Source organism: Lathyrus oleraceus, chromosome 3 (genome assembly GCF_024323335.1).
Source record: "Lathyrus oleraceus cultivar Zhongwan6 chromosome 3, CAAS_Psat_ZW6_1.0, whole genome shotgun sequence".
Classification (NCBI taxonomy): domain Eukaryota; kingdom Viridiplantae; phylum Streptophyta; class Magnoliopsida; order Fabales; family Fabaceae; genus Lathyrus; species Lathyrus oleraceus.
In genome coordinates, this window is record NC_066581.1 from 500,700,100 (window position 1) to 500,755,359 (window position 55,260).

Sequence of the window (55,260 nt, forward strand, 5' to 3'; positions counted from 1 at the left end):
TCCAAGGCGCAGCGGAATTTAAAAATTTCTCCATTTAGTGATCCTTACGAATGGGCATGATCAGTGATAGAATTATTACCTCTTGTGGCCATTCAAACCTTTGGTGCAGATCTCTGATAATGATCAAAACCTTTGATACAGATCCACGGGGCGATCACGAACGTTGAACGATGACAACGTCTCTACTCAGTCCACACGAACGGATTCCTTCAATCGCAGTGCTAGCTGTTATGAATGAAGGCTTTGAGTGAGAGAGAGATACGAAATTCCAACTCTTCAGTTGTGTTTTCTGTCTCAGTGAGTTACAATGCTTCTACCCAAGGGGTTCTATTTATAGAACCACTTGTGTGGGCTTCAAGCCAAAAAGCCCACTTAAGTGCATTTTGGCCCATATCTCATAATATGCCAAAATCACTTAAGTATTTGGTACCTTACCATATTTCGTATTCTACTTAAGTACACCGTACCTTACGATGTTCCTTAATTATTCTATCTCTCATCAATCCGTCCTTTGTGTGTGACCCTATAGGTTTTCGCGGCGTTGGCAATTATATTAAATCACGCATTTAACATAATAAACAGTGAGCGGTATCTAGCAACACATCACTGCTACCCAAGTCACGAAAATGTCATGTGATCTGACAAAACCTCCTGTGATAATAGTTATGTGTATAATTACCCCTTTGCCCTTATGTCTATATTGAACACAAGGTATAGACCGTGTCACCCTTGTCCAGTTCAATATTGGGCCCATAGACATTTATCCTGTTACGCAGGATTGGAAAATTCCATCTAGGACACTCATATCCCTCAGCATACTTTGTGGAGTACCCATCAACTGTCTTTATGGTTATCCAGTTATGGACAACGTTGGATCAGCAACAAAGCACTCGACTCTACATCTAGGATCCATAGTGTTTCAGGTCGAAGAGTGGTATACACTATTATCACCATGAGAATAACTTATGACACTTTGCATAACTTTCTATATAGTATTCTCATAGCGGGTCAATCCGGTATAAATATTACTCCTAATATTCATACCTATGTTTAAGACTTGATAACTCTTTATCCATGATCCATGAGATGTGATCATCAGTCTACAAACATAATAGTCTCAATGCTTTAATGTTATCCCACTTCACACTAAAGCTCGACTACGGATACTTTAAGAATAGTGTCCTTATGTTTAATGTGTTCTCATGATTAAGTCACACTTAATACATTAAACGGACTATCTATTCCAGGGACTTTATTAATCAACCATAATAAAGAAAATGCCTTTAAATAATTCGATACAAGTACCAAAAGTATTGGCCTCTAGGGCTTACACCAACAAAAGCTTCAAAAAGTACGCCCAGAGGTGGCGTGAACTAGCCGCAAGAGTGCAACCTCCGATGTTGGAGAGAGAGCTGACTGACATGTTCATTGGAACCCTGCAGGGTGTGTTCATGGACCGTATGGGAAGTTGCCCGTTTGGTAGCTTTTCAGATGTTGTAATCTGTGGAGAAAGAACGAAGAGTCTTATCAAAGCAGGAAAGATCCGAGATCCTGGCTCTTCAAGCTCTTCCAGTTCTAAGAAGCCATTTTCTGGGGCATCCGGAAGGGGAGAGGGTGGAACAAATGTTGTGCACCATCGGAGGAATGAGAACAGAAGACAATATCGTCAAGTCGCTGCTGTGACTATTCCAGTAACTTAACCTCAACAACAACAAAGAAGACCAACTCAGCAATATCAACATCAACAATATCGTCCTCAACAGCAGGCTAACCAGCCTCGCAATGGTAATCAAGCTAGTACGAGTAATGAGAGGAAGAAGATCACTTTTGATCCGATTCCTATGTCATACGTAGAACTGTGTCCCTCTTTGATAGAGCGGAACTTGATTACTCCCATAGACCCACCGGCTATACCCGTCAACCCTCGGTGGTGGTATAAGCTTGATCAACATTGTGTGTATCTTTCGGGTGCTCCTGGCCATGATGTGGACAACTGCTTTCAGTTGAAGAATAAGGTTTAAGACCTTATGAGATCAGGTATTTTGAACTTTGAGGACGTAGGTCCCAATGTTAATCGAGCTTGAAGACAACAAGTCCCGGGCTGGCATTGGCTTTTCTTCTGGGGTCTTCAACAAAAAGGGTTGTTCAAGAGTGGAGGTTTTATCCACGCCGATCAGAGTGAGGAAGCTGCTGGTATTCGGGAAGAAGATGCAGAAGATACTGACATTTGTCATCCCTGGCGGGATCTGCCACAATTGGGTCGTTGTGAATGTTCCTACTGTCATGCATAAGTCAGAGTAATAATCACTTTGTTTAAAAACCCTTCTCCCATGCCAAAAGGAGAAGTGATGACATTGTTGGCAACATTTGTGCAATGATATTTTCATTCAAATAAATTCGTGTTAAAACATTTGTTTTTCCATTTGTTTTCCCTTTTCGCTTTTTGCATGAAATTGGTGATCACAAAAAACTCTAAAAACAAGAATAAAAGCAATCTTTTCATCTGCATAATGATTGCCTTGTTTGATTTCCAAAAAGCTTTTCATATCAAAATCATTATGCAGGTTGATTCTAAAACCCATTGAACATAATGATCCAACACCATCTCCCAATTTTGAATTCCCTGTATTCGAAGCAGAGGAAGATGATGTTGAAAGGATTCCTGACGAGATTTCCCGACTTCTTGAGCAAGAAAAGAAGATCACTCAGCTGCATCTCGAGAATCAGCAAAACAGTCAACCTGGGGCATTACAAATGTAATCTAAAAAAAAAAAAAGAGGAGGGTGAAAAATCAAAATCAAAATCAAAATCAAAATCAAAATCAAAATCAAAAGAAAGAAAAAAGAAAGAAAGAAACAAAAGAAAAATAGCACCCTCAAATCCCAAGTTGACTGATGCTGAATGGATTCAGAGTCGTTACGACCAAGTGAATCTGATCGAAAAGAAGAGATTAACTGCCATGTGTCATGGTCAGTTATATCAGCAGAGAATGAAGAAAGCATTTGATAAGAAGGTCAAGCCTCGTGTGTTCCGAGAAGGTGACCTCGTGCTTAAGAAAGTCTTGTCTTTCGCGCCCGATTCCAGGGGCAAGTGGACTCCAAACTATTAAGGTCCATATGTTGTCAAGAGAGCCTTTTCAGGCGGTGCTTTGACACTTACAACAATGGACGGGGAGTATTTCACTCGTCCTGTGAATTCAGATGCAGTCAAGAAATACTTCGCCTAAAAAGCAGAATAGCTCGTTAAGTTGAACCCGAAAGGGCGACTTAGGCAAAAAGGAGCGTCTCGGTGGATTGAAAACCCGAAAGGGCGATCCAGGCAAAAGTTAGAGACATGAAATAAAGAAAGAATTTGCATCCCGCTAGATTGAGTACCTCACACTGGGGCAATCTAGGCAAAAATTAGGGATTTGGCAAGTAACTGCATCCTGACAAGACTGTGTTCTACATCTGTCACCCGCCAGAAAATTCTTGATTCGTCGTCGACTGAAGCTTCGAATACATCGAAATTCAGAATTGGTGGAGAAAGGGTCATTATGTTCAATGTAGCCCTTTCCAATATATATCACCAATTTCAAACTTGTACAGATCTATGGAGTCTTGCCATTCGCAGACTACCATTCCATCAAATCAATTTGAGCTTTTATCCAATTATTTGCACTCTTATTTGTTTCAACTCAACAAATGTTTTGCATGACTTAATTGATAAAATATCATTGTTTTCAAAATAAACAAATCTTTCACAAAATTGTTCTTAAACAAAGTGAACATTCACGATGATGGAAGGATACTTAGGAGATCTGCAGTGCTCTCCCAAGGGTGGTATGATTCCCAACAGGGTAAGACTTTTGTTCATATCTCTGGCATAACTGTATCTTTTTCCTGTAGAACCTGTCATACCCCGATTTTGGCCCTGAAAATTTTTCCCCATCAATCACTCGTTTGCATTCTTTCTTCATTCACCTTCATATCCTTCATTCATGTTCATGTTTACTATTTCATATTTTTTTACATTTTTCACTTTCCAAATTTACATTCATATTTTCTTCATTCGCATTGAAAAAAAATTCCATTCAATATTCAAGAATTTCCACATATTCATTCATATTTCAATTACGTCATTCATCCATCTACATGACATGTGGATAAGGTATCTCATCACCAGAACACCGTTGAAGAAAAACACAATGAGTAAAGCAATGAAAACTTCTCTTCTTCTATCCTTTCTCATTATTTTCTCACACTTTGTGATTGAAATCCACGAAAAAACAAACAAGTTGGAACTCTTGACAGTCTTCACAAAGCAAAATACATAGGAAATTCAGAAATTGATAAGAGTGAATTTGAAGTACAAGAAATTGTGTAAGACATTGATGCCGTTGCTGATACTCAAAAGGGTTTCAAAGAGAATGATAGAATCAAAAAGCTTCCTGGTCAACCCTTTATGAGATTCTCTTAATTTGAAGGATCCTGAAATATTTAATACAGGGTGCAATATACTTAAACGTGTGTCCAACAGTGCACTTTGGCTCCTGAAATCTCCTGCAGCAGGCGAAATGAGACTGAGGGCATATGCTGCTGCACAAGGGGTGCACCGCCACCTAGAATGGTTATAGTGCAGCAATGCAGTCGTGATAAGAGTGTATTAGAAGTTCCATGCAACTACGCATCTCCGTCTAAAAAGACTCAACCTTCGAAGAATGTAATTGGCTTTTGTACTGCCGTTTTCATTGAACTTTTGGGGACTGTTGTGACCGTTGATGATGATATTGTCAAGAGAATACTTCCTTTTGTGGTCTCGGGTCTTCAGTCAGGTGTTAAGGGGCTTTCAGATCACAAGGCCAGTTCATTGATGACAGTTGGCTTACTTGGGAATAAAGCTGCATTGGCTTCTAAACTTTTGAATATTTTGATACGTTCAGTTGCCGAGGTTGCTCGGGAGGAGGCTAATGAGTTGATAGATCTTCATTGGTTTCGGTTGTCCCTTATTGCCTTAATCAATCTTGTCCGGTCCCAAAATGTTCAAATACTTCCAATAAAGGCCTTGGAGATTTTAAAGGAACTAAGGGATTTGCCAGGGGTTTTATTAGAATTGTCCAAGGAGTTCAACATTGAAAAGTTTCTTGTTGTTTTATTGGACTCCCTAATTGACTGCAGTTCTAAAGATGAATATTGCCAGCAGGCTTTGCTGTCCTTGATAGAAAAGGTCCCCATAAATGATTCTGTTCATCATGTGGTCACCAAAATCCTATCAACTTGTGTGAAACTATCGCAAAAGTTGATGACTCGATTTCTTTGATGTCAGCAGAATCGTCAGGCAATCGGTCGGATGATAGCATGATAAAGGATCTGTTTGTATTTTTTGCTTCCTCAAAGTTCAAACATGCATTCCGTGAACACCTCCATTTCTTAGCTGCACAGTGCAGTGTATCACCTGCCCGCCTATTATCTAAGTTTTTCATAGATGAAGGTGTTCCTGTTGCAGTTCAGGTTGAAAGTCTTCAGTGCTATGCATTTCTATGTAGTTTGTCGCAAGATAAATGGCAAACTAAACTTTTGGCCGAATTTCCTTCTATTCTCTTTCCATTGGCTGGTGATGATCAGACTGTAAGGGTTGCAAACTGATTGGAAAATACACAATCATCAAACCAAAGCTACCCTGTGTAACAGCCCAATTTTTAGGAATTAATTATTATATTATTTTATTATATTTTAATTTAATTATGTGGAGTGTTAAGTAATTAAGCGGTTGTGAGGTAGTATAATAATGAAGTAATTAATTTAATTAGTGTGGTAATTAATTAATTATTGATATGAGATATAGTTAAATAATTATATTAATTAAATTGGTATGACTAGTGAGTGGTTAATTATTTGAATTTAAATATTAGGTATTATTGGGCCTAGTGATTAAATTAGATGATTTAAGTCCAACTAGAATACTATCATAAATAGTAAGAGGTGAGGGGAGTGAGAGATATAATTCACTTGAGCACTAAAGGCAATAGAGAAAGAGGAGAGGAAAAGTAACGAGGAGTCAGGGTTTTCATCAAATTGACAAGGTAAGGGGGGAAATCCTTACTATTATGGGTTAGTATGATTGGGTCAATGGGTAGGAACATGTTTTAGGTTGAAATCCTTAATTGGCATGAATTGGAATTATTAGGTTTTGATAAATACCCTTGAATTGTGATGAGTAAATTATGTTAAAACTGTGAATGAATCTATATTTGGATGAGTCGTAATTTTCTGAACGTGTAGCTTTTTACGGAATCGAAATCGGAGGTCCGGAAGTCCTCCAACGGCGAGAAATGCGGGTAATTCTGCATTCTGTTCGTTGTTAGCGCAGGAACAACTTTCTGTTTTGCGTTAACCGGTTAACCCAGGGCGTTAACCGGTTAACACTGTTATGATAATTAAAAAAATTAATTTCTGTCTTGCGTTAACAGGTTAACCAAATGCGTTAACAGGTTAACACTGTTGAAATACTGTTAGAATTGCATTCTATCTTGCGTTAACAGGTTAACCAAATTCGTTAACAGGTTAACACTGTTGAAAAACTGTTAAATTTGTATTCTGTCTTGCGTTAACAGGTTAACCCAGGGCGTTAACTGGTTAACACTGTTGAAATACTGTCAAATTTGTATTCTGTCTTGCGTTAACAGGTTAACCAAATGTGTTAACAGGTTAACACTGTTTGAAAAGTGAAAAATTGATATTTAAATATTGTGTACGTTTTGGAATGGAATTATGTGTACATATTTGATGATTGGCTTATATTGGTGAATAATATATTGCATGAATGTGTATGTATGCCATTATTGAATTGTGAAAGGTTTATGATTATGAATGTGTATATGTACCAATTGTGAGTTATGGTGATATGTGGGATGTTAAGACGGTATAGGAGGTCTTAATTGCATATGTGTTGGTATGTGTGCATTCATTCATAGCATGGTCAAGCGGTGATCCTTTATTGGAAACAAACGTAGCAGACGTTGATTCTTGATTGGAATCAGGCGTAGTATTAAGCGGTGATCCTTAATTGGAAACAGACGTAGTAGACGTTAATCCTTGATTGGGATTAGGCGTAGTATTAAGCGGTGATCCTTTATTGGACACAGACGTTGGCTTTGGTCTTGTCCGGATCTGAAGCGTGGCTTGGATTCTAGATATTGAATCGGAAAGCGGTGAAACTTTGAGTTCACATTGCGGTACCACATGCATAGAGTCACATTGTCTTGCATAGAGTCGTCTATAGTTATGTGATCATTGAATGCATGTATTGTTGTGAGTGTGATGTACATTGAAATATGTGGAATAATTGTCTGTTAATATTATTGATATAATTATACCAAGTGTGATGAATTCTTAAATTGTGTTTTAATTCATTGTGCCTTATTATGCTATTTCATAATGATTTGGAATTCTCACCCTTTCTGTTTGAATGTTACCTTTACATGGGTATCGTGCAGATACTACAGAGTAGTATTGCTGGAGTAGGTGGACGGTAGCTCGCTCAAGATTAGCTGAAGAGTTTCCGTATTTAGTTTGAATTGGTAATGAGTCAATGCTCTGGTCATGTAACACTGGGTAGATTAGCGATGTTGAACTCGTATCTTATTTTGATATGCTTTATGTCACAAATCGTTTTATTTAATTTGAAGTAGTGACCATGGTATGGGACATGGATCATCTTATGAAATACATGAATATTCTTTATTTTCCGCTGCGAACGCATATTGCTTGAATATTCATGATGAGTGAAATGTGTTATTTTGAATGACCAGGTGTATTGTTGGTTTTTGAAAGTTCAAGTTTCGAAAATGTCGATGTGACGCCCTTTTCTTATATGCGTGCTTATTTACTCTGATTATATGCTAAATAATTTGGGGTAGAAAAAGGGGTGTTACATTAGTGGTATCAGAGCATGGTCGACCAGTTGGTCAATAGTCACTAATGTGTTACATTAGTAGCAGGTCGGTCCGTCCGACCAGGTTGTTTAGTTATGTTTGTTCCCTAGTATGTGACATGTGTGTGAGAACACTGTCGGTGCTTGTTTTATTTTCCATTGGCAGGTTGGGAACTCGAGGATAAGATGAGGGAATCGTATCCGGAGAGGTTTGTTTGAGGAATTTTCGAGGACGAAAATCTTTTAAGTGGGGGAGAGTTGTAACAGCCCAATTTTTAGGAATTAATTATTATATTATTTTATTATATTTTAATTTAATTATGTGGAGTGTTAAGTAATTAAGCGGTTGTGAGGTAGTATAATAATAGAGTAATTAATTTAATTAGTGTGGTAATTAATTAATTAGTTGATATGAGATATAGTTAAATAATTATATTAATTAAATTGGTATGACTAGTGAGTGGTTAATTATTTGAATTTAAATATTAGGTATTATTGGGCCTAGTGATTAAATTAGATGATTTAAGTCCAACTAGAATACTATCATAAATAGTAAGAGGTGAGGGGAGTGAGAGATATAATTCACTTGAGCACTAAAGGCAATAGAGAAAGAGGAGAGGAAAAGTAACGAGGAGTCAGGGTTTTCATCAAATTGACAAGGTAAGGGGGGAAATCCTTACTATTATGGGTTAGTATGATTGGGTCAATGGGTAGGAACATGTTTTAGGTTGAAATCCTTAATTGGCATGAATTGGAATTATTAGGTTTTGATAAATACCCTTGAATTGTGATGAGTAAATTATGTTAAAACTGTGAATGAATCTATATTTGGATGAGTCGTAATTTTCTGAACGTGTAGCTTTTTATGGAATCGAAATCGGAGGTCCGGAAGTCCTCCAACGGCGAAAAATGTGGGTAATTCTGCATTCTGTTCGTTGTTAGTGCAGGAACAGCTTTCTGTTTTGCGTTAACCGGTTAACCCAGGGCGTTAACCGGTTAACACTGTTATGATAATTAAAAAAAATAATTTCTGTCTTGCGTTAACAGGTTAACCAAATGCGTTAACAGGTTAACACTGTTGAAATACTGTTAGAATTGCATTCTGTCTTGCGTTAACAGGTTAACCAAATTCGTTAACAGGTTAACACTGTTGAAAAACTGTTAAATTTGTATTCTGTCTTGCGTTAACAGGTTAACCCAGGGCGTTAACCGGTTAACACTGTTGAAATACTGTCAAATTTGTATTCTGTCTTGCGTTAACAGGTTAACCAAATGTGTTAACAGGTTAACACTGTTTGAAAAGTGAAAAATTGATATTTAAATATTGTGTACGTTTTGGAATGGAATTATGTGTACATATTTGATGATTGGCTTATATTGGTGAATAATATATTGCATGAATGTGTATGTATGCCATTATTGAATTGTGAAAGGTTTATGATTATGAATGTGTATATGTACCAATTGTGAGTTATGGTGATATGTGGGATGTTAAGACGGTATAGGAGGTCTTAATTGCATATGTGTTGGTATGTGTGCATTCATTCATAGCATGGTCAAGCGGTGATCCTTTATTGGAAACAGACGTAGCAGACGTTGATTCTTGATTGAAATCAGGCGTAGTATTAAGCGGTGATCCTTAATTGGAAACAGACGTAGTAGACGTTAATCCTTGATTGGGATTAGGCGTAGTATTAAGCGGTGATCCTTTATTGGACACAGACGTTGGCTTTGGTCTTGTCCGGATCTGAAGCGTGGCTTGGATTCTAGATATTGAATCGGAAAGCGGTGAAACTTTGAGTTCACATTGCGGTACCACATGCATAGAGTCACATTGTCTTGCATAGAGTCGTCTATAGTTATGTGATCATTGAATGCATGTATTGTTGTGAGTGTGATGTACATTGAAATATGTGGAATAATTGTCTGTTAATATTATTGATATAATTATACCAAGTGTGATGAATTCTTAAATTGTGTTTTAATTCATTGTGCCTTATTATGCTATTTCATAATGATTTGGAATTCTCACCCTTTCTGTTTGAATGTTACCTTTACATGGGTATCGTGCAGATACTACAGAGTAGTATTGCTGGAGTAGGTGGACGGTAGCTCGCTCAAGATTAGCTGAAGAGTTTCCGTATTTAGTTTGAATTGGTAATGAGTCAATGCTCTGGTCATGTAACACTGGGTAGATTAGCGATGTTGAACTCGTATCTTATTTTGATATGCTTTATGTCATAAATCGTTTTATTTAATTTGAAGTAGTGACCATGGTATGGGACATGGATCATCTTATGAAATACATGAATATTCTTTATTTTCCGCTGCGAACGCATATTGCTTGAATATTCATGATGAGTGAAATGTGTTATTTTGAATGACCAGGTGTATTGTTGGTTTTTGAAAGTTTAAGTTTCGAAAACGTCGATGTGACGCCCTTTTCTTATATGCGTGCTTATTTACTCTGATTATATGCTAAATAATTTGGGGTAGAAAAAGGGGTGTTACACCCTACATAATTGAAGAAAATGAAAACGTGGATGAGATTGCTGGTACATTCCAACAAGGCATTGGTCCAGAAGGAATGAATGAGTCCTTAATTTAAGTAGTGATTCCAATACCGTTAACCATGCTACAGATTCCATAGAATGATTGAGTCCCATTGCAAGTTCAGTTGCCACAGTTTGATGATGTTGTTAGGAAGCTTGGTGTGAGAGCACGGTTTTGACTACGACCAAAAGCCATTCTGCATAAAACCGCCGAATCTGCAGAAACAGAACAAGTTAAAGGAAAATACCAAAAGTTCTTGCCGGTAGTAGAAGGAACAGGGATCGTATCATTGGAGAGAGGCAAACTTTGCTTGAACTTGTTGATTATATTTCAGCTGTGAATTTAAAGTTCAGTGAAGCGACAATGCAGGAGATCACTAAGATGGCAGCGGCAAAATTGTTTCGAACTCTACCGTGTTCGAATCATGATGGTAAGCTTGCGGAAGCATATGATCCTGAAGAAGAGGAACCTGCATGGAGCCATCTTGTATATTGGTGATTATAAAGAGGAGGCTGTTGTTAGCTTAGGGAATCTTAAAAATCTTGGTTTCAGAGAGCTCCAACATGCAACGGATAGTTTCAGCTCCAAGAATATACTCGGTGCTGGAGGTTTTGGCAAAACTTATTGACGGGGGAAGAAACAAGGCTGCTACAGAGTTTTCAATCTCTCTTCTTAAAACCCTGGTCATTGACGAACCAAAAGTTGTTTCAGGACTTCACAATCTTATCGATGCTTCGACAAAGCTTACTACAAAGCCTAAATACCCCGAATCGTTGTAACAACTTATTGAGATGACCAAGAATCCTGTTGCTTTATCTGCTGGTAATGCTGGAAAGGAAGATAAATTGAGGCTATCTAGAGACAATAAGGGTCCTAGTCTGCTAGTTGAAAACCAGGATGCCATGGATGCCGCCATTGTTGGAACTCTAACTGATCCAAAAGAGGCAAGGGCTGGAGTAAGAGAGGTTCATTTCTTACCATTCAATCCCGTGGATAAGAAAACTGCCTTGACTTACATTGATAGCAATGGAAATTGGCACCGTGCAAGCAAAGGTGTTCCAGAGCAGATCATGAACCTGCGTAACCTTAGGGAAGATGCAAAGCGGAACATCCATGCTATTATTGACAAGTTTGCAGAGCGAGGTCTTCGTTCTCTTGCTGTTTCTAGACAGGAGGTTCCTGAGAAAACTAAAGAAAACGCTGGTGGTCCTTGGCAGTTTGTTGGTTTGTTGTCACTGTTTGACCCACCTAGGCATGACAGTGATGAAACTATTCGGAGAGCTCTTCATCTTGGTGTCAATGTTAAGATGATTACCGGTGAACAACTTTCCATAGCAAAGGAGACTGGGAGGAGACTTGGGATGATAACTAGTATGTACTCATCTGCTACCTTGCTTGGACAAGACAAGGATGCGAGTATTGCTGCACTTCCAGTTGAAGAGCTGATTGAGAAGACAAATGGATTTGCTGGGGTATTTCCAGAGCACAAATATGAAGGCCGATATTGGAATCGTTGTTGCCGATGCTACGGATGCCGCAAGAGGTGCTTCTGATATTGTCCTCACAGAACCTGGATTGAGTGTTATCATTAGTGCAGTTTTAACCAGTAGGGCTATTTTCCAAATGATGAAAAACTACACGATCTATGCAGCTCTATCTCCAGTAAAATCATCTGATATTTCCTCGAGTGGATTACAGTTTAAACTAATGGCTTCAGATACGAGTGATTTGGAATTTGCAACCTTGCTAGAGTTGAACAGCTCTGATATAAGTTTAAATTCAACTGCATTTGTTCCACTTCGTGCTAGGTTTTTTTTTAGATGCCATGGTTGATTGTAAGATGCCGGAGTCTATTTATACAAAGGAGGATAAGGAAGGCCATCTAGCTGTTCACAGTGAAAAGTTAGCTATTGTGTCTGCTCTTTTGAATGCACAAGAGTCTCAAATTAGAATTACCAAAAACCTTCGTGTTTGTGGAGATTGTCACATTGCTGCAAAGTTAATCTCCAAAATAGTTGAACGTGAAATTGTTGTTAGAGACACTAATAGATTCCACCATTTTAAGGATGGTGTTTGCTCTTGTTGAGATGCTTCAGTATTTAATGGTTGCAGTTCCAGATACTTTTGTTGCTTTGAATTGCTTTCCTTCACCATCCACTGTAGTCTCACCTACAATGAATAATGGCAGCTTTGTCCAATGGAAGGTCCATATCGAATGTGAAAAAACTTGAATGTTGTAGACTTAAAACTGACACCATACAAAATATTCTTGATGGACAGTTCGAATTGGAGATACCAGGGTCGTCGAAAGGAAAAGTTGACCACGGTCCTAATGCATCCAATTCAAAACCTTATTTTCCACTGTTGAATGATGGTGCCAAATAGAATAGTTCCGACAGTGAGTTGTTTGAACCTTTCTTTGAAGATATGTTGGATAATGTTAAAGATGCAGTTTCTGAGAAGAACTAGTGGAATGAAGACAAAGCTAGTAGCATGAATGCAAGTCTGCATTCTACACTTGAGCATGGTGCTAAGTCTAGTACAAGGTCAGTTCCAATAGGAGAAAACACACAAGGAAGATCTGATATGGGATCTCCAAGACAATCTTCTTCTGTGGAAATTGATGATCTTAAGATTGCCGCTAATAGTTTGCAGCCGCATCAGTATCAGCAGTAGTGGATGTCCATGCGGTATCCTGCTACTGCTATGGCTATGATGCAGCAGCAGACGATGATGTATCCACAGCATTACATGTTGTGTGCTCATCCTCATCATTATCAGGCGCCGCCTCATTAACATTAACCGTCGGCCGGTTGTAGCACAAAAGCACTCCAAGCCATCGGTTTAAATTGTTGCCAAGTGTTTGAGCTGCTAAGGCTGCTAAGGTTGCCGGCAAAGTGCTTCCTGCCTTGAATGGAAAATTGACCGGTATATCATTGATTGTCTCAACTGTGGATGTCTAAGTCGACGGCCTTACAGTGAGGCTCGAAAAGACCAACCTCAATCCACGCCGAAGCTGTTGCAATACAAATACCCAAAATCAGTTAATTCTAAAACAAACTTTTCAGCTAAGTAAGTTACAGTGGTGAAAGTTTTTCTCACCAACAGTAGAGTTTTCAAAATGAAGAGAATTGAGAAGGGGACCACAAGTTGGATATGGACAAAATTCAAAACCTCTCCACTGCACAGCAGACCTCCACTACTCTGAGGAAACACAACAACACAGCAGAGAGGCCACTGTTCATTTTGAGGGAGAGAGCCGAAAAACCCTAATTCTTTGGAGGAGCCGTGTTACTGTTCACCAACAAAAAAGAGGTCGACGGCAAGGAGAAACGAAAACCATAGTGGTTCTTGGTGGTGAAAAGCGGAAGATCAAAAACCGGTTCAGACGGAACCGTACCTACATCCGTCGGTCAATCTCGCCGCAACCGGTTAGTTTCTTTTTCGAGTTTCTATTTCTATCTCCGCTTCCTTGATGCTTCCATTTGTGTGGTTATTGCTGTTAAATCTTTGATGTTCAAAATGGAAAGAAATCTCTGTGCGTTAAGATGAGCTTGTTTGAGTTCTGCTACTGTTTTAAACTGTGTTTTATTTAAAAGGTTAGGTGTTTTTTTATGTTATGTATTAGTGCTTGAGACTATGAGACAAGGATGCCTGTCCGGCGGAGTTGGTAAAGGAATGCTTTGGCAAACCCTTGGTCCTGGGTTCAATACTTGTGGGCGCCATATTTGATTTTACAGCATTTTTAATTTCTTTTTAATACCCCTTTTATTTATTTTAATTGTTAAATATCGATTTTAATTTATGGATTCAACCATTTCCATGTTGTTTATCCATGATTTATTTTATCGATATACTGATAGTATTTCGCCGCGTTTTGACTAATCGCATATGACATTTCAATTATTGTCAACATGCGCAAACCGACTTTGAGCACATTATTTAGGTTTTGTGTGTCCCTCAATTTCCATCCGTGCAAAATCCCGTTTTTACCCTTTTTAGATTTAATTTTTAAGTGTTTTGTAAATAAAATTTGTTGTATTATTTTTTTTTCATATGGCTTACTCTTGGGCCTTCTTACAATGAGACAGTTCTCTTGCACTTACACTCATACATTGCATTAATTGTTGTTTGGGCTCGATTTAATTATTCCAGTATTCTAAATCCCCATTTGACAAAATGTACCCCACTCCCCCGATGTGTAATAATTTTACTGTTTTATTTCTTTATTGCTTGACTGTTTAGTTAGCTACTAACACAAGAATAAAATCAACAATTTCAAAAGATCAAAAAGAATGACTCGATCCAACGTCGAGTATTTTCTCAATAAACAAATCAATACATTTCTTCCTCTCGTTTTATTCCATTGCTTTCAAAATTTTCATCAAATGCTTGATCCAACGTCAAGCCATTTTTCATAATAAAAACTCAAAAATATTAATTCATATTCAAAACACTTTTCAATAAAGATGGAAATGGAACGTGGTGTATACCACGCACTCCTGAGACTAGGATTCGAGATGTATATCTCGCCAATCCTAGCTCTCGCCATCATCCAAATTTATCCACTTTGTTTTCTCTCAAACACTCATCCAAATTTCTCTTAAACGTCCATCAATACTTGATCTAGTGTCAAGTCATTTTCACAACAAAACTCAAGATACCTAATTCTTATTTAACACTTTTTCAATAAAGATGGAAATGGAACATGGTGTATACCGTGCACTCCTGAGATTAAGATTCAAGACGTATGTCTCGCCTATTTTGGCTCTCGCCATCATTTTAAATTGTCAATGCGGTTTCTTCAAACCCTTTCTCAATCAAACCTAAAAATACTTAATCTCTATTAAACACTTTTGCCAATAAAGATGGAAATGGAACATGGTGTATATTGTGCACTCCTGAGGCTAGGATTCGAGATGTATATCTCGCTCATCCAAGTTCTCGTCATCACTTAAAATAAATCCAACCAATCAAACTCTTTTCTCGCCGCCGTGCGATTAACCCTTCAAACCTTTTCACAAACGAAAGGTACTTTGTTTCAAAACAATGCAAGGCAATGTTTTTCCATCTGTTTTGGGTAGTCCAACAATGTTTTCGTCGATTTGACACAAAGTAGCTTTCGCTAAAATCGACCAACAAACAAACATTTTTCTACCCAGAACTACGTAAGCCTTGATTTCTCTGTTGAGATACGTAGGAGCAGGATTTGTAAATCTTGTCAGGCCCACTAATAAAAAACTTAGGTTTAGTCCTTCGTCAAAAATCCAAAAACATTTCTTCTCTCTTCTATTCTTTCTTTCCCACATAATAATTCGAAAAGCCTAACATTTCAAACTAACATTAACGCACACAACTGACCTAATGGTTCCCGTTGAGTACAACGGACGTGAGGGGTGCTAATACCTTCCCCTCGCGTAATCGACTCCCGAACCCTGATATTGGTTGCGATGACCATATCTTATCCTTTCTTTTGTCTTGGGTTTTATCGATATTTCCCCTTTCCTTTTTAGGAATAAATAAAGTTCGGTGGCGACTCTGTTCGATCCATCATTGCGAGCGTGCGATCGCGCTTCGCTTAAAAGTCGTATCCCCATTTTTTCTATGAGGTACGACAGATGGCGACTCTGCTGGGGAATGTTGTTCCCTAAGCGAGTCAAGCCTAGTTAGGACGTTTGTATGCCTTTGTTTGTTTAATTTTGTGGCTTGTCCCTTATTTGTTGCTTTTTAATATCTTTATTGTTATATTGATATTTGTTGTATATTGGATCCACCGTGTTGGGTACTTGGATTTTGATTGCAAACCATGTGGGAAAGACTCTACACCCGAGTCTAGAGTGAAAAAAAAAACATAAGATAGGACGATGGTTGAGTAGTACGGACTCCCGAGGTGGATACTTCGTAAGAGTCGATACGAGAACCTCACTTAGAGTAGATTCTTTTGCAAATATTGTCGCCCGAGGTGTATACCTCGTAAGCTTCGATGTTTCAAAGGGGTCCATGACTCTAAGAACCTTTTAGAACATTGAACCTTTGGCCAACTAGAAATGATGGTTGCGTAGTATGGATTCCCGAGGTGAATACTTCGTAAGAATCGATACGAGAACCTCGCTCAGAATAGACTCCCTAGATGGAGTTGATGACCGGAAAGTATTTTCCGTAAGCGTCAAACAGTCTTTTGAATCCATGACTCTGAGTACCCTGTCTAGAACCGAGTCGATGGTTGCGTAGTGCGGACTCCCGAGGTGAATACTTCGTAAGAGTCGGTACGAGAACCTCACCCAGAATAGATTCCCTTGATGGAGTTGATGACCGGAAAGTATTTCCCGTAAGCGTCAAACATTCTTGTGAATCAATGACTCTGGGGATCCTTTGTAACAAAGCCCTAGATCACACCTGGTGAGAACCCCTGTTTTGGAAAGCAATCAAATTTATCCATACCTCGGACCTTTAAACCTATCCAAAAAAAAACATTGCATCCATCCATTCATTGCATACGCATAAAAAAAAACAAATGCATTCATACATGCATTCATACATTTTCAAAAAAAAAAAGAGTCTCACTCCGCCCTTTCTTCCACCAGTTTCACGCTGAATTTTCAACACCAGTATAATACTCGCGCCAGGGCAAGACAGAGAATGGCTAAATAAGAACAAGAGAGCGCCCGAGTTAGAGCCGAACTAGACGAAATCAAGGGAGGCATGTCCCAGATGCGAGAGATGTTGCAAGCTTTAACCTTCAGGTTCGAGATTCCACAAGCGACCGTGATTTCAGAGACCACGGGCCCAACAGTGGAAGTCCCACCTCAGAGGACGTTACCCTCAACCCTTCCCCCATATGGGCTACCCTATGACTTCGTCCCCCGAGCGGAGGTGGTGCACGACATGGGGCAATCTGTCCAACAAGCCGTGCCATTACCAGTTTACACTAACGCGCGTCCAGTCATCCATACTGTGGTTCCACCAGCCGCCTATGCTAGGCATGTTCCTCATTATGAAGATCAAAACCACATGTATCAGACTGTCGACTCAACCGTTGCTGGTGACGAAGTAAGGTTTGAGGATTTCAGAGAGGTAAAGGAGAACATGCAGCTCCTTGAGAAGAAATTCCGAGATCTAGAAGGAGACCACGTCTTTGGATCTGCTGCCAAAGAAATGTGCCTTGTATCCGGGTTGGTGATTCCAGCAAAATTCAAAACCCCGGACTTCGACAAATACAAGGGGCATACTTGTCCAAAGAGCCATCTCATCATGTATTACCGCAAAATGGCTGCACACGTGGAGGACGACAAGCTGATGATTCACTGTTTTCAGGACAGCTTGAGTGGGGCTCCTTCCAAGTGGTATCTAAGTCTGGATCAGAACAGGATCAGGTGTTTCCAAGACCTGTCAGATGCGTTCATAAAACATTAAAAATACAACATGGACATGGCGCCTGACAGAAGACAGTTGCAGAGCATGTTCCAGCATGACAAAGAGTCATTCAAAGAATACGCTCAAAGATGGAGGGAGCTGGCTTCTCAAGTAGAACCACCTCTTGCTGAAAAGGAATTGGCTGAACTGTTCATCGACACTGTCCAACCCCAATTCTACGAGAAGATGGTTGGAAGTGCTTCTTTGGGATTCTCCGAGCTTGTTGCTATAGGAGCTCGTGTTGAATATGGTGTAAGGAATGGCAAACTGGCGGTTGTAGCTGGAACTTCAAGTGTTAATCCAAAGAAGTTCTCTGGAGGGTTTCCTAGAAAGAAGGAAGGGGAAACGAATGCTGTGACTGATGGTCAAGGAAGAGCTCCTCCAAGAAGGAGACCACAACAATATCCACCTCAGCAATATGTTCAATAACCAATTCCCTATCAGCAACCCATGTATCCCGTCCAGTATGCTCCGCAACCGTACGTAGTTGCTGTGACGCCTGCATTCAATCAACAGCCTGCTCAGGCTTATCAAGCGCCTCCAGTCTATCGACCAGCTCCAGTTCAACCACGTGCTGCGGCTCCTCCAGTTTATCAACAAGCACCAGCAGCTTCTGTTTATCAACAGCCGAGAGCTCAAGCTCCGAGGCAAAATGCTCAGAACCAGAACAGGAGGCAAGGGGAGAGGGCGACCTTCAATCCAATCCCAATGTCGTACACTGAGCTTTATCCCTCCTTGTTGCAAAAGGGGTTGGTAGTTCCCATACCTATGGGACCTCCACCTGACCATCTTCCTCCATGGTACAACCCTAATGCACACTGTCCTTTTCATGAGGGTGCCCTCGGTAATGACCTAGAAGGTTGCTACGCTCTAAAGCATAGGGTTCGGGAATTGATTGAGAGCAAGATCTTGTCTTTTAAAGACATGGGACCGAATGTGAAGAACAATCCCCTTCCTCCCCATGAAAATCCTGGAGTCAACGCCATTGAAGACACTTCTGTTGGTGTTACGGTTGATAAGGTGGAGGATGTAAAGACTCCTTTGGCAGCATTCCATGCCCGATTGGTGGAAGCTGGCCTGATCAATGTTAATCATGACAATTGTGAAGAGTGTGCCACACACCCGAAGGGATGTCAGGTGGTACGAGACAACATTCAAGATCTGATGGATAAAGGAGTGCTTCAAATATCCAGTACTGTGAAGAACAAAGACGTGTTGGTAATTGAACCTTGTTTCAATTTACCTGAACCAGTTGAAATCCCTTACTATAGCAGAAGGGTGGCGCCTGAGAATAGTCATCCATCGCCTGTGGAAATATGTATGCCCACGCCTTTTCCATATGAGAGCACCAAGGCCGTGCCTTGGAAATATGAGATTACTGCTGTGGATAAGGTTGTTGAAGGAAGTGCAGACGCTGAAGTGATAGAAGCTGTAAGTGAAGATGTCACCAATATTGCAAGAATGAGCAGAATGACCCGTAGTGGTCGAATCTATACACCCGAATTCAATGTGACTCCTCAAGGGCCAAACAAGGAATCAACGGTTGCAGCTCCCACTAAAGAACCCGAAGTGGTCCAATCCGAAGATGTTGTTGAATTCTTGAAGTTAATCAAGAGAAGTGACTACAAAGTGGTGGATCAGCTGCATCAAACACCATCTAAGATCTCTATTCTGTCTCTGCTACTGAACTCCCAAGCCCATAGGGAGGCTTTGTTGAAGGTGCTTGCTCAAGCTCATGTAACTCAAAGCATAACAGTAGACCAATTTGATGGGGTAGTGGTGTCGCATTACGCGAAAAACCGGCGGGAAAACGAAACAACAGAGCCGCCACCGTGCGTTATTTATCCCAAAGGAGGGAAAGGAAACGCTCGAAGTAAACCTGGAAAGAACATGGTCTCGCGACCAGAGAAAGATGGGATCGGGAGTCGGTTATGCGAAGGGAAGGTATTAGCACCCCTACGCATCCGTCGTACTCGACGGGATCCGCGCACAAAAGGATAGAAGAAAGGTTGCTAAAGACTGCTCACAAACTGCACAAGGCTGGAAGGAAACACACAAAAACAAAAGAAACGGGACTCGGTAGGATATCGCATCCTGGGCCTACGTAGTCTGTCAAGCGAAGACATCAGAGTCAACGTAGTTCGGGACAGGGGAAACGTGCTCGCTAGGATGTCGCATCCTATGCATACGTATCTTCTCTAACTAGAGAAGAATCAGAGCACTCGTAGCTCGGCTAACGCCCACCAAACAAAACACAAACAGGAAACCGACTGCCAATCGCTGGACTTACGTCAGACTCCACACAAACAGGCAAACATGGAAACCGAATGCCAATCGCTGGACTTACATCAGACTCCGAACCAACAAACACACACAGGAAACCAACTGCCAATCGCTGGACTTACGTCAGACTCCAACAAGCAAACAAGACGCAGGAAACCAACTGCCAATCGCTGGACTTACGTCAGACTCCAAACACACACAAAGGGGCTGAAAAAGAAAAAGGGCGCCCGGAGAGATCAGCTCATCTCCTGCCTACGTATCTCATCTGGTATGAGGATCAGGGCGACGTAGTTCCCCTACGCAGGGAAAGAACTTCTAACCTAACCAGAGACAAAGGGAGACACAAACTACTAGGGAGACTACGACTCGAGCCTAGAAGTTGTCATGCATACGATCCCTATGTTGAGGTTTCTATCCTAACTTGCACAGGGAGCAAGCTATCCTAACACAGCACAATCAATCAAAAGCACAAAAGCAAGCACACACACTATATGCAAACAGATGGGCTCATACAAGGTTAGGTTTAGTCAAGGGGTCAAATCAACCTCGACAAACAAGCCAACTGGAAAAGGGTGTGGTTAGCTCTTAACCCTAACATTGAGAGTTAGGGTGAAGCAGATGAAATGGGAAGTGAGGGTAAGACCTCACAACTCTTATCCCTGGCCTGGGAGAGCTTCAGACAAATGAAAGTGTGGGAGTCCAGAATGTGGGACTCTTCTCCACAAATGACTGACACAACATGATCTTGGGTTCTTATCCACAATGCATCAACACAATGGTGTGAGCAAGGTGAATGACACAAATGAATAGCAGGGGATGGATTGCACATCCCTTGTATCTGCCAATGCCTCTTCACTTAGGAGGTCTTTGAATGTACAGGGCACAAAGTTAAACAAACACAAGCATTGCCTCTTAAGGAGGACTTCAGACAGGTGCCTGCCCACATAACAGGACAGGTCTTCCTGACTACATGAAGTCAAAGGAGTTATACCTCAGTGGTAAGCAAACCACAAGCTAGCAAAGCAAAGTTCAAATGAACTCTTAAGCAACTTAAGTACCTGTGAAAAATCTAAATCAATCAGTTCAACTGTGCAGACAACCAAACAACAGTTAACATCAAACAGACAGACAATGTTCACAATGTGCAAGCCACAAGGCAAATTCAAAATGAGTTAGCATCAACCTACAAAACACACAAGTGTTAGTAATCAAGAGCAAACATCAATGCTCAAATGAGGAAGCATCATCAACTATGGACTTGGATGTTTAAACCTGAAATCAAAGCCCACATGTAAGCCACAAACCACTAGGTCAAAGCCTAAGGTCAAAGATGGAGGAAAAAGTCAAAACAGAACCTCAAATTTAACATGAATCATCCTTATCCAATCAAGAATAAGTCTCAAAAAGTCTCACATCAAAATCATTAAGCATATTCATTTCATGAGCAAAACATGGCAAGGTATGCAAAAGCTAGTCACATTTGAGACATCAAGAAGAAAAATGCACATCAAATCCAAAATGACTCAAATAATCTTGGAAAAATTCATGAGTACACAAGACATATAACATGATCATCATACAAAAAATCAGAGGCATTGGACATCATTAGGCATGGCAATCACATAGCACAATCCAAACAATCACATGTGTGACACAAATTGTTACACCAAGTTAGCATGAGCATAAAACAAAATGGGAGCATGGGAAAAATCTCAAACCAAAGCCAAAATGTCACTCAACATGTCTAGAATCCACACACAAAATTTCAGAAGCATTGGATCATTTTTGAGCATTTTATGATGAAAGGAACAAGGCAAGGTCAAACATGTATGTGCATTCAATCACCCTAGGACAAAATATTTTTTTTACCAGGCACAACTTGCAATCTTATGTTCATAAAAAACTAGACAACATAAGGAACACAATGCAAAAAATTGGAGATCAATTGGAGCATTTTCCTATTTTATATGATTTTTGGAAGTGGATGAAAGATTTGAAAATTAAAATGGAGCCAAACATGGAAATAGGAGGGAAAGTGAGAAAAATAGCAAAGCATTTTGAAAAAGCCTTCGCTCGGTATCGAACCGAGTCCACTTTTGAATTCCCAAGCGCGCCACAACCAAAACGGCAGCGTATCAACACCAAAACCCTAAGCCTGGCGCATTTTCAAATTTTCGTAGCTAATCATGATGTTCGTAGCAAAATGGTAGCGAAACCCTAGCAATTCTGGAAACAGCATGGTGTTCATATGTGGAAGATGAAGATCATGAAGATCTTCATACGAATTTTCCAGATTTCAAAAAAATGTTCCAGAATTCACGAATTTTTACACCAATCGGTTCATCATTCCACATACATTCAAGATCAAACATCAATTAACCATGGATCATCATATACAACTCAAATCGAAGCGAAGAAAAAATTTCATCCAAACTTGAATTGAGCATAACTTTGTGTATAGTGCACCAAATCACTCAAAATTTGTACCAGAATCAACACCATTCAAGGATCTACAAGAACATCACAATAATTTGCAAAATTAAAGAGATCGAAAACTAACCTTCTTGATGAGCAGAACTTGGAATCACGTGATGCAAGGTTTGTAAGGCTTCCAATCTTCTCTAGGATGCTTGTAGAGATGAATACTGGTGAGATTGAAGCTCAATTGCACACGAATCCAGCTCAAATTGCAATTGCCATGGAATCTTCAAGCTTTGCACATGAACAAATATGGCACGGTTTGCTTTGAATTCACGTCCAGTTCTACTCAAAAACGCTTCATGAACATGAATCAATCAAGAGAAAATGTTCTTGTGTGAAGAAATTGAGAAAAAGTTTGAGAGAAGATTTTGGATAATTTCTTGAATCTAGATCTGAAATGAATGCTCATGATGAAAACAGTTATGATTATCTATATATATGCTATGCTAATGATGTTTAAATCATGTTTAAGCCTAATGCAAATGTGATTAGCAACTTCTAAGGTGTAAGTGCAAAATGACATTTTCACCTCCCATGCATGAGAAGCACGTGAACAGTGCCAAATTCTGGCCCAAGTCCTCTTAAAATCAGTCCATGCACACTTTTGAAATGGTTTTTTATGCCCATGATCATCCAAAATGATGTTATGCAATTTTCTTCACAAATCTTCATGAATAAGCCAAAGACGATGCAAATGAAATCCATGTCATGTGATGGTATGTTTGGAAACTACAAGTTATAAGGATCAAAATGCAAAAAGAACCACTCATTTTGGAGCTTTGGTTCAAAAGTTATGCTCATTTGAACTTTTGAACACACTTTTCCATGATTGGACCATATCTCCTCAACCACACATGAGAAATTCATGTACTTGGACTTTTTGGAAATGGGAGAGAAAGATCTTCAACTTTCATGTTGGACAAAATTTCATTTGAAGCTTTCTTGATGATGTAATATTGAGTTGAAGTTGGTCCCAAATCTTTCCATTTTTGGAAACTTTCAAATTACAGGCCACTTGCTATTTTTGGAAAGTCTTGACCTGACCTCAAATTCTTCAATGTTGATGTTTGAAATGTCAAATGAGACTTGTTTGAACATGAATGAGGCATCTCTAATCATTTCCCACCTTCAAATCCACTGTTGACTTTGCAGTTGACTTCTGTTGACTTCTATGGGCCTCAGATGAATTGATCATGTACTGATGAGTTCTGAGCCTTCAACACTTGGCCAAATTGCTTCAAAGTGGTCCTTGAGTCATGTGAGCTCATTGGAACCACCCTAGGGCTTTGATCTCATGGAGAATGCTCTTGTTGCCTTGCACAGTTGAATCTCCTGACCAGTCTTGCATGATGAGATGTAATGGACTATGCAATGACAATGCAATGTTAATGACCTAAAAAATGAAATGAATATACAAATGGGAGGTGCAAATTTGAGGTGCTGCAGCTGCCCCTATTCAATCAACTGGGAACCTGAACGGATGAGAGCAACGGCTGTCAGACCTTCAAGGTAAATAGAGATTGAATACCAAAGAACCGTAGAAATTTGCACTATGTGGGATATGAACAGGATATTTGCAACAGTAACCAGACAAGACGTTTACCGACGACTCTACTGGGGAGTTTGATTTTTTTCAGAAAAGGAACCACATCCAGACATCGAAAGACGATGAATGGGAATAGAAATCACAACTAGACGCCGACGGACGACTAGGAAAAACTCGACGTTTATCGACACCAACGGAGAGGTGACCAGACATCAACGGATGAATGGGAAGACTCGACCAGACGTCAACGGACGAACGGGAGAAGCTCGACGTTTACCGACACCAACTGAGAGGTGACCAGACATCAACAGATGAATGGAATAAAGGGATACAACCAGACGTCAACGGACGAATGGGAAAAACTCAACGTTTATCGATACCAACGGAGAGGTGAATGACATCAACGGATGACCTGGAAAAAAAAATACAACTAGACGTCAACGGACGAATAGGAAAAACTCAACGTTTATCGACACCAACGGAGAGGTGACCAGACATCAACAGATGACCTGGGAGAAAAGAATACAACTAGACGTCAACGGACGAATAGGAAAAACTCAACGTTTATCGACACCCACGGAGAGGTGACCAGACAGACTCGACCAGACGTCAACGGACGAACGGGAGAAGCTCGACGTTTACCGACACCAACGGAGAGGTGACCAGACATCAACGGATGAATGGGAAGACTCGACCAGACGTCAACGGACGAACGGGAGAAGCTCGACGTTTACCGACACCAACGGAGAGGTGACCAGACATCAACGGATGAATGGGAAGACTCGACCAGACGTCAACGGACGAACGGGAGAAGCTCGACGTTTACCGACACCAACAGAGAGGTGACCAGACATTAACGGAGGAATGGGAAGACTCGACCAGACGTCAACGGACGAACGGGAGAAGCTCGACGTTTACCGACACCAACGGAGAGGTGACCAGACATCAACGGATGAATGGGAAGACTCGACCAGACGTCAACGGACGAACGGGAGAAGCTCGACATTTACCGACACCAACGGAGAGGTGACCAGACATCAACGGATGAATGGGAAGACTCGACCAGACGTCAACGGACGAATAGGAAAAACTCAACGTTTATCGACATCAACGGAGAGGTGACCAGACATCAACGGATGACCTGGGAAGACTCAATGTTTACCGACATCGAAAGATGATGCGTACAGAAGTGAAGCAAGACCAGACATTTACCGATGACTGGGAGTAAGACTCGATGTTTACCGACACCAAAACAATGGTGTTTACCGACACTAAAAAAGGACGATCAGACATTTACCGATCACTGGAATGAGACTCGATGTTTACCGATACCGAAACAATGGTGCATACCGACACCAAAGAAAGAACACACACGGGTGCTGACATGACACTTACCGGTATCACAGGGATGACATCTACATATGTCGAGGCAAGGCTAAACACTTGCTGGGGATCTCATTGGGGAGAATCAAGCTTTCCTCTCACCTGCGGGTGAGGAAATAACCCTCTCTGGGGAGTTATCAATCCTGAATGCTGTTAGGAGCAACTGTAGCAAATGTGTCGTACAGATGTTGAACAACGACCGCCTCCGCCGGGGATATGGTCTGATTAGGTTTGACACATGAATGCATATGTTTGAATTTTTCTATGGCGTAATGCTCCATATTGAATGGAAATGCTACGCGATTTGAGGATGCAATGATCACTACATGCAAGATGCAAAATGATGAAAATTCCTGCTGGGGAGCAAACGGTACTGAGCACACAAATCTGAGTAGATTCTCCAACTCTTTGGGGAGACGCACTGCCGGGGGTGCCTTGCTGATCTGATACTCTGGGGACGACAGAGAAACCAACCCAACTGGGGAGACTCTGTATGGGGAACCCGCCAACTTCTCAACCGTGCTGGCGAATAGCATCGCTGCTGGGGAAAGGATAAATCCCACCGGGGACCACCTTCACCGAATCCAATCCACTTGGGGACTCTGCTAGGGAAACAACCAATGCTCACTTCTGCTGAGGATAGCAGCCAATCCACAGGTAGGATAAACTCTACTGGGGATAATTTCCGCCGAGCCTGATCCACTTGGGGAACTCGCTGGGGAAAACCATCAACACAAACCTCTGCCGGGGATCTGCTAAGGGAAATCATTCACAACCCTGCTGAGGATTACAGTACTTCATACCCGACTGCTGAGGAATAAACTACTCACTGATACCTCCGCTGGGGATACAACATCCTTCAGACTCAGTGGGGACCAACATTCTTCAGACTAGCTGGGGATAAAATGGCCTTTGAACCTACTTCCGACTGCTGGGGAGACAGTTCTAACATCTTTCAGGCTCGCTTGGGGAAACAACCACTTCCAAGCCTACTGGGGAAACATTCTCAATCCTACTGAGGAATCCCTGATCTTGGCTATACTGGGGAGGCACCAATCTCGAATCAGCTGTGGAGATAACACTCCCAAATCCACTGGGGAGACGCGGCCTATTTGACATGGAACACCCGTCGATTCGTCAAACACCGGCATTCATCATCCAATCACAGTGTCAACTTTCCACTTTTGAGGACTCCCAGACCCATCCGGTCTTTTATGATTCATCACCTAATATTCTCGTCTCTTCTTTGCTTCGAGACAAATGATCTCCTCGGATCCGGGCAAACTCTCCAATCTTCAGACTTTGAAGAGTCTTCTTGATTAACCCTCCAGGATCGTCGCACGTTTCTTGCTGTCTTCACCGTTCTTCTATCCCTTGCCCCTGATCGGACTCCACGGGGATCTCTTTGTCAAAAAGCTTCACATCACAACCTGCAAGTGAATGAAGATATCTAACAGCACCTGCACAAGAGATCGTTAGATAAAAGCGTGCCCCCAGGCGTGCCAACATTTTAACACCTAGGTCACTCAAACTTCCGAATAAGATTTCCAGATTCCAATCTTATAAGCATGCATCGGAAGGGACCTCTATGTTTCAAAATGCAAATATTCTTTATCAAACCAAACGGATGTTTTTGCAATCAAAGCGGTAATGAAAACAAAAAAAACAAAATTTATTTGACTGAACATGCATTTTATTGATTGAAACAAAAAGGTGGCTCAAAACCGAGCAACACACAGGAAGAAAACCCTGAAAAGAGGTGATTGCGCACAAAAGGAAAAACCTATCCTAATGGCAATGTGAAACCGTGATCTCATCGGGTTCCAACTCGATTACACCCCATATGTCCTCAAGACTTTCCACGCTTTCTGTCTTCTGAACAAGACGCTTCCAATCGATCTCTGTCGAGGATTATCCAGGTCGTATCCAAATCTCAAACGATCATGCTAGACGCAGTTGTTCGTTTCATTCCCTCTTTTGCCTGGACTGCCCTTTCGGGTTTTCAGTCCACCAGGATACCCTTTTTTGCCCAAGCCGCCCTTGTGGGGTTTTCGACTTGCCGGGTGTACAAATTCTTTTCATTCTTTATCCCTAACTTTTGCCCGAACCTTTTCCTTTTTTTTTTGGTTCGCCGGGATGCCCTTTTTTGCCGGGACTCTTTTATTCCTTTTGTCCAGCGGGTCTCTTTTTTACGAAGTATCTTTTAACTGCGTCTGCATTCACAGGGGATGGAAAATTCTCATCATCCATGGTCGTCAACAACAAGGCTCCACCAGAGAAAACCTTCTTGACCACGAATGGACATTCATATCTGTATATCCACTTGCCCCACGATCGTCTTGAGGAGGAAGGATCCTTTTCAATACCAGCTCTCCCACGTGGTACGCACAAGGTCGCACTTTTCGGTCAACAACAAGCTTCATTCACTGGGTACAAATGCCCCATGACAAGTAACTGCCAGCCCCTCGTCCTCAATCAGGCTCAATGCGTCATACCGAGTCCTTACTCATTCAGCCTTTTCTAATTTCTCATCCATCAGGACTCTCCACAATGGGATATAGACTTCAGTAGGTAATACCACTTCTATCCCCTACACGAGCGAGCGCGGCGTTGCCCCAGTAGACGTACACACCGAAGATCGATACACAGGATACAAGCTTCCTACTCAGCCACCATTATTGGTGTCTTCAACTGTCAGTCGGGAAGCAAAAGGAATGCGGGATCCCCTTTGGCGTAACCAAAGCAGCACTAACTCATTCACCTTAACCCCATCAGACATCAGAATCCGTTCGGATTCAGGGTCAGGCCCCTCCTCCGGGATCGGTTCCTCACAATCTTTCGATTTGAGCACCTCGAGATGTCCTCATCAGGGAACTCAAACTTCCTTGGTTGATAATCCTCAATGGGTTGCGGGGCGATGTAATCGGATAATACACTCCCCTCGATTGCTTTCTGAGAGGTATACTGAATATCGTATTCAGTCAACATCATTTGCCCTCTCGCCATCCGTCCGGTCAATGCTAGCTTCTCAAACACATACTTGATCGGATCCATCTTGGAAATCCACAAAGTGGTATGAACCAGCATATACTGTCTCATTCGGCGAGCAGCCTATGCCAAAGTACAGCAAGTTTTCTCGAGCAGTGAATGTATTGTTTCACAGTCGGTAAACTCTTTGCTAAGGTAAATTGCATGCTCTTTTCGACCAGACTCGTTATGCCGACACAATACGCACCTCATAGACACCTCGAGGGCTGTCAAGTACCAGATTAACAGTTGTTCCTTCCATAGGAGGCATCAGAATTAGAGGTTCCTGCAACTTATTCTTTTATCTTTCAATGCCCCTTGGCAATCATTATCCACCTGACCGTTTGATCTCTTTTTGTTTTCGGTTCAGGCATTTCTTGCATTGCTTTTCCCTTTTCTTTTCTTTTCTTTCTTTCTTTTTTCTTTTTTTTTTTTAGCAGGATCAACCTCGATTCCTCTTTCGTTCACAATAAGTCTCAGCATTTTACCGGATAGCACTCCACAAGTGCACTGATTCGGACTCAACCTCAGTCTGAGTTGTCTCAACCGGTCAAACAACTTGCCCCGGATCCACCAGATGCCTTTCTTCTGCTTGGGACTTTGCTATCATGTCATCAACATAGCATTCGATTTCATGATGAATCATATCATGAAACAAAGTCACTCTGATACGTGGCACCGACGTTCTGCTTCACTAGAGGACAGTCTTCTCTCAATCGTAGCTTGTGCACAACGATATCGGTATCCGACCCTGGCATATCCTGATACGACCAGGAGAAGGTATCCACATGCTCTTTCAACAGAGCTACCATTCTGCTCTCGACTCGCCTCTGAAGCGGCCCCAACTTTCACTTCCTTTCTGACCTCGGCGGTGCCTGGAATGACAATCTTGAATCGCTCCTCGTGCGGTTGAATCCCCTTCTCCTCTTATTTCAACAACCTGGCTAATTCCAGCAGATCACAATCTTCTTCGCCTTATTCTTCGGCATGATAGATCGGATTGTCGAAGTCATACAAAGGTGTAACCGAATTGTTATCAATGAGATCAGTAGGATAGTCTCTTTTGAGGTCGGAACAAGACAAATCAAAAGGAAAGAAAAATAAAAATAAACATTGCCATTTTTATTTTTTTATTTTTAAACTGCAAAAATAAATGAAAGACAGGGAACACCGCTTTTAATCACAAAAACATCCATTTATTAATGATGCAAAATGTTGCACAATGAAACACATGAGATGGCCCTTACAATGGACCATTACGTTTCGGGCAAAACGTATGGTATTCATGCAAACAGAATTGAAAAACAGAAATACTACTCTTCATGATGAGTGACAGTGATGATCTTTGAGGCCTTCCAGTTCCCTGGTACGCACGATTTTATCCACGAGTCAAGCTCGCCGTCACTGTTAATCTCTTTACCCATTGTACAGGCGTGACCCGGATCCAGCATTCCGGCACTGACGAATGTGAACGGTTGACGACGTCCTCTGTTTTGTCTAGACGAGTCTTGGTCTGGCTGATAGCCAATCCCGAACATATCCGCTTTCACCATAATGTCTATGATCTTTCCCCAGCCTAGGGCTTCTCCGTTCTTCACCACTTCCATGGCCTGTTTGTAAGAAGAAATGGACAGCTTCTTCTCTTTCTCAGCAATAACGGCGTTTTCCACCTTGACGGTTTCAACTGCCTGACTCGGTGTTTCAAATTTTACATCGTCCATTCCTACTTCAATCATTCCCTGAATTGTTTCCCTCATCATTGCACACCCATGGGTAGTGACAGCCGCACAACAATTGCCACCATCAGGGAAAGCTCCACTCTTCATCAGATGTTTCGGGACCACAGACATTGGAATTTTTAACTGATCCCCATCAGTCACCTCTATTCCTCTCTTGACCCTTGACATCACTTTCACCTCTATAGGACCATGCATTGGCACGGGGTTAACATCATCATTCAGTATCTATGCCAAACTGATAGCCTTAGAATCCATCATATCTTGGACGACATGCTTAAAAGCTCTACAACCCTCAATGTTGTGTCCGGGTGCCCCAGAATGGAACTCGCACCTGGCATTCTCATCGTAGTTTGCAGGCCTCTGATGCAGTTCTACAGGAACCAATATCCTCAGCCAAACTAACCCAAGATCCCTCAACCTCTTGAACAGAAGGGTATAAGTCACGGGTGGCTTATCAAACTGACGATTCGTCGTCCCCTTCTTCATTTGGCCCTTAGCTTTCTGTGCTTTCTGTCGAGGTGGCGGTTGTTGCTGTTGTACAGGTGGATTACAACCAGGAGTGGTTACAGTGGCAGCATAAGGGTGGTAACGATCCTTACCGCGTTCTTTCTTGGCCTGCACACCACCTGATTCAACCTCCTTTTTGAGCTGACCATTGCCAGAGGGCTTCTTTACTACGGATGACGGAGCCTTTCCCTGAACTTCCTCCTTTATCATCCATCTTTCAATCCTATCCAACCTCTCAGCAATTGCTTTCTGCCCCAAGGCGAGCCCCTGCACGACTTTGAACAACTCCCCCATCATCTCTTTCAATTCGAGAATGTCGGCGTTGGGTGAATCCATCAGCTTGGATTTGTTGAGTCTGGCTGGATATCTGAACGGAATAGCTATGCGCACCGGTTAGATACTGACACCTACAAAACAGCAAACAGGTTAATATGACTCACACATGCAATGTCTATCCGTATGAGGAGAATTCCGTCCTTTGATTCTAGCATCATTGAGACGGATAACATTTCCACAATAACATTGACATCAGGATATCCCTCAACCAGAATCTCAACCAAAAAAAATGGACCCTGAATACGGATATACATGGGTTAAATGTAGATGAATGCGAAATGGGAATGATGCAAATGCATGCAGGCAGGTCACTGTGCCATCCTCCAAGTCATCTGAGGATCAACTGTACTGGACCAGTCTCTGAACTGATTACAATCATCTGAGGGCCCGAGTAACCCTAAATCCAACTTGGGGAGTTCCGAAATAAACGGAACAGAGAATATATCACCATCATCACAAGAGATCCACTGAACGGATGACAACCAGATCCTCTGAACAGGTATCTTCAAATTCAACCCGGGGATCCGAAATAAACGGAACCCGCTGATAGATATCACGGACAGCACTCCGGCGTCTCGGAAATAAGTACCCATAAGTCCAACTGAACCATAGTCACCATCTGTACCTGCAAATGATTCAATCCCACCCCACTCACGGGTGTCATCTAGGCCAGGGTAAGGTCAAGAGAAACGCAGGATAAACAATCCTTTCAAGAATATCATCATGTACACACCAGATGTATGCAACGATAATACACCATCAGAATCTGAACTGCTCGTGATACCATGTTCCGCTAAGTGGCGCTTGTCGCACCTCAAAAATGATGATAATGCGATCCCTCGCGATGGGACGCGGAAAAATGTTAGTTCGAACAGAGTCGCCACCGAACTTTATTTATCCCAATGAAGGGATAGGAAAATATCGAGAAAACCTCTATAGATAAGAATAATGGTCGTCGCAACCATATTCGGGTTCGGGAGTCGATTACGCAAGGGGAAGGTATTAGCACCCCTCACGTCCGTTGTACTCAACGGGAACCTCTTAGTCTGATTTTGCTATTTGACTGTTAATTGACTGTTACTTGTTTGCTTCGAGTGATTAGAATTGATGATAGATATGGATGAAGACCTCAGGAGGGGGGAATGAGAGGCTTTTTATTAGTGTGCTCGCGAAGATACAGCAATCTCCTGCCTACGTATCCTTATGGTGCAATAAGGAAATCAGAGCAATCGTAGTTCGGGCTACTACGAATATTTGGTGTGTTTTGTTTTGATGAACGACTGTGTAGGTCGGCGTTCTAACGGCTAAACGCTGGCATGTCTACTCTCGGGGGAGGCTCTAGCACTGGTTTGTTGTGCGCATTAGAAAGGATTGACAGTGTTCTTTTTGAAAGGGTTTTGGTCACGCGGGGGTGACGAGTTGGTTTGATGTGTTTGGGTTTGATTGGTTTCGATCGCGCGGGGGCGAGAAGTTAGGTTAGATTTGTTTGAGTTGTTTTTGGAGAACGACGAAAGATTGAGCAATGTGGTGTTCACCAATCGTCCAATTCTTTCGAGGAATAATAAGGCGTCCGCCTTCTATTCCTTTTTCATTCAAATTATTTTGAAAGTTTGTTTGTGGATGTTTGAATGTGCATGGTAGTGAGGCGTACGCCCCCTACTTGCTTATTCAAGGAATAACGAGGCGTACGCCACCTATTCCTTTACCCAAGTTTATTTAACGTGTTTTAATCGGAAGTCGATAATTTGTGCAATATGGCGTACGCCAATTATCCAAATAATCGAGAGACTGTGAGGCGTACGCCTCCCATCTTTTATCATCCGAGGTTTAAATTGTAAAAGATATGTTTAGATGTTTGTATGTGATTTACGAAGATAGTTTGTTTTTGAATTGGTAGGTTTGGATTTGGTATGATTTGAATTTATTCGATTGTGGTTTTGAATTGATGACGAAGATTCGAGCAATGTGGCGTTCGCCAATTATTCGAATAATCGAAAGATAGGGAGGCGTACGCCTCCTATCCTCTTTTCATCGGAGATTTATATTTAAAAGGGTTTAGGAATTTTGTAGAAGTGTTTTGAAATGTTATGATTTGAAGTTTAATCGGGTGACAAGAACTTGCGCAATATGGCGTACGCCAATTATTCAAGTGCTTGAGAAATAGTGAAGCGTACGCTTCCTATCTCCTTTTCAACCCAAGTTTATTTTAAAAGAGAAAATTCTTTAGAAGTTATATTTGATTTGAAAATTGGTTTGAATTCTTGTTTATGAATGAAATGAGTTTAGTGTATTATTCATCTACTCGATTAATCAATAACCAAGTAGGTCTCATTGTAAGAAAGCCCAAGAGTAAGCTATGTGAGGTTGATGGCGATGCTAAAAAGCGATCGACTTACAAGGGTGTTTTAAAAATGGGCTTGACTCTTAAATCAAGAATTGTATGATTTGTGCATTTTTGAAATTGGTTTATGATGAATTGAAATAAAATTGAATTTTGAAATGATTTATGAAAAGATGATTTGTGAAGTAATTTAATTCAAAATAATGTGAAGTTTGTGATTGAAAGAAGTTAACCAAAGTTCTTTTTAATCAAAATTAATTTACTAAAATTTATTTAAACTGATTAATTAAATTAATTAAAATTAATTATCAAAATTATTTAATTAAATCAAATAATTAAGTTAATCACAATTAATTAATAGAAATTAAACTAATTAAATATTTTAATCAATTAATTAAATCAAAAGAGAAAGAAAATGGATATTAACATTGATTTAATCGGTATGTGGCGGTGAATATGTACTCGGAACCAATTTTGAGCGTAAATGGATGTTATTCACAAATTCGAAACTTGGTGAAAAATATACTATCGATTTGTTGAAAATATGGTGGCATACCGTCATGGAATTGCCGGATCCACGAGTTAAAATTCCTACTTATCACAATAGGATCATCTATTAGCAATAGAGTGATTATTTACACATTTTTATAATTATCTACACACTGCGGGTAATATCGAAAAAATGTCATCAGGCAGAAAATTTAAACCACTTAGATCCCATTCTTTTCAATAGTGATACATGAAATATGACAGCAAAATAAAACAAGTTTGATGTTATTTGGACGAATGTGACGAGATCAATTTCTCTTCCTGGTACATAGGTAGTCAATCACACACACCCTTCTTTATTAAGCCTAAACATGTATCATACACAAGAATTCACTTAAAAATAACTGATTTCAAACTGGGAAATACCCAAATCAATTTTCAAATCCGGTAAACCAGTTTAATATCCAGGTGAAACAACTCAAAACAGATGCAGCATACTGATACTTGACTTAACTAAAAGATATTTCTCAAAGGAACAAGTCTACACAAATATGTCATAGTGATATTAACTCAATTAACAACCATTGCTTCATCGGGAACATCAATACACACTAAAGAAGAAACAAATACTACACACCAACACCCTTATTTTCAGGACATAATACGCTACACTGTTTAGACGAGATAAGATGCACCAAATGCAAGGTAAATGTTGATGATGTAAAAACAATGCACTCAAGCAAACCCAAACGAAAAAGGGAGAAAACAAGGTTACCGATAGAGGACAGGGGTGAACTCGAAATGCGGTCGTGATGGTAAGGATATCGCCGGAGATGGTGGTCCAAAAATGACGACCGTCGGATTCGTTTGGAGACGGTTGCGTAGTAACCGACGAATGAGTTGCCGGTTGTTGGTGAATAGCTCGTGATGACGGTTGAAGCGTTGAAGCGGCGACGATTGATGAAGAAATGCGTGGTTCGTAACAGAATCACAATGTAACCGCAGCAATTAGTTGAAATCGTTCATCTGCTTGATAATATCCATGGCTCTAAAGCTTCAAACTTTCCCTGAAAAAACAGAAAATTACCAACAGCAAAACATTTTCAACAAATCAGTTTAAACAATTTTTTTCAGAAATGGTTGAGAGGTGGTGCGAAATGGGTTTGACGGTGCGAGGTGATGGAGGGGTTTCGCCGGTGTAGTGGGTTTGCGAAGGCGATGGGATTTAAGGTGGTTCGGTGGTTGAGGAATAGTCGAGGGTTTCACGAGAGGAGGCGGAGGTTGTGATGGAGCTTGACGGTGGTGTTTGGGTGGCGGCGTTTAGGGTTTGGGACGTGGCGATTGTGATGGTCGAGGGTGGACGATGAAGATGGCGGAGGCGATTTGGGGTTTGACGGAGGTTGTGTGATGGTGGAGACGGAGAGGGATTTGGTGGCGAAGGGGTTTCGCCGGTGGTGAATCCGCGGCGGCGGTAGGTGGAATGCGAAGACGGATTGAAGGCAAGCGATGGAGGTGATGATGATGGATGTTGAGCGTTATTTTTGTGGCGGTTTCGTTATGGTGGTGAAGGTGAACGGCGAAGGGGTTTTGTGTGAGATGATGACGATGGTTATGCATGTGAAGATGGAGGTGAAGCGGATGGTGGCGGCGGTTAGGTTTTTTTGGATTTGGGAGTGAGATATGGAGGTGAGGGAGAGTGATTGTTAGGAAGGGTTTTTTGAGGAGTGAGTGAAATATGCTGAGAGTGAGGGTTTTCTGAGTGAGAGAGCTGGGGGATTTTTCCTTCTCGTGAGCGCTGAAGATCCTTTTTCTATTTTTATTTTTTTGTCGTTTTTCTCGTTTCAGCTGAGAGAGAGAGGAAAATGTGTGGAGATTTTGTTGGGAGTGGAGGGAGATAGTGGGGTAGCAGCTGGCAGACCGTTGGGAGTGGATTGGGAGTGGAATTAGAATTTGTTTTTAGTAGATTGGAGGATCCAATGTATATATTTCACAATTATTATTTATAATAAATCATAAAAAAAACTAACTAACAATTAATTTTAAACTAACTAATAAAAAAACAACTAATATTTAATTAAATAACTAAAATTTAAAAACTAATTAATATTTAAACTAACTAATATTTAAAAAATCTAACTAATATTTAAAAAAAAATAATCTCATTCTAATTATTTTAACTAAATAACTAAACCCAAAAAATATGGACCTATTAAAAACAAGAATCGAGTACTAATTTTATTCGGAAAAATTAAACCAGTCACACCAAAATTGTCAGGACAAAATATACTTAAAAAATACAGTCTTTCTTCAAATCTTGACAATTCAACCGATTTTTTTGGTATTCTCAAATAAATTCGTCCTGACTGACATTTTAGGTGTTTATTCATGATGCAAATGTACGTCATGCTATGCGTATGATGCAAAAATGAAACTGAAATTAATTTTGAAAAAATTAAAATAAGCCCGGACAAAATTGGGGTACGACAGCTGCCCCTATTTAATTATCTTGAATTAGAAGGTAAGAATGACAACGGTCATCATACATTCATGGTGGAAGGTAATTAAATACGAAAGGATCCAAATTTTGTCCTTTGAAATGCAATGGAGAGATGCAGATGAAAATGCAATGGTCACCAAGGTAATATGGGTAGAATGCCAAATCAATGCCAACCCTCGAGTCGACATTCAAATCTTGCACAGGTTGTTATTATTGTAAAGACAAATGTGGGACTGGTTTTCTGACACCAAAAGGATGACAGTCCAAATTGAAGGTTATCACCAAAAGGATGATGGGAATTCAACATGGTTTTTAGAATTGTCATCACCAAAAGGGTGATGTATAAGTTGAGCTTCAAAAGCAGTCATCACCAAAAGGATAATGGTTACAGGGGATACCACAAAGGATCGCCATCACCAAAAGGATGATGGTAAGATCAACAACAAATCTTGCTATCACCTAAAGGATGAAAGCTAGACACAATCCAAAGATTTTCATCACCAAAAGGATGATGCTCGTCACCAAAAGGATGATGGTTATTCTGATAAAGTTTCCATTAACAGAGGGTATAATATCAAGGCTATCACCAAAAGGATGATAGTTGACTCATCAACTTCAAAGATCACCGTCACCAAAAGGATGAAGGTATAGTCACACAACAAACTTGTTATCACCAAAAGGATGATAATAAGTCGAAACAATCACCATCACCAAAAGGATGAAGGTTAGATACAAGATAAAACTTGTTACCACCAAAAGGATGATAATAAGTCACACAACTCAAAGGATCCCCATCACCAAAAGGATGATAGTAAGATCGAAACAAAACCTTATTATCACCAAAAGGATGATAATAAGTTAACAGTCACCATCACCAAAAGGATGAAGGTATAATTAAAAGACACAACTTGTTACCACCAAAAGGATGATAATAAGTCAAACAATCACCATCACCAAAAGGATGAAGGTATAATCACACAACAAACTTGTTATCACCAAAAGGATGATAATAAGTCAACAATCACCATCACCAAAAGGATGAAGGTATTGTCAAACGACAAAACTTGTTACCACCAAAAGGATGATAATAAGTACACACGCTCAATGATCGCCATCACCAAAAGGATGAGGGTAAGATCAAAACACAAACTTGTTATCACCAAAAGGATGATAATAAGTCAACAATCACCATCACCAAAAGGATGAAGGTATTGTCAAACGACAAAACTCATTACCACCAAAGAGATGATAATAAGCACACACGCAATTGATCACCATCACCAAAAGGATGAAGGTAGGATCAAGACACAGACTTGTTATCACCAAAAGGATGATAAGAAGTCAACAATCACCACCACCAAAAGGATGAAGGTATTGTCAAACGACAAAACTTGTTACCACCAAAAGGATGATAATAAGCACACAACACAATTGATCACCATCACCAAAAGGATGAAGGTAGGATCAAGACACAAACTTGTTATCACCAAAAGGATGATAATAAGTCAACAATCACCATCACCAAAAGGATGAAGGTATTGTCAAACGACAAAACTTGTTATCACCAAAAGGATGATAATAAGCCGACACAAACTTAATGATCGCCATCACCAAAAGGATGAGGGTAAGATCAAAACAAAACCCGTTATCACCAAAAGGATGATAATGAGCCCATAACTCAAATGGTCACCGTCACCAAAAGGATGAAGGTAAGACCAATCAACAAAACTTGTTATCACCAAAAGGATGATAATAAGTCAATAGTCACCATCACCAAAAGGATGAAGGTACTATAAACAACAGAACTCGTTATCACCAAAAGGATGATAATGAGTCCACAATCACCATCACCAAAAGGATGAAGGTGAGATCATAACTTCAAAACTTGTTACCATCAAAAGGATGATAATAAGTTATAATAACTTCAAATACTACTGACACCAAAGGGATGACAGCGGGATTGGACTTTTCAAATGTCACCATCACCAAAAGGATGATAGCTTAAATCAAACTCCATAATCTCTATCACCAAAAGGATGATATTTAGATTGAACTGGACATCATCACCAAAAGGATGATGATTGAACCAGAATGACAAGGATTGCTTATCACCACAAGGATCGGCGACACCAAAAGGATGACGGTAAGTTGTAATAATTGCAGGGGTCGACATTCACCAAAAGGATGAAGGTTGGACCAAAACTTCAAGGATCTTCGACACCAAAAGGATGACAGTAAGATCACAAATGTCAAGGATTTACCATTACCAAAAGGATAACGGTGATCGTAAACAGGGTGATGATTAATATTATTCCTCAATGGACTTTCACCAAAAGGATGATAGTGAGAAAAATATTGGAAAAGTAAGGCTTACTGTCAAAGTTCAGTAAACCTGATTTGCTGGGTAATGTTGGAACATGGCTAGGTAAGACTTGCTTGGGGTATCGACAACAAAAGGTTGCAGAAAGAATATTCTCTGGGGAGATGTAGTTTCTGTCAACAAAAGGTTACAGAAAACGACTCGTTGAGGGACGCTCAACGCGAAGCAAGGTAAGTGTTTGGAGAAACATTGTTTGACTTAGCTGAGGATGACATCTTATCAACCAAAGATTAAAGGATGTAGCTCAATGGGGAACGCCCAATAGTAGGGTAGGAACTCACTTAGAAAAAGTGACAATGACTCAACTGAGGGTTGACCTGGATGCCTACGACTAAACCTTGGATTTTGATTCGTGCTATATGTGCATAAATGTCATGTATGCATTATGCATGAGGTGATGCATGTGATGCATGTGATGCCTGTTTGAATGCAAAGGATGATTGGTTTGTTTGGGATTGGCCCCCCTTCTCAAAGGCAGCGTATTTTGTGGAAACCAGTGTTGGTTGTATTTGTTTTTGTGTGGGTGCCACCAAGGTGGGTTTTGGCTTTTTTTGTAGTTGTCGATGTGGATTGGATTGTTGGTTGGTGAAAGGATCTGACTTCCCGACACTCGGTAGTTGATGATGCGATGAACACGCAATAGATGCGGATACTCTTTGTGCCCCAAGTTTGACTCTTGCTGATACGTTGTATTTGTCTTCGAGAAGATCTCGATTTCTTCTGAAGTGTTTGGCCAGCCTGTAACTGAGCATAGCGACGTGATCAACGCATGATGGTTATGCTTTTGACGTGCTGCAAGGTTTCTTGTCAAGATATGATATTGCCCTGGTATGAACTTTTGACGTTTTTGTTGTGAAATCAAGCAGTTACTAGTGTCTGACGCAATCTGCTTGAATGTCTTGAAGATATGACGGGAACTTGCCCCTTGCAACTTGTCTTACCCTTGATTGTAGGGTGTTCAAAGGAATTCTCCTTGAAAGGAAACCTTTAGAAGTGATTATCCCATGACATGGTCTGAGCTTGTTTTTCGATGTCCAAATTTGGCCATGGTCTGCCCCTGATTAGCCTTTGAGGGACTTGCCCCAGACGTACTGAGTATTGAAGTGTTTTTCCTCCCTGATCAACCGATGCTTGGAGATTCGCCTTATACTGACTACTTCTTAGTTCAATATAATCAAAAGATGATGCCATGCCCCTGATTCACAGGATGGTCCTGATTCATGTCTACACCAACGATCAAGTGCCACTCGAATTGCCCCTTGTTGGAATTTTCTCGATGTCAAGTACTGACTGACAGTTAAGAACTGTTATCCATGAAATGGTGATTTTAATGCAATAGTTATGCAAGTTTTGGAAAACAATCATTCATTTGAAATGTTGTGGTAGTGTGTGGCGAGTGGATCATGAGTCCAAACGCGATGCTGTTTTAGCTAGCGTGTGAATGATGTAGTGAGAATAGAATAATAGAAAATCTTTCGGAGTCAGTTTACTCAACCTTGATGTAGTATGCTTTCAGAATAAACCCTACTTCAATTAGGTCTTTTGAAGGTTGTAACGTGGCTTGGTTCATGGTTATTGAAACAAAAGGATATAAGGCTCAAAGTTTATTTTAACCTACCCCTTCTTCATGATGATCTCCAATCCTATGTTCAGTTAACTCACACACATTCGTCTTTTGCATGTGTAAGGGTAAAGATGGTGATTCAAAGTCTCTTGGAATGGCAGCCACCTTATTTCGTTTTTTGGATGTCGGTGACCCTTTGATTTTGGTATGGTGGTCACTGAATCTTGTTTTGTTTTGTTGGAGACTTTCATTGTCTCTTTTGATTCTTGTTTTGATCCCTAACTTTTGCATGGACCGCTCTGTTTGAAGCTTCAATCCATCGGGATTGCCCCTGTTTTTGCCTAAGTCTCCTTTTAAGGTGTTAGACTTAGCGGGCTCTTTCTTTGATTTTTTTTTTGTTGAAATTGTGACTGCCAAGTCATTGGTCATTGAAGAACAACCGACATAAAATTTGGATTTGTATGGTTCCTTCGACACTTCAGGACGTGTGCGAAGACTGGTATGTAGTTGATCCACGTATGGGATATCTCATCTTGTAATTTGAATGCATAGTCAGATTAACTGAACACTACCCTGCCCCAGGTTAAGCGTAAGGGTTTTTTATATCCGAAAGAAACTCCTACTTCTAGGCTCGAAGTGGTTGACTAGGGATTAACTCCTTATCTCTCCAGTGTTTGGGGATTTGAAACAATGCCTGTACATCATCAGCAGGATTTTATCCGAAAGCATACGATCAGCAATTATGAGTATTTCGTTTTCGTCATCCTCCTTCCAACATTTACTAACAATAGTGTGATAAAGGAGGTGAAGTGGAAAAGTATGTGTTTGTGCTTTTGTAAATGTGATAGATGAGTGAATATGAAAGATTGATTCAAAGCATGCATAATCATCCCATTAACAAAACCAAATACAAATAACAATGTTTAAAGCATACAGTACTTAGACAAACAAGATCAAATTACAAGAATGCAAAATGGTAAAAATGGCATAATGATTGCCTTCATTCAAATGAACAGGCCTTCATTTCTTGATTCTTCTACTTGCTCAGGCCGATAGGAAGCTTTATCTTCGAGGTTCACTCGACTCTGCATGCGCTGGCATGGGATTTGTTGCGACGTTTGGCCTCACTGGCGTGAATGTAAGTGCCTTACTATCAATCAGGTCCTGGACCTTATGCTTGAAAGACTTACAGTTCTCTATTGTGTGCCCTGGGGCACCCATATGATACTCACAGTGAGCATTGGCGTCGTAGCCTGGAGGATATGGTGGAGTTGCAGGTGTTATCTCCTTCAGAACAACCGATCCATCCTTTAGTAGGTGGGGGAGGATCTTGCTATATGATACTGGCAAAGGATCGAAATGTCTTTCAGGCCTCCTTGCCCTCTGCTGATTAGGTTGACGTGGTTGCGGAGCACGTTGCTGTTGATTTTGATGTGGCTGCTGGTAAGCCGGTTGTTGATAAGGCTGTTGATATTGTTGCTGATATGGTTGCTGATATGGCGTTGGGATGACAGCAGCAACCTGAGGGTAAGGCGTATGAACATTCAGATGTGCCCTATATCCTCCTCCTCTCATTATGGCATTGGTTTGACCTTCTGGCTTCTTTGGGAGATTAGGATAAGGTTTCTTCATCACACTTGAAGCGTTAGCGGCGCAGGGTAGCTTTCCTTTCTTGATCTGGCTTTCAATTCGTTCTCCCACGGAGACAACCTCAGCAAAAGTTGGGAAGCTGGATCCTACCATTTTCTCCATGTATTGGGTGTGCAGAGTTCCCATAAACATGTCAATCAGTTCTTTGTCAAGGAGAGGAGGTTGAACACGAGCTGCTAGCTCTCTCCAACGCTGAGCGTATTCCTTGAATGACTCATTGTTGCGTTGGGTCATGTCTTGTAGTTGTGTGCGGTTGGGCGCCAGATCAGTATTGTACTGATAATGCCTTAGGAATGCTTCAGCAAGGTCTCTCCATGATTGGACCTGTCCTCTCTCCAGTTGCATGTACCACTCCAGGGATGCCCCACTGAGGCTATCTTGGAAGTAATGAATCAGGAGTTGATCATTACCGATGTGGGCAGCCATTTTGCGACAGTAGGCTCTGAGGTGTGTTCTTGGGCAGCTAACCCCTTTGTATTTGTCAAAGTCCGGGACTTTGAACTTTTGTGGAATCACCAATCCTGGCACCAGGCACATGTCAACAGCGTCCAAACCGGGAGTAGTGTGAACCTCCAAGGACTTAAACTTTTCCTCCAAAGCATGGAGTCTATCAACAGCTGGGTCTGGGAGACCTCCAACAGCAGGTTTGGCAGGTTGTGGCATGAAGAAGGCGTCATATGGATCTTCATCACCTATCACGGATCCATGGCGAGCAGATGTAGCAGAATGCTCGTGGGGGTTCATGTTGACCATGGGAACAGGAATAGGGATCGGTCCTCCTCCAAGCTGATTAGGGTTACCATCAAGGTCAATCACTCCAGGGATACTAAGTGATGGGGATCCAAACTGAGCAACAACTTTCCTGGCTTCGGCGTTAGTCTCAGCATCTTTCTCCTTCTGGGCCAAGAGTAACATGGTCTCAAGCAGACGATCCATCTTTGCCTGCATGGAGTCAATGTCCGTTCTCATCGAAACCTGGTTAGCTTCAAGCTGTTCAAGTGTCATCTTGTAGTTGCGGCGTGTCTCGTACCGGTGTCGAGTAGTCAGCGTTTACTGGACAAAGGGTAGAACATGGTGTGAGATTTTGTCTCTGGAAGATGAAATGCAATGCATGTTTATGATATGCAAATGCATGAAGTTCTGCCATGTTTTTTCACATAGGAATACAGACTTAAAATTATTCACACGTCGGGTACGTCAGGATAACAGAAAGAAGTACGGGTTTCTCTGATTACAAGAAATTTCTCAAAGGTAGGTTCTAAAGTTATGTTTTCAAGGAAGGAACTTAGACTCACGGATCAAGTTCAAAACTTCCTCGCAATGGTGGGCTAGCCACATCATGATGGGAGTTCTGAAATGATCTAATCTAAGTGGAGTCTTCGTATTGTCCTAATAGGCGTACGCCCCTCGGTTCAATACTACACAACTCCGGGTTCTAAGTTCTTCTCGAAGCTCGGGTATGGAGCTTATCTCACAGCATACACCAAGTCCCATATCAAAGTATCAACATATTACATACAACATAAGCAACATATTAAGATACAAAGAAACAACATGGAAGAAAGGAATATCTTCTAACTGTCCTAGCAAAATCAGACTAAGCTAGGCTAGACTCTCTCTTGCTTGGAGCAATCCCCAGCAGAGTCGCCAGTCTGTCGCACCTCAAAAATGATGATAATGCGATCCCTCGCGATGGGACGCGGAAAAATGTTAGTTCGAACAGAGTCGCCACCGAACTTTATTTATCCCAATGAAGGGATAGGAAAATATCGAGAAAACCTCTATAGATAAGAATAATGGTCGTCGCAACCATATTCGGGTTCGGGAGTCGATTACGCAAGGGGAAGGTATTAGCACCCCTCACGTCCGTTGTACTCAACGGGAACCTCTTAGTCTGATTTTGCTATTTGACTGTTAATTGACTGTTACTTGTTTGCTTCGAGTGATTAGAATTGATGATAGATATGGATGAAGACCTCAGGAGGGGGGAATGAGAGGCTTTTTATTAGTGTGCTCGCGAAGATACAGCAATCTCCTGCCTACGTATCCTTATGGTGCAATAAGGAAATCAGAGCAATCGTAGTTTGGGCTACTACGAATATTTGGTGTGTTTTGTTTTGATGAACGACTGTGTAGGTCGGCGTTCTAACGGCTAAACGCTGGCATGTCTACTCTCGGGGGAGGCTCTAGCACTGGTTTGTTGTGCGCATTAGAAAGGATTGACAGTGTTCTTTTTGAAAGGGTTTTGGTCACGCGGGGGTGACGAGTTGGTTTGATGTGTTTGGGTTTGATTGGTTTCGATCGCGCGGGGGCGAGAAGTTAGGTTAGATTTGTTTGAGTTGTTTTTGGAGAACGACGAAAGATTGAGCAATGTGGTGTTCACCAATCGTCCAATTCTTTCGAGGAATAATAAGGCGTCCGCCTTCTATTCCTTTTTCATTCAAATTATTTTGAAAGTTTGTTTGTGGATGTTTGAATGTGCATGGTAGTGAGGCGTACGCCCCCTACTTGCTTATTCAAGGAATAACGAGGCGTACGCCACCTATTCCTTTACCCAAGTTTATTTAACGTGTTTTAATCGGAAGTCGATAATTTGTGCAATATGGCGTACGCCAATTATCCAAATAATCGAGAGACTGTGAGGCGTACGCCTCCCATCTTTTATCATCCGAGGTTTAAATTGTAAAAGATATGTTTAGATGTTTGTATGTGATTTACGAAGATAGTTTGTTTTTGAATTGGTAGGTTTGGATTTGGTATGATTTGAATTTATTCGATTGTGGTTTTGAATTGATGACGAAGATTCGAGCAATGTGGCGTTCGCCAATTATTCGAATAATCGAAAGATAGGGAGGCGTACGCCTCCTATCCTCTTTTCATCGGAGATTTATATTTAAAAGGGTTTAGGAATTTTGTAGAAGTGTTTTGAAATGTTATGATTTGAAGTTTAATCGGGTGACAAGAACTTGCGCAATATGGCGTACGCCAATTATTCAAGTGCTTGAGAAATAGTGAAGCGTACGCTTCCTATCTCCTTTTCAACCCAAGTTTATTTTAAAAGAGAAAATTCTTTAGAAGTTATATTTGATTTGAAAATTGGTTTGAATTCTTGTTTATGAATGAAATGAGTTTAGTGTATTATTCATCTACTCGATTAATCAATAACCAAGTAGGTCTCATTGTAAGAAAGCCCAAGAGTAAGCTATGTGAGGTTGATGGCGATGCTAAAAAGCGATCGACTTACAAGGGTGTTTTAAAAATGGGCTTGACTCTTAAATCAAGAATTGTATGATTTGTGCATTTTTGAAATTGGTTTATGATGAATTGAAATAAAATTGAATTTTGAAATGATTTATGAAAAGATGATTTGTGAAGTAATTTAATTCAAAATAATGTGAAGTTTGTGATTGAAAGAAGTTAACCAAAGTTCTTTTTAATCAAAATTAATTTACTAAAATTTATTTAAACTGATTAATTAAATTAATTAAAATTAATTATCAAAATTATTTAATTAAATCAAATAATTAAGTTAATCACAATTAATTAATAGAAATTAAACTAATTAAATATTTTAATCAATTAATTAAATCAAAAGAGAAAGAAAATGGATATTAACATTGATTTAATCGGTATGTGGCGGTGAATATGTACTCGGAACCAATTTTGAGCGTAAATGGATGTTATTCACAAATTCGAAACTTGGTGAAAAATATACTATCGATTTGTTGAAAATATGGTGGCATGCCGTCATGGAATTGCCGGATCCACGAGTTAAAATTCCTACTTATCACAATAGGATCATCTATTAGCAATAGAGTGATTATTTACACATTTTTATAATTATCTACACACTGCGGGTAATATCGAAAAAATGTCATCAGGCAGAAAATTTAAACCACTTAGATCCCATTCTTTTCAATAGTGATACATGAAATATGACAGCAAAATAAAACAAGTTTGATGTTATTTGGACGAATGTGACGAGATCAATTTCTCTTCCTGGTACATAGGTAGTCAATCACACACACCCTTCTTTATTAAGCCTAAACATGTATCATACACAAGAATTCACTTAAAAATAACTGATTTCAAACTGGGAAATACCCAAATCAATTTTCAAATCCGGTAAACCAGTTTAATATCCAGGTGAAACAACTCAAAACAGATGCAGCATACTGATACTTGACTTAACTAAAAGATATTTCTCAAAGGAACAAGTCTACACAAATATGTCATAGTGATATTAACTCAATTAACAACCATTGCTTCAGCGGGAACATCAATACACACTAAAGAAGAAACAAATACTACACACCAACACCCTTATTTTCAGGACATAATACGCTACACTGTTTAGACGAGATAAGATGCACCAAATGCAAGGTAAATGTTGATGATGTAAAAACAATGCACTCAAGCAAACCCAAACGAAAAAGGGAGAAAACAAGGTTACCGATTGAGGACAGGGGTGAACTCGAAATGCGGTCGTGATGGTAAGGATATCGCCGGAGATGGTGGTCCAAAAATGACGACCGTCGGATTCGTTTGGAGACGGTTGCGTAGTAACCGACGAATGAGTTGCCGGTTGTTGGTGAATAGCTCGTGATGACGGTTGAAGCGTTGAAGCGGCGACGATTGATGAAGAAATGCGTGGTTCGTAACAGAATCACAATGTAACCGCAGCAATTAGTTGAAATCGTTCATCTGCTTGATAATATCCATGGCTCTAAAGCTTCAAACTTTCCCTGAAAAAACAGAAAATTACCAACAGCAAAACATTTTCAACAAATCAGTTTAAACAAATTTTTTTCAGAAATGGTTGAGAGGTGGTGCGAAATGGGTTTGACGGTGCGAGGTGATGGAGGGGTTTCGCCGGTGTAGTGGGTTTGCGAAGGCGATGGGATTTAAGGTGGTTCGGTGGTTGAGGAATAGTCGAGGGTTTCACGAGAGGAGGCGGAGGTTGTGATGGAGCTTGACGGTGGTGTTTGGGTGGCGGCGTTTAGGGTTTGGGACGTGGCGATTGTGATGGTCGAGGGTGGACGATGAAGATGGCGGAGGCGATTTGGGGTTTGACGGAGGTTGTGTGATGGTGGAGACGGAGAGGGATTTGGTGGCGAAGGGGTTTCGCCGGTGGTGAATCCGCGGCGGCGGTAGGTGGAATGCGAAGACGGATTGAAGGCAAGCGATGGAGGTGATGATGATGGATGTTGAGCGTTATTTTCGTGGCGGTTTCGTTATGGTGGTGAAGGTGAACGGCGAAGGGGTTTTGTGTGAGATGATGACGATGGTTATGCATGTGAAGATGGAGGCGAAGCGGATGGTGGCGGCGGTTAGGTTTTTTTGGATTTGGGAGTGAGATATGGAGGTGAGGGAGAGTGATTGTTAGGAAGGGTTTTTTGAGGAGTGAGTGAAATATGCTGAGAGTGAGGGTTTTCTGAGTGAGAGAGCTGGGGGATTTTTCCTTCTCGTGAGCGCTGAAGATCCTTTTTCTATTTTTATTTTTTTGTCGTTTTTCTCGTTTCAGCTGAGAGAGAGAGAGGAAAATGTGTGGAGATTTTGTTGGGAGTGGAGGGAGATAGTGGGGTAGCAGCTGGCAGACCGTTGGGAGTGGATTGGGAGTGGAATTAGAATTTGTTTTTAGTAGATTGGAGGATCCAATGTATATATTTCACAATTATTATTTATAATAAATCATAAAAAAAACTAACTAACAATTAATTTTAAACTAACTAATAAAAAAACAACTAATATTTAATTAAATAACTAAAATTTAAAAACTAATTAATATTTAAACTAACTAATATTTAAAAAATCTAACTAATATTTAAAAAAAAAAATCTCATTCTAATTATTTTAACTAAATAACTAAACCCAAAAAATATGGACCTATTAAAAACAAGAATCGAGTACTAATTTTATTCGGAAAAATTAAACCAGTCACACCAAAATTGTCAGGACAAAATATACTTAAAAAATACAGTCTTTCTTCAAATCTTGACAATTCAACCGATTTTTTTGGTATTCTCAAATAAATTCGTCCTGACTGACATTTTAGGTGTTTATTCATGATGCAAATGTACGTCATGCTATGCGTATGATGCAAAAATGAAACTGAAATTAATTTTGAAAAAATTAAAATAAGCCCGGACAAAATTGGGGTACGACAGCGCTATACCACCCGCTTCCCATGAATCACTCTATTCCTAGGTGTCCTAGAGTTCACTCATAGCCTGGGTATTGGGCCTTTTACCTCTTGTAACTCCCACCCCAACAGAGAGACAAACAGCCAGCACAGATGAAAGCATGATGCATGCAAACATAAATGCAAACATAAACAATCACAGCATAATCATAAATGCAATAAATAAAGCAGTAAAGCAACCAACACTATCCTAGAAAGCGCTAGGACTGACTCGCTTAGGGAAGATGGACCAGCAAGAGGTCAACTTCTCTTTAGTCCCCAGCAGAGTCGCCAGCTGTCGCATTACGCGAAAAACTGGTGAGAAAACGAAACAACAGAGCCGCCACCGTGCGTTATTTATCCCAAAGGAGGGAAAGGAAACGCTCGAAGTAAATCTGGAAAGAACATGGTCTCGCGACCAGAGAAAGACGGGATCGGGAGTCGGTTATGCGAAGGGAAGGTATTAGCACCCCTACGCATCCGTCGTACTCGACGGGATCCGCGCACAAAAGAATAGAAGAAAGGTTGCTAAAGACTGCTCACAAACTGCACAAGGCTGGAAGGAAACACATAAAAACAAAAGAAACGGGACTCGGTAGGATATCGCATCCTGGGCCTACGTAGTCTGTCAAGCGCAGACATCAGAGTCAACGTAGTTCGGGACAGGGGAAACATGCTCGCTAGGATGTCGCATCCTATGCATACGTATCTTCTCTAACTAGAGAAGAATCAGAGCACTCGTAGCTCGGCTAACGCCCACCAAACAAAACACAAACAGGAAACCGACTGCCAATCGCTGGACTTACGTCAGACTCCACACAAACAGGCAAACATGGAAACCGAATGCCAATCGCTGGACTTACATCAGACTCCGAACCAACAAACACACACAGGAAACCAACTGCCAATCGCTGGACTTACGTCAGACTCCAACAAGCAAACAAGACACAGGAAACCAACTGCCAATCGCCGGACTTACGTCAGACTCCAAACACACACAAAGGGGCTGAAAAAGAAAAAGGGCGCCCGGAGAGATCAGCTCATCTCCTGCCTACGTATCTCATCTGGTATGAGGATCAGGGCGACGTAGTTCCCCTACGCAGGGAAAGAACTTCTAACCTAACCAGAGACAAAGGGAGACACAAACTACTAGGGAGACTACGACTCGAGCCTAGAAGTTGTCATGCATACGATCCCTATGTTGAGGTTTCTATCCTAACTTGCACAGGGAGCAAGCTATCCTAACACAGCACAATCAATCAAAAGCACAAAAGCAAGCACACACACTATATGCAAACAGATGGGCTCATACAAGGTTAGGTTTAGTCAAGGGGTCAAATCAACCTCGACAAACAAGCCAACTGGAAAAGGGTGTGGTTAGCTCTTAACCCTAACATTGAGAGTTAGGGTGAAGCAGATGAAATGGAAGTGAGGGTAAGACCTCACAGCTCTTATCCCTAGCCTGGGAGAGCTTCAGACAAATGAAAGTGTGGGAGTCCAGAATGTGGGACTCTTCTCCACAAATGACTGACACAACATGATCTTGGGTTCTTATCCACAATGCATCAACACAATGGTGTGAGCAAGGTGAATGACACAAATGAATAGCAGGGGATGGATTGCACATCCCTTGTATCTGCCAATGCCTCTTCACTTAGGAGGTCTTTGAATGTACAGGGCACAAAGTTAAACAAACACAAGCATTGCCTCTTAAGGAGGACTTCAGACAGGTGCCTGCCCACATAACAGGACAGGTCTTCCTGACTACATGAAGTCAAAGGAGTTATACCTCAGTGGTAAGCAAACCACAGGCTAGCAAAGCAAAGTTCAAATGAACTCTTAAGAAACTTAAGTACCTGTGAAAAATCTAAATCAATCAGTTCAACTGTGCAGACAACCAAACAACAGTTAACATCAAACAGACAGACAATGTTCACAATGTGCAAGCCACAAGGCAAATTCAAAATGAGTTAGCATCAACCTACAAAACACACAAGTGTTAGTAATCAAGAGCAAACATCAATGCTCAAATGAGGAAGCATCATCAACTATGGACTTGGATGTTTAAACCTGAAATCAAAGCCCACATGTAAGCCACAAACCACTAGGTCAAAGCCTAGGGTCAAAGATGGAGGAAAAAGTCAAAACAGAACCTCAAATTTAACATGAATCATCCTTATCCAATAAAGAATAAGTCTCAAAAAGTCTCACATCAAAATCATTAAGCATATTCATTTCATGAGCAAAACATGGCAAGGTATGCAAAAGCTAGTCACATTTGAGACATCAAGAAGAAAAATGCACATCAAATCCAAAATGACTCAAATAATCTTGGAAAAATTCATGAGTATACAAGACATATAACGTGATCATCATACAAAAAGTCAGAGGCATTGGACATCATTAGGCATGGCAATCACATAGCACAATCCAAACAATCACATGTGTGACACAAATTGTTACACCAAGTTAGCATGAGCATAAAACAGAATGGGAGCATGGGAATAATCTCAAGCCAAAGCCAAAATGTCACTCAACATGTCTAGAATCCACACACAAAATTTCAGAAGCATTGGATCATTTTTGAGCATTTTATGATGAAAGGAACAAGGCAAGGTCAAACATGTATGTGCATTCAATCACCCTAGGACAAAATATTTTTTTTACCAGGCACAACTTGCAATCTTATGTTCATAAAAAACTAGACAACATAAGGAACACAATGCAAAAAATTGGAGATCAATTGGAGCATTTTCCTATTTTATATGATTTTTGGAAGTGGATGAAAGATTTGAAAATTAAAATGGAGCCAAACATGGAAATAGGAGGGAAAGTGAGAAAAATAGCAAAGCATTTTGAAAAAGCCTTCGCTCGGTATCGAACCGAGTCCACTTTTGAATTCCCAAGCGCGCCACAACCAAAACGGCAGCGTATCAACACCAAAACCCTAAGCCTGGCGCGTTTTCAAATTTTCGTAGCTAATCATGATGTTCGTAGCAAAATGGTAGCGAAACCCTAGCAATTCTGGAAACAGCATGGTGTTCATATGTGGAAGATGAAGATCATGAAGATCTTCATACGAATTTTCCAGATTTAAAAAAAATGTTCCAGAATTCACGAATTTTTACACCAATCGGTTCATCATTCCACATACATTCAAGATCAAACATCAATTAACCATTGATCATCATATACAACTCAAATCGAAGCGAAGAAAAAATTTCATCCAAACTTGAATTGAGCATAACTTTGTGTATAGTGCACCAAATCACTCAAAATTTGTACCAGAATCAACACCATTCAAGGATCTACAAGAACATCACAATAATTTGCAAAATTAAAGAGATCAAAAACTAACCTTCTTGATGAGCAGAACTTGGAATCACGTGATGCAAGGTTTGTAAGGCTTCCAATCTTCTCTAGGATGCTTGTAGAGATGAATACTGGTGAGATTGAAGCTCAATTGCACACGAATCCAGCTCAAATTGCAATTGCCATGGAATCTTCAAGCTTTGCACATGAACAAATATGGCACGGTTTGCTTTGAATTCACGTCCAGTTCTACTCAAAAACGCTTCATGAACATGAATCAATCAAGAGAAAATGTTCTTGTGTGAAGAAATTGAGAAAAAGTTTGAGAGAAGATTTTGGATAATTTCTTGAATCTAGATCTGAAATGAATGCTCATGATGAAAACAGTTATGATTATCTATATATATGTTATGCTAATGATGTTTAAATCATGTTTAAGCCTAATGCAAATGTGATTAGCAACTTCTAAGGTGTAAGTGCACAATGACATTTTCACCTCCCATGCATGAGAAGCACGTGAACAGTGCCAAATTCTGGCCCAAGTCCTCTTAAAATCAGTCCATGCACACTTTTGAAATGGTTTTTTATGCCCATGATCATCCAAAATGATGTTATGCAATTTTCTTCACAAATCTTCATGAATAAGCCAAAGACCATGCAAATGAAATTCATGTCATGTGATGGTATGTTTGGAAACACTACGCCAAAAAGGTTTTTTAACAGCGCATCTTAGACAGCGCTTTTAAAAGAAAGCGCTGTCTAAGGTTAAAATAAAAATAAAACACGGAAAATGTTCTAAAAAAATAATGAAAGCGCTGTCTAAGGGGGGGTCTTAGACAGCGCTTTTAGAAAGCGCTGTCTAAGACCCCCCCCTTAGACAGCGCTTTTAGAAAGCGCTTTTAAATATAGACCTTAGTCAGCGCTTTTGAGAAAGCGCTGTTTAAAGTCTTTCAATTAAAAAAAAAAATAAAACCAAAAGCGCTGTCTAAGGTGGGGGTTTAGAAAGCGCTTTTGGAAAGCGCTGTCTAAGGCATATCTTAGAAAGCGCTTTCCACAAAAGCGCTGTCTAAGGTCTAATTAAAATTAAATTTCAGACTTCTATTTTCAGCTGTCATTTCTCCGCTTCATAAGAAGAATTAAATATTATTTATAAGCTTGCAACAAACAACCATATTTAATTTATATATTTTTGATTTATTTTAAACTTTTCCTAACCTACCAAAAGCATAAACATAAGAAGAATCTCCACCTTGATATCCACCGCATCTTCAAACAACAAAAATAAAAACAACCCAAAAATTGAACTCTTCTAAAGTGCCCCTTTAACCAAATTTACAAATCAAAATCAACTTTCGATTTCGCTACGATGTGTTCAATTAAATTGATGTTGATTTTGTTAATCTCTCTAACACTATCATCACCATCGTTGTCGTCGTCATCAACATCATCGCATGCATTGATTCAACAGAACAATCTATCAGCTTATGATCTTCTCATGGAATACGGTTTCCCGATGGGTCTTCTTCCGAAAGGCGCGATTGGGTACACGTTGAACAGAGAAACGGGGCAATTTTCAGTGTTCTTCGAAAAAAGTTGTAGTTTCACTATTGAAAGTTACACGCTTAGTTACAAGTCTACTATCTCTGGCGTGATTTCTGAGAATAAGCTTTATAAACTCAAGGGTATTTCCGTCAAGATTGTGATTTTGTGGCTCAGTATTGTGGAGGTTTCTCGGAGTGGTGATGATATTGATTTTTCTGTGGGTATTACTTCTGCTAGTTTTGGGGCTGAGAATTTCCTTGAATGCCCTCAGTGTGGATGCGGATTCGATTGCGATAATGATCTTCGTTTAAACGGTGACGTTTCTTCAATTTAGGTTTTTTTTTAATTGGGTAGTTGATACAATTTCGGAATGGGTTACTGAACTTTTCTGTATAAGATTTTAGATCTATCTTTTTATTTTTGTGGTATGCTTTTTTTTAATTGAAATAAAATAATGATAGACGAATTTTATGAGGGTTATTTTGTTTCCCCTAGAGTGTGTGAATCATGACTATTATTTGGTGATTTGCATCATTCTATTGTCTTTTTGTCTTGAGCATATCTTTTTAGTAATTTATTTCTTGGCAAAATCTTTTTAGTTTTCTCTCTTTTTGGTTCATTAAGAAAGTGTGTGTATTTGATATTAGAAAATGTCAATGATTGCTGATGTTATTATCATGAGACGGATTAAACCCTCTATGAACATTGTTGTGGATACGTGTGTTTGTTTATGAGAGCTTAGTTTAGATTTATAAGGGTGGATGAGAAACATACCCCATGTGTCATAGAGTTATAGCTCATTTAACCGGTTGCATATGTCTGTGTCTGCTATAATGCACCCCACGTGTTTAGTTGAAATCCTTTATTGTAATATTATTAGTCTACCAGTCTTGTATTGCATTAAACCAAACAGTCAAAGGGTTTAAATTTTCAAACGAAACTCATCACACCAGCATCAATTAATTCCATGGTTTCATCATATTCCTGTTGTTTAGCTTCTTAATCCTACATAGTGTTATCAAATAGTGGCACAATGACCGCTATGGCAGATAAACAAGGTAGTTTTTAGACTCGCCACAATGGTAAATGTGGGCTGATATTGTGGGTTTTTAGACCCCCTGCAAATTCAAAGTGCATCAATAACTGTAATGATAAATAAGATTGGTATTGTTTGTTATGATATGTTGGATGTGCGGTCACTATTCCATGTAACATCATATGTAGTGGACCTCAATTTTTATGAATAAGGGAAGGGGAAAGTAAGAAAGTATGGTGTATTTGTCGTCACCATACTATCGGATGGTTGGCAAGGGAAAAGTGCATAACGTTAGCGGAGTATTACTCCACACTAGAGAGCTCCCTGCTGGATGTTTAAAGGTATCAGTTGATATTGCAGTTGAGCCGAATGCAGCATTACCATATCCTAGCGATGATTCGGATGCAACAACGGTGCACGAAGCAGTAGGTTCGTTTGTTGCATGGCCGACAAACCTCATATGCGTAGGATATGAGGTATGCTTAAAACTTATGTTAACTTTAATGTGTATATTCAAAGTTTAAAATTTATGCTTAAAATTTTACTTACATATTTTCCTTGGTTATGTTAAATAGACTCCCACAAAATCCAAATCAAAAGATAATGCGATTCCACGGCATACCGAGTCCACGGTTTCAAGAAAAGAGGTAATATACAATTATATGACATATATTCATGGAAGTTGTTACATTCTTAATTTGATCTAACTATTTATATGACATGTAGCTTCAAGAAAATGAGGTTAGCAATGCCTCCGCACAACAAAAAAAGGAGGTTAGCAACGCCTCCGCACGGGTAAAAAGTTCTGGTGCTAAGAAGACCGTAGCTAGGAAAAAACCTACCACCAAGTATAGGTCGTGCCTCAGGACATTTCTAGAGATGACCGATATACCGACCGGAGGTGTTCGGACTGTACATATGGAGGTAGGGATTTTCGGCTTTGATTACGACCAAATGATTGGTAATGAAGACTTCATGCAAGTTTTTAGTCATGAAGAAATCGGCGTCACCGTTGTCAATACATATATTAGGTAAATCCGGTCTACTTTGTTTTATTAATTAAACAACTTATGTTAATGATGTTTACTT

At 40.4% G+C, this 55,260-nt stretch overlaps 2 protein-coding genes and 1 pseudogene across 2 annotated transcripts; all 3 read left to right on the plus strand.

Annotated features, from left to right (window-relative positions):
* Positions 1 to 11,255: 11,255 nt before the first annotated feature.
* Positions 11,256 to 12,297, plus strand: LOC127131838 (plasma membrane ATPase-like; annotated as a pseudogene).
* A 6,030-nt stretch (positions 12,298 to 18,327) lies between these two features.
* On the plus strand, positions 18,328 to 41,961 carry LOC127131839 (uncharacterized). Its single transcript, XM_051060734.1, has 3 exons — positions 18,328 to 19,614; positions 41,499 to 41,588; positions 41,845 to 41,961. The coding sequence occupies exons 1-3, from the start codon at positions 18,328 to 18,330 to the stop codon at positions 41,959 to 41,961; spliced, it is 1,494 nt and encodes a 497-aa protein (XP_050916691.1).
* A 10,885-nt stretch (positions 41,962 to 52,846) lies between these two features.
* On the plus strand, positions 52,847 to 53,581 carry LOC127128383 (uncharacterized). The gene has a single exon (XM_051057638.1). The coding sequence runs from the start codon at positions 52,960 to 52,962 to the stop codon at positions 53,467 to 53,469; it is 510 nt and encodes a 169-aa protein (XP_050913595.1). The 5' UTR covers positions 52,847 to 52,959; the 3' UTR covers positions 53,470 to 53,581.
* Positions 53,582 to 55,260: the final 1,679 nt, after the last annotated feature.

Coding starts and splice junctions, on each gene's coding strand:
- LOC127131839 (XM_051060734.1), top strand. CDS start 18,328: ATGTATCCCGTCCAGTATGCTCCGCAACCGTACGTAGTTGCTGTGACG. Junction 19,615..41,498: donor AGGTGCTTGCTCAAGCTCAT/GTAACTCAAAGC, acceptor CTACTTGCTCAG/GCCGATAGGAAGCTTTATCT. Junction 41,589..41,844: donor TTGGCCTCACTGGCGTGAAT/GTAAGTGCCTTA, acceptor TCTGCTGATTAG/GTTGACGTGGTTGCGGAGCA.
- LOC127128383 (XM_051057638.1), top strand. CDS start 52,960: ATGTGTTCAATTAAATTGATGTTGATTTTGTTAATCTCTCTAACACTA.